Genomic DNA, 63,730 nt, shown 5'->3' with positions numbered 1-63,730 from the left:
AGAGTTGAAGGGTGGAAGGTTTAGAATGATAGAGGAGAGAATTAAGTTAATTGGTCCATTTGTTCTAAAGATCCTTTGGATTCGAATTTAGCATTAGATAGCTGAAATTTGTCTTATGCATGGGAATAAAATGTACACTAGGGTTCTGTTTTTATCTTTGATTTTATCCACTCCAAAGTACACATACACATATACATACAGAGATTAATCATTTTTTTTTTTTTTTTTTCATAAAATGTTTAATCTATCTAGATAAAGAATCACCTGAACCATAGGCAGGGACCGGGTGAAACACATGGTAGGAACCATTTAACATTCTTGGTCATGCACTTTTTTGTTGTATATTCCATTAACCTATAGTTATAAAGCCAAGGTTGGGTAATTTCCACTTTGATATATATATATATATGTATGTATGTATATATTGGGTAAAGTGAAAATTTGTATAGAATAGAAGAAGGAATACACAGCACCAGGGCATACCCTGGGGATAAAAGTCCAGCAAACAAGAATGGCTCTGGAAAACTAGACAAAACCACTATATGAACACGGGAAACCAAGCTAGAGCAGCCAAAGCAGAAGCAAACAATCATAATACAATACACGACTTTCTCAAAGCCATTACAACGACAGCAGAACTAAAAACCAACAAAGAATCAACTAAGTGCAACAACTTAAGAATTAAATAGCAGCTGGACCAAAAGACAAGCTTAACTAGCTAGTCATTGCTGGCATGGAAGCATGAACTAGGAAGATGAATCTGATGTTATTCTCAACATTCCTAAGAACAATAGAAGGGCTAGAGTTTCAGTTTCTAAAAAAATGTAGGATTTCTTTCAGCCCAAATTGAATAGACTCAGCAAGCCAGGGCCACTTTGTTGATGAAAACCTGCAAGCTTTTGGAGAAATTCCAATGATCAGAGACCAGCCAAAGCAACAAGGAGGGCCAGTCAGGGAATCAATGTGGAAGCAACAAATTAATTGTATTTGGTTCCAAATGAAGGCAGAGAATAAACATTTCAAGAATAGATGGGAAAATGATTCTCCATCCGATAAGCAAAGAGAGCATTTAAGTTTGAGTTTTTTTGTCTTACCATTATGCATCAAGACCCGTTTCAGCCCCTTGAAGATTTTTCCCGACCAAATTCAGCTCACGAAAGACGTCAGTTATGTCCATCCGATCTTGTGGTGACTCCATGGAGCATGCAACTCCAACCCTGATCATTGAGATCAAACACTCCATTCTGATGCCATTTCTTAATTTTTCTGGAAATTGATTTCTATTCGACACTGCCGCTGCGTTATCATCATCATCAATGTTCAGAAGTCTTGGGTCTACAATCTCCATAACACGGTCAGGCAAAGCCATCCTAGCAAAATTATGAAGGTTAAGGCCCCCCTCAAACATACTGTCAGTTGGCCTTTTCCTTGTCGTCATCTCCAATACCAAGATCCCATAACTGTATAAATCCCCTTTTGTCGAAACTTTGCTTCCCAGACCATACTCTGTCATTCACAAAATTAAAGAAAAGAAAATATATATTTTTGACAAAGATAGGAAGCACATTTGAAAATTATAAGCTATTCAATATTTAGGCTTATGGACTAAAAGCAACTTAAATTCTAATTAAAACTGGTTATATATATATATATTCCCATACACCATTCAATGTGGCACCCTTGGTGTGAGCAAAATGTGATTTGGAACCTATTAACGAATGCACAAAAATTTATTCCCGTCCATTTATGCCTCCATTCCAATGAAACACTCTCTGTCTTTCACACGCACACAAACACGAGGACTAACCTATATCAAAATATAATCCTGAGATGTTAGTTTGGTATCAAACCTAAACCCTAAGATTTTAGACCTATAGGAAGAAAATGAAAATAAAAAGAAACAATAATTTATTGTGCATGCTTACCTGGAGCTGCATAACCAACGGTTCCCCTCACTGCAATTGAACTGCTTTGATTTGGATTTGTGAGTTGTTGAAGAAACTTTGCGAGCCCAAAATCTCCTACATGAGCAATCATGTCACTATCAAGTAGGACATTGCTTGGCTTTAGATCACAATGAATTATTGGTGTTTGACAATGATGTTGAAGATACTGGAATGCACACAACACATCAATTGCAACATTTATTCTTTGAAGAAGATTTAGGCTCTGAATTTGATTATTCTCTCCGTTATTAGTTGTTGGACTTGAATGCAACCAACTCTCTAGACTGCCATTGGGCATGAACTCATAAACTAGAGCCTTAAAATCATTTCCTTGAAAATCAACACTTGAGCAAGAAGTTATGATCTTTACCAAATTTCGATGTCTGATATTTCTCAAGGCTTCACATTCGGCTGTGAAACTTTTGGAAGCTCCCCGGTGTTGGAGGTTTAGTACTTTGACAGCAACAATGGTTTCATTTGGATCAAGGATTCCTTTGTAGACAGAGCCATAACTACCCACACCAATCAAATTTGTTGAAGAGAACCTGTCAGTTGCTTTGAGGAGCATTTCATAAGACACTTTCAAGAATGAATCCCTCAACACTATTCCAGAAGGTTGAGCATTTCTTTTCTTTTTAACCCAACAAAACCAGAAAGATAGGACCATTATAAAACCCAAAATTGTGCACGGTATGGAGATTACTAATATGAGCACAAGAGAACTGTTTTGTTCCTTTGATTCTTTGATGTTGCATTTTGGTAGTTGAAGTTTGGGTATGCCCCCACAGAGTCTTTTGTTTCCAACAACTGATATTGCACTAGCATTTGCAAAAACTCCTTTAATGGGCACCTCACCCTCAAAATCATTGAAGGATAAATTAAGATTCTCCAAGGAAAAATGCTCCAAGAATCTTGGAATCTCTCCGGACAACTTGTTTCTAGAGATATCAAAGTTCAGAATACCTCTCAACGAACTCAATGATTGAGGAATAGATCCATTAAAGAAGTTTCCCTCCAAATAGAGGATTTCGAGACTAGTGCAACTCTCGAGGCTGTTAGGAATTTCACCAGACAACTCATTATGAGATATATCCAATTCCCCCAAATTTTTTAGGTTGCCAATCTCTGAAGGGAGGGATCCGATCAAATGGTTTCGAGATAGATTTAGTGAAATAGAAAGAGCTGATATTCTCAAAAGTTGTTTGGGTATGGTGCCACTAAGATTATTTTGAGAGAGATCAAGCAATAGCAATTTTTTGCAATTTTCAATACTCAATGGTATGTTCTCAACTAATCTATTCTCATCCAAGTAAAGCTCTAACAATAATGACAAGTTTCCTATAGATTTTGGAATTTCCCCATGGAATGTATTCCTGTAAAGATATGCCCGTTCTAATTTTCGAAGATTTCCGATAGAAGCTGGAATTGTCCCCGTGAATTGATTAATTGATAGAGCTAGAAAATTTAAGTTGACAAGATTACCTATTGCTGAAGGGAGTTTTCCATGAATGAAATTCCTATCTAGTGATAGTTTAAAAAGTTGGTTTGAGAGATTGCCCACAGAATTGGGTAAGAGGCCTCTGAATTGGTTATCAGACAGTATTAAATAGTTCAAATTGCTACAATTGGCTATAAAATCAATGAATTTCATTTCATCTGGCTCTCTACTTCCTAAATTATTTTTATATAGAAAAATTCTTTTGAGATTTTGGAGGCCCCCAAAGTTAATACCTAATTTCCCATTGAAATTATTTTTACCAATATAAAGTCTTTCTAATGGTGTACAATAGGATATTGAGAGTGGAATAGGTCCAGTGAATTTGTTCACCGATAATTGGAGGAGTTCAAGATTAGGGAGCATCAGACCCAAACTGGGTGGAAGAGTGCCTTCAAGTTGGTTACCACCCAAAGAGAGTTGAGTTAGAAAAGAAAGATTGTAAATGGATGGATGGATCGTACCAGATAGTTCATTATCACCAAGAAGGAGTCTCTTTAGGTTTTTCAATTGACCCAAGGCATCAGGAAGACTGCCCGTGAAAAGATTTTCAGCTGCAGACAGTGTTTCTAGAGAAGTCAGTCTTCCAATGGATTGAGGGATCCCTCCAGCTAAGTAATTCCAGTGAATGATGAGATTTGTGAGCTTTGACAAGGAACCAAGTTCTTTCGGAAGTTCCCAACTAGCTTATTACGACTTACAACAAGAAGCCTGAGATTGGAGCAGTGGGATAAGTTGGCTGGAATTTCTCCTTCAAAGCTGTTATTTTGCAGCCTCAATACCTGCAGCCTGAACAAGTTACCAACTTGAGGAGGGATTTTATCATCAAGGGTGTTGTTGGAGAGCTCTAACACCCGAAGGAAGCTCAAGTTTCCAACATGAGGTGACAATGAACCCACTAAGCCTTTGGACCCTAGATCAATGGCGATGACTCTACGATGGCGATGACCACATGCAACACCTTCCCAGTTGCAGAAATGAAGGGAGTCATTCCATGAGCTCATGGCACCCCGAGGGTCATGAATTATCTTTGACTTGATGGCCAACAATGCAAGATGATCTGTCTCATTTTTGCCAATGGTTACAATACTGGCAATGGCATTAGGGAGGGTACTCATGATGATGATATACAGCAATGCGATAAACAATGGGAATAGTGTTAGGGATAGTGTTTGTATTCTGTAGGAGTTGCGAGGCATAACTGGACTCATTTCTGAAGGTGCAAAATATTTCAAAAATGTGAGACTAGTTAGTTTGAAAGACTTGTATGAATCTATCAAGAAACATCACTCGTATTAATATAGATTAGTAATTCAGAAAAGTGACACTTTTCAAAGTCTTCCCTCTCTCTTCAGAAGTCAGAACTATCAACTAGCAGACAGACTGTGCCGTTAAACTTGAATAGGCTTTTTCTGAAGTCTTTCAATCATATTCTCAAGTCTACCCTGTCTATTTTTACACACACACACATATATATATATAATTCACATAAAGAGCATATGCGATTTGAATGGCCATGGCGTTGTGTACATGTGATTGAAAAGGCTCTTGTTGAGAAATACTCCAACAGTAGAAGTTCTTCACTTTTCGTTTTCATCCCAATGCAACTTTCAATAAACGAAAGCTAACAAGAATACAAGAAGAGGAAGGCAACAGCCCACAGCAAGAAAATCAAGAACCGCCACTGGACTTGTCCTGAAGCTGAATGCCCAAAGAATCAGCACCCTCCACCACCACTAATCTAGCAGTTTAAGAGAGAGAGAGGCCAAGGATTTTTATCATGAAGAGCCTGTTTTTATTTTTATTTATTTATTTATTTCAAGATCCGTAAAATGTTTTAATCTATATTGATATAGATTCACCTGTACCATAGGGGTTAAACACATGGTAGGTTCCATTAAAAATTAATTCTTCATGATGCACTTCTTTGGAAGTACCAAAACTATTAATTTTTAAGTGGTTTTCAAACTGATCAAGGTCTGGTTGCATGTTCCATTAACCTATCAAACCAAGGTTTGGTAGTCCCACTTTCATACATATATACATTGTAAAGTTTTTGACTTATCTATATATAATTAGTATAATGACTTTTTCAATTGTGGGGCCCACCTGTGATATAAGGGTCATTACAGACCCATTTAATTCCAATTTGCTTTCTCTCTCGGACAGCTTAAGTCTCTCTCTCTCTCGCTACTTCTGTCTTTTTCTTTTCTTTTTTCTTTTTCAACTTCAATCCTTGATTTCTCTCTCAATTCTTGGCGGATTTAGGTGCCGTTTGAGGCAAAACGACTAGCACGACGAGCTTTACGTGCTAGTACCAGAAATTTCAGCTTTTAGTCCTCTTTGGGAGCTCGAATTTAAGAACCCATTTATAGGGATTTTGCTCATTTTGAGGTAGGGACACCTTAATCCACTACCTTCTTGTTTCATTGTGAGTTATAATCATTTGTTGTGCCAAGCATGCTTAATTAGAAGTTAATTGTATCAATGATTATTTTAAATGTTGTCTAGAGAAATTCATGTGTATGAATGTGAGTTGTTTTATGTGTAAAGCATGCTTAAATGTATTTTGTTGTATCTTAATGTGTTAATAATTACTTAGGAGATGTTGAACATGTTGAATGTTTAATTTTATGATGTAGAATTTTAAATGCCATGACATTGAATGTATGGAACATATATACATGCACATACCATTGGGTTTGCATGAAATGGGAGAAATTGTTCTTGAAATAAATATGGGGAATTTCAGGGAAGTGTTTTTGATGAAATGGTTTTATGCGAAACCCGGTCGCTGCGGGGTTACCAACGGGCCGGAGGTTAATATAGCCTAGAAGGTTGGGACTAGGGAGTCGCCTTAGCGTGGTTGAGCTAGCTGGGCCCCATAATGACGCCACGGGGTTACCAAGGGTCAGGGACACTAGCCAATCCTCCTCTCGTGTCGCGGCGGGGCTACCAAAGGGCGGGCTGTATTAACAGTTTGGAAATGATGTTTTGGATTATGAAAATGGGGAGCGACACTAACTTGCATTGCATCTCATATCATTGCATTGGATATACTTGAGATTGAATCGTTATGCTGTATTATTTCCCGACATTGTATGATCCCCATTTCCCATTGGCCTATGCTTCGTTTGGATTCACAAGGACACAAGATGTGTGTCTTAAGCATCACCTGCTGAGCTTTATGCTCACCCTACTATTTATATTATTTTTTTTTCAAGTTTTGGAAATGAAGTCCACATCAAGCTTGAAAGTTGTTAGAAGGTTGTTTGCTTTTTTTTATTTTGACCGTTCTATGTATATTCGTAGTTGTGGAAATGTAACTAAGTTAGTATTCATGGCTTTGTAACTTAAGAACGAACTTATCTTTTGTTTGATGTAAATGAAACTAATGAAATCATGGTATATATTTCCATGTAATTGTATCATGTAACGTTGTAAGACATGGACTTTAGATCTTAACCATGTATTTTGGGACTGTAATTATGATAATTTGGATTAATTGGTGTGTGGATGTTCCACCATGAGAGGAACTATGCTGAGGTACAATGAACGGATGAATGAGATGCTGGATGATTTTATGTGTTTTGTGTATTGGGACAGGTTGTTGAAGGCCCATTTTTAGGGGAGGTTATGCCGAATTTTTTTAAATTTTGGCATCAGCTAGGGTCGTTACATACATACATATATATATATACATACATATATATATATATATATATTTCGCTGTAGTGTAAATTTCTATGGAATAGAAAAAGGAATACACAGTTCCATTAAAAATTAATTCTTCATGATGCACTTCTTTGGAAGTACCAAAACTATTAATTTTTAAGTGGTTTTCAAACTGATCAAGGTCTGGTTGCATGTTCCATTAACCTATCAAACCAAGGTTTGGTAGTTCCACTTTCATACATATATACATATATATATATATATATATATATATATATATATATATATATATATATATATATTTCGCTGTAGTGTAAATTTCTATGGAATAGAAAAAGGAATACACAGTGCCAGGGCATACCTTGGGGACAAAAGTCCAGCAGACAAGAATGGCTTTGGATTCATTTTGAAAACGTGGATCGGAAACGCCCCGGTTGGCGCATAGGAAAGGACATGAATGGAAAGTAAATGAGATGGATGAATCTTCATCCCAAAAGTTGGTTTTGAGGTTTTCAATATGTACCCAAACAACCCCCAAAAATCTTTCTAGTGCTGAACACAAAAATTCAACCTTCAATCAAGGTCTCCCAAACCTGAACACAAAAATTCAGCATGGACCCGGTTCTCCAAAGCGGAACCGGTTCTGATAGGGCAGAAAGTTCATAAAAGACCTGAAATGACCCGTTTTCAACTTCAACCTTCAATCAAGGTCTCCCAACCTTGAACCAAACCTAATTAACGATAGAATGGGTACACACAAAAGTGAGCATGATGAGGGCCAAAATGAACATGAGAATGGCCATGTACATCTCATTTCACCACAAAACAAAGGCAGACAAGGCCGCGTCCGTTCCTATCATGCTAGTAAGTGCGAATGATATATGAAACCCACAAGACACACTGAATTATACATGAAATAACCATAGAGCGTATCCATATATACACATCACAAAGAAGTTATGGCCGGTTTGGCCTCATTACATCAATATATATAAATTCTTATAAGCCATACATGGATGACTAGAGTAGAAATCCCATGAGAATTCCAAAAGATGGAGGTGAGTTCTCACGCCATTTCCCTCTCCCAAAATACATACAACGTCATATAAGTATGCCAATTACACATGATATTAAAGTTATTAGCAATTACAAAGCAATTACACATGATATTAAGGTCATCCAAAAACTTCATCAAACAGCCCAAGCTAGGGATGAGTGTCCTCCAAAGCGATTGTGACTTCCTATCCTGAAAAATAAAAGGGTGAGCACGAATGCCCAGTAAGAAAATGTTATACAACTAAACTAAATTTCTCTGAATCCTACAAACATGGAATGTATGCTAGGCAACTTACATCTAATTCACGGAACATGATACTCAATACCCTAAAGCTAGGCCTCAACATAATATCTCATCTCAATGAAAAAGTTAAAACATCACATTAGGTACGAATATATGTAGAACAATGGATCTGTGGTGACTTTGTGAGCTGGTGGCACACGTAGATATCATATTGGGCGAGTTACAGGTGCACAATCCCACACACAATCAATAAATACCCTACATACCCTAAATAAATTAATACTGCTTACTCGTCCAAGGCCCACATGGCCAACTTCGTGAGCCCACTTACTCGACGTAAAAGAAAAGTCTCGAAAGCATTTATAAGAGTTTGTAACTTTAGGAAAGGTGATAGATTCCGAACAATCCCGAAACACATATCTCCACGTGTTAGAACAAATAAATTCAGAGAGAAAGAAAACCGATCTTCACATATTTTTTGGAATACGATTTTTAAACCAAATACAGAACAAAGACGAGAAAATAACAGGCATTTAAGTTTGAATTTTGGGTCTTACCATTATGCATCCGAACTTATTCAACGGCCTTGAAGATTTTTCCTGACCAGATTCAGTTCATGCAAGACATCAGTTATGCCTATCCTGTCTTGTGGTGACTCCATGGAGCATGCAACTCCGACCTTGATCATTGACAACAAACACTCCATTCTGATGCCATTTCTTGATTCTCCAGGAACACGATTTCTATTCGGCACTGTTGCTGCCTCTTTTTCATCAACATTCAGAAGTACTGGGTCTACAATCTCCATAACACGGTCGGGCAAAGCCATCATAGCAAAGTTATGAAGGTTAAGGTCTCCATCAAACATGCTGTCTGTTGGCCTTTTCCTTGTCATCATCTCCAATACTAAGATCCCGTAGCTGTATAAATCCCCTTTAGTCGACACTTGGCTTCCTAGACCATACTCTGCCATTCACAAAATTAATGAAAAGAAAAGAAAATGTTGACAAAGATAGCAAGCACGTTTGAAAAAGATTAGCTATTCAATATTTAGGTTTATGAGCTAAAAACAACTTAAATTCTGATTTAAACAGGTTATATCTATTCACATACATCATTCAATATGGCACTCTTGGTGTGAGCTCAAAAATGGATTTCTAACCAATCATCAACAAATCCGAAAAAATTTATTCCCCTCCATATAATATTCCAATGGAATTCTCTCTCTCTCTCTCACTCACGCACACGCACACACCACCACAAGGACTGACCTGTATCAAATTTTAATCCTAATAAGCTATAGTTAGGTATCAAATCTAATTTCTAAGTTATGGTATATTCAATGATGCAATTGGAAAACTAGAAGAAGAAAAAGAAAATAAAAAGAAACAATAATGTATTGTGCATGCTTACCTGGAGCTGCATAACCAACTGTTCCCCTTACTGCAACTGAACTGCTTTGTTTTGGAGTTGTGAGTTGTTGAAGAAACCTTGCTACCCCAAAATCTCCTACATGAGCGACCATGTCACTATCAAGTAGGACATTGCTTGGCTTTAGGTCACAATGAATTATTGGCGTTTGACAATGATGGTGAAGATACTCGAGTGCTGACAACACATCAACTGCAACATTAATTCTTTGAAGAAGGTTTAGGCTCTGAATTTGATCACTCTCTCCGTTACTAGATGTTGGACTTGGATGCAACCAACTCTCTAGACTTCCATTGGGCATAAACTCATAGACTAGAGCCTTAAAATCATTTCCTTGAAAATCAATGCTTGAGCAAGAAGTTATGATCTTTACCAAATTTCGATGTCTGATGTTTCTTAAGGCTTCACACTCGGCCATGAAACTTTTGGAAGCTCCCCGACGGAGGAGGTTTAGTACTTTAATTGCAACAATGGTTTCACTTGGATCAAGGATTCCTTTGTAAACAGAGCCATAACTACCCACACCAATCAAATTTTCTGAGGAGAACCTGTCAGTTGCTTTGAGGAGCATTTCATAAGACACTTTCAAGAATGAATCCCTCAACACTATTCCAGAAGGTTGAGCATTTCTTTTCTTTTTAACCCAACAAAACCAGAAAGATAGGACCATTATAAAACCCAAAATCGTGCACGGTATCGAGATTACTAATACGAGCACAAGAGAACTTTTATGTTTTCTTGGTTTTTTGATGTTGCAATTTGGTAGTCGAAGTTTGGGTATGCCTCCACAGAGCCTATTGTTTCCTACAACTGATATTGCACTAGCATTTGCAAAAACACCATCAATAGGCACCTCACCCTCAAAATTGTTGAAGGATAAATTAAGATTCTCCATGGAAAAATTCTCCAAGAACCTTGGAATCTGTCCAGACAATTTGTTCCGAGAGAGATCCAAGTTTAGAATACCTCTCAAGGAACTCAATGATTGAGGAATAGATCCGTTGAAGGAGTTTCCCTCCATATAGAGGTTTTCGAGGCTAGTGCAACTCTCAAGACTATTAGGAATTTCACCAGACAACTCATTCTTAGATATATCCAAGTCCTCCAAATTTTTTAGGCTGTCAACCTCTGAAGGGAGCGATCCAAACAAACGGTTTCGAGATAAATTTAGTGACATAGAAAGAGCTGAAATTTTCAAAATTTGTTTGGGTATGGTGCCACTAAGATTATTTTGGGAAAGATCTAGCAATAACAGTTTTTTGCAATTTCCAAGACTCAAGGGTATGTTGCCCACTAATCTATTTTCACCCAAGTAAAGCTCTGTCAACAATGACAAATTTCCTATAGATTCCGGAATTTCCCCATGGAATGTATTTCTGTCAATAAATGCCCGTTGTAACTTTTTAAGTTTTCCTATAGTAGCTGGAATTGTGCCCGTGAATTGATTACCATATAGAGATAAAAGATTTAGGTTGACAAGATTACCTATTGCTGAAGGGAGTTCTCCATATATGAAATTTTGTCCAAGTGTTAGATAAAAAAGTTGATTTGAGAGATTACCAATGGAATTGGGTAATAGCGTTCTGAATTGGTTAGCGACCAGATCTAATATCTGCAAATTGCTACAGTTGGCCAAAGAGTCGATGAAGTTCATTTCATCTGGCTCTCCACTCCCTAAATTATTACTAACTAAAGAAATCTCGTTTAGATTTTGTAGGCCTCCAAAATTAACCCCTAATTTCCCACTGAAATTATTGAATCCAATTTCAAATCTTTCTAGTGCTGTACAATTGGATATTGAGAGTGGAATGGGTCCGGTAAAATTGTTTTGCCATAATTCAAGGACTTGAAGATTAGGGAGCATCATACCCAAGCTCGGCGGAAGAGTGCCATGAAGATGGTTATTAGGCAAAGAGAGTAGAGTTAGAAAAGAAAGATTGTAAATGGAAGGAGGGATTATACCAGAGAGTTCATTGCTGCCAAAAGCCAGTCTTTTTAGGTTTTTCAATTGACCCAAGGCATTAGGAAGTCTGCCCGTGAAAGAATTTGTAGCTGCAGACACATGTTCTAGAGAAGTCAATCTCCCAATGAATTGAGGGAACCCCCCAGTGAAGTGGTTCCAGTGCATGCTGAGAAATGTGAGCTTTGACAAGGAACCAAGTTCTTCTGGAAGTTTCCCAATTAGCTCATTGTAACCTAAACCAAGATACTTGAGATTGGAGCAGTGGGATAGGTTGGTTGGAATTTCCCCTTCAAAGCTGTTTCTGGTGAGATTCAATATCTGCAGCCTGAACAAGTGACCAACTTGAGCAGGGATTTCACCTTGAAGGGTGTTGTTGTTGAGGCGTAATACCCGAAGGAAGCTCAAGTTTCCGACATAAGGTGACAATGAGCCCGCTAAGCCTCTGGACCCTAGATCAATGCTGATGACTCTACTACGATGGCGACGACCACATGCAACACCTTCCCACATGCAGAAATGAAGGGACTCATTCCATGAGCTCACGACACCTTGAGGGTCATGAATAATCTTTGACTTGAAGGCCAACAATGTAAGATGATCTGTCTCATTTTTGCCAATAGTTATCGTACTGGCAGTGACATTAGGTAGTGTACTCACGATGACATGCAGCAATATTGTGATGAACACTAGGGATAGTTTTTGTATTTTGGAGGACTTCAGAGGCATAATTGAACTCATTTTTGAAACTGCAAGATTTCAGAAATGTGAGGCTAGTTAGAAAGACTAGCTTGAATATATCCAGAAAGATCACTATATATGTATATTATATATCTGTCAAAGAGGCACTTTCCAAAGTCTTCCTTTCTCTTTCAGAAGTTTACTTTATTAGCAGAGAGACTGTGTCGTTAAACTTGGGTCCACAACTTTTCTAAGAGAAACGGGTGAGATTTATCATTTTTTGAGGACTTGTATGAATCTGTCGAGAAAGATGACTTCTATTGATATATATATATATATATATATATATATATATGTCAGGAAAAGTACGTGATTGTTTGAAAGAGAATAATATGAAATTTATGCGGTCGAAATTTTGTATTATTATTATTATTATTATTATTATTTAATAGTAAATCACTAGTTTTAGTCAAACTTATAAATTCTCTATCTTTTAAGTAAACTGAATTGTCCCTCAACTAGCTAGCTAATATAATTTTATTTAAATTATTTACATATGATTTCTTAATTTTTTTATTTAATTTATAAGAGGACCGTTTAAATGCCGTTGCACTGTCGCAACCAACTTTTCCTCCACAAAGTGGACTTGACTTGTACATAATTTTCTTGTCAAATACGAAGTATATATTAATGGCTCCATTCAAGAAAGTAATTGAATTCAGTCGAATGAATGCTTTACTACTCTGACTTGACTTGTAAGTAAATTCACATGAAAGCCTTTATCGAGCCTATTCCTTTTTCCAGTCTCTCACGGTTTAACTTAAATGCAACATATTTATTAGCCAATTGGGAAAGTAAACATGATGAATAAACAATAAAGAACACTACATTCAACTAAAAAAAATAATAATAATAAAGAACACTTCATAGTGTTGAAATTTTATTCTCTCAAAATAAATAAGTAAACAAACAAATAATATGGTTTCGATTCCTAAAAGAAGGTCATGGGTTCTAGTTTCTTTGGAGGCAGGGTGTGTGAGTGAATTACTTTAATTAAAAATAAAAAATAAAAAAAAACTTCAATTCTGCTAAGTGGAGAACCAAGGCTTCAAATTTTCTGACTATGAAATAAAATCCCTAAAGTAAAAATTGAAACAAGACATAACCTAACCCTAACTTCAGTTTGTCAAATACCATACAACTTATTGTAGTAATCCACTTAGTCCCAACCTTTTTCTAAAACCTTTGAGTATTCATGCGACTTCACTCCTTTCCAAAGTCTTCCGTATCTCTTTTTCGAAAGTTTTCTCTGGCGTGTTAGGCATTTTTCTAAGAATTGCAAGCATGCGCAATGATGGATTTAGAGACTTGTACCACATTTTTCATAGTAAAGTCCCTATGCATTGTTTGTGATGGATTTGAAGACTTGGATAATTCAAAATTGTAATTAATTTCGGCTGTTTAGTGTCTAATTTGAGTGGGAATCTAATGAATTGCTTTGAAGGTGGCATGGGTTCAACTTTCTGGATTCAAGTCAAGTAAATGTTCAGATTTTGGTGCTTTTAGTGGCAACAACCATCATTAATTTTGGAGTTGTGCATTCAACTTCCATTGAATGTGAGCATGCACTAAAGAGGAGGTTGAGGATTAAGTCCTAAATAATAATTTAATATGTTGGATTTGTTAGGGTTTCACACACACAATTGGCAAATATAATAGATAAAAATTCACACACAAATAAAAACGAGTCCACAGGCGAAGAATGACTAACAATACTTCAAAAATTTGATTACACACTATTATCTCTCTCTCACAATCTCAACTCTCTTTTTCGCTCTACAATTTACTCTTTTCATACCCATATATATTTATAGAGTCTTTAAATTCAAATCCTTATTGGACAAGTATTCCCCAACTTGCCTATAAAGAGTTACCATATCAATCCTAACTCTAAAATATGAACTTTATGTGACACAATTTCCTTAACAAATTTCAACATTCCAAAACGGGAAAAAAAGGAAATTAATTTCAATATTCCAAAACGAAAAAGGAAATTAATTTCTGTAGACAATTTTGAGCCACAAACCCAACAATCTCCACCATGGCTCATACGCTCCTCTACAGCTCCACCTTGAATGAAGATCATTCCACATTGAACAAATATTTCTCCACCTCAAATAAATCACTATGATGAAATTGAGAAACACTCTAACAATCTTCACATTTTCTCAAATTTATCACTCTTCTTCTTGTTGTTCTTCATTGCACCACTATACTCATCTATTCTTAGCGAATTCCAAGCTCAAATAATTAAACTTGGAATCTACTTTCGCATCACCAAATTGAACTCTTCTTGCTTTCGGAATAAAGGCCGGTACTCTTGCAATTGTCAAGACTTCTTCTTTTTCTTGTTGTTCTTGATTCTTTATTCTAGTAGATCTCGAAAGTCTTTGCAATTGCTCCACCTAGCATAGTATTTCCTAACAGAATATAGAGATTGTTGACCTTCCTTTCCAAAAGCATGACACGTGGCCCTCTTCTAATCTTTCATCAATTCATTTTTCACTTCACACCAACAACATTTGGAATCCAATGCTCCCACAGAGATCACATTCCTTCTAACACTTGGAACATAGCGGACATTCGTTAGGATTCTTACCAAACCATTCATTGTCTTGATTTTAATTGTTCCAATTCCCATAATATGGCAAGAGACATTATTCCCCATAAATACCTTACCCGCTGTAGGTTTGTAGGTAGCCAACCATTCTTTATGAGGACACACATGATATAAATAAAAAATCACACATAAACAAAAATGAGATTTACGTGGTTTGACAAATTGCCTAGTCCACAGGCGAAGAACGATTAACTTTACTTCAAAAACTTGATTATACACTATTCTCTCTCTCACAATCTCAACTCTCTTTTTCGCTCTACAATTTACTCTTCTCATACCCATATTTATTTATAGAGTCTTCAAACCCAAATCCTTGTTAGACAAGTATTCCCCAACTTGCCTATAAGGAGTTACCATATCAATCCCAACTTTAAAATAGGAACTTTATGGGACATAATTTCCTTAACAAATTTCAACATTCCAAAACAGAAAAGGAAATTAATTTCTGTAGACAATTTTGAGCGACAAACCCAACAGGATTTGGTGTGGCTGACGTTTGGCCCGCTCAACTTGCTCGAGTCCCACCCTCACTGTTGAAAAGAAGTTGTGACACGTGGGATAGTAAGCTGGTTAAGTTTGTGTCATTTTAATTGAATATTTTATTTTAAAGGGAAGTTGTCATTTGTACTAAACTAGCTATGTCACTTTAATATGGGTTGATTTTTTTTCAAAATTTATTTTAATAAGAAATATGAATTAAGTGTAATTCAATAAGAAAATATATTATAGTGAAAAATAATGCATTAGATGATAGGCATGGAACATTTTACAACAAAATGAGACCGTTAATTGATATTGTGTAAATAGTATAATTGATAGGGTTATTTACAAATTTGAACATAGTTCGGTATAGTTGACGGGCTTATTTGTAAATTTGAACTATTTTGTAAAAGTGAACATAGTTGGATTTATTTATTTATTTTTGCACTTTAAGAAAAAAGAAGAAAAAAAAAGAGATGGGTCAAGAGAAACAATCAAAACCCAACCAACAAACAAAGCCCAAGGAGAAAGAAGGCCCATTGGGCAATCCTACCACTAGCATCAACTGCAGCTACAGGAAAGGCACCAAGGCGGGAGAATCAACAGAAAATACCACAATCAAAGGAGAATACGACATTTTAACACTGGGATCAAAGGAGTCGTCCGGAAGGTTCCAGGTTGAGGCAGTATCTCTCTCACACAAATGGACAATTACATCGTTTGACAGAGAAAAGGTGCGAACAGAGTCGCTGAGGATTTTTGAATAGTGGCTACAAGAACCGTAGAAAACCCTAGTATTTGACTTGCTACAAAACTGACCAAGGTAAGTTTCCGAACAAGAATTTTATTCGACTTTTTCATTTCTTTCCAATTGGAAGAGGCCCAAATGAGGAACTTGTGCCAATTTCTAGGGTTCGTATTGGAACCCATATTTATGTTGAAGTACGATTAGATTATTTGAAGGGTGTGTTCAGTTGCATGGAATTGGAGTAAAAATTGAAATCGGTGGAATTTGATAAAAAAAACTAATAACCATAATTTTTTCAAATTCCACCAATTCTAATTTCAATTCTAAGATTCCAATTTCATGCAACAAAGTAAAAAGAGAGGTTGATTTTAAATTTTTTTGTCAAAAACACCCCCACTAACCAAGTCAGTGGGTTTTTTTTTTATTTTTTTTATTCATTTTTCAGTTATATGCAATTTGTCCATTGACTGAATTTGGTTAAAAGTTTTTTTTTCAACTTCGTTACATGTATTACTATATTTTAAATTAATGAAAAGTGTTAAAAAAATTAAAAAGTAAAATTTAAAGTTATAAGTGCAGCAACATATAAGTTCATATTATGTATTATATATAACATTATTATATTGTTCGTATTATATTTTTTAATTTTTTATGTACATATATATATATGTATAAGTATGTGAGATGGGCATTTGATCAAAAAATTAGATTGACAAAAATTTATTTTAATTACAAAAAGTAATTGAATGGCATAAAATAGTAGACTTTTCTCTAATTTTATTTTTATTTATTTATTTTTTTTTATAGAAAAAAAATGGAAAAAAAAAAGTATATTAGTGCTAGACATATGCTAAAGAAATAGCATATAATTGCACTCACAACTATGAATTTTACTTTTTAATTTTAAATTTAATTTAATTTTTTTTTTAATTAAAAAGTATGGTGATGCATGTAACGGAAAATAAAAATTCACATATTATTATTCAAGAAAAGAAAAAAATCTTTTACCTAAATTCACACAATTAGGCCCCCCCCCCCGCGGCGACTTGGTTGGTTGGTGGGAGTATTTTTGGCAAAAATTCAAAAAGCAACCCCCTCAGTTAGTTTAGGGTTTTTTGACAAAAAAAATAATAGGAAGGGGGGTGTTATTGCAAAACGGGGAAAGTCAAGGAAGTTTAAATGCAGTTTGCCCTCAAATAAATGATTTGTGAGATTCAGCATCTTTTAACACATAACACACATACATTTGGATGAGTCCTCTTTTTTTTTTTTTGGTCTTCTCTTACATGAATAAGTCTTTCGATGTAGAGAGACTCCATCATCTTCATTTAATGAGCCACATAAACTAATTAATAAGCTTAATTATCACCATAAACAACTTGTTATGTTACATTTATCTCGTCCATCCCCCACTACTTGCCTCTACACCATGCACATTTTCTGCATCATCTATATATCTAATTTAGGAGGTACTATTAGGTATTACTTAATCAAAACAAATTTGTTATAGTCAGTGAATTAGTGGTATTTTCTGTGCTTTCTAAGTGGAATACTGTGCGTTCAAGTATCCCAAATGCATTGTAGAAGTATTTGTCAAAATAAATAAAAAAAATTGTCAAAGTAAATCCACAACAAAAGAGGCATTCTACAACAATCTCCTGTCTAAGACCCAAATCCAAGCTCATTGGCTATTGGAATTTTGATCTACTTTGTCAATAAGAAAAATATCAGCTCCAAAATAAATTCTGAAGTATAAGCTTTTCTTATAAGCTACCAGAAAAAATTAAAAAAAATCCCCCAAATTTGGGTGTGAAATCCTAAGGAGAACTGAAACTTTATCCAAGAACATCTTCATGCTGCCACCTCTCTCTCTCTCTTATAACCCGCTTCACTGCACCAAATTGTCCATCCCCAAGCTCTGCAAGATACACAAATGATCTGGCTCCACGTCTATTTGAACCCTAAGGTCCCTCGTGGCGGTCTTCAACTCTCCAAGTGCACAAGTCGTTATTGCACCAGAGCAACAATGTTTGCATCAATTTTGCATGATTCTTTATATTTTTCACCTTGATCAGCTTCTTGCTTAGGATAATCATCTTCTTGATAGATTGGCCAATTGTTTATGGATAATGGTGATAATGATCACCAGTATTATTGAACCTATGATAACGATCTAGTAGTTTCTTGGATTTGTGGTGGAGAATCCAAGGAACCACATGGTGGTGTTCTTTGTTCTGTTCTTCACTCTCATATATGCCTTGTACCATGAGAGAGAAGTTGAAGGGGGAAGGTCTAGAAGGATAGATGAGAGACTTAAGTTGGTTCATGTGTTGCAAAGGTCCTTTGGTTTTGAATTTAGCATTAGATTGCTGAAATTTGTCTTATGCATGGCAATAAAATGTACACAAGGGTTGCTATTTTGTTTTTATCTTTGATTTTATCCACTCCAGAATTGTAATGTTTCCGATTTTTCTCATGTTCCATTTTTTGGATTTATATTTTTATTTATTTGGATTATTTTAATCTTTGTCTTGTTTTGCATGCTGAATACCGTGGAGTGTGCCGGGTGTGTTTGGGAGTTGGTTGGGACATTCTCTTGAATTCAGGACTCTTGGAAATGCATTAATTGCTATTTCGGTATTTTTCTATTATTCGGACCGGGAGGTCCCAGGTGAGACCCGCTATCGGGGTCGTTGTACGTGGGGGTTGTGTCACGGGTCCCATTGCATTTCATGCATTGCTATTTTGTGCATAAATTAATTGTTAAGTGCTCATGTGTGGTTGTCTTTCAAATTGTATATATATATATATATATATATATATATAAAATAATGTGGTAATGGTGAGATATATTTTTTTATGTTTGTGGGGCCCCCATTTAACCATTTTAATGGCCAAGAGGCTTTTATTTAGCATCAGATCTCTCTCCCTTGCGCTGCAGTCTCTTTCCCTTTCACTTTTTTTTTTTTTTAAAGGTTTCCGATCTTAGTTCTTTGACGGAAAATATTCTTCTCGTCGTTCTCTATGACATAGTCAAAGGATTTAATTTTCGGAGGAGCAGTGATTATTTTACGAATTTTTGAATTTTTTAGTTTTAAGGTTTCGGAGGGGGTTTTGGGTCACTTGGAGTCGGATTATGAAAACATACCTTTGGAACAGTAGAATCTCCTTGTCGTTAGCTACCGAACAGTTTTTTGTTCCGCCATCATTGACCGGCGTTGACTTTCCCGGCTGGGGATGCATTTTGGCTACTTTTGAGGTAAGGGTGTTCTAATCCATGATTTCTTTGATTCTAGTGACTCATTTTTCTATATATGATGTATAATATGCTTAATTGTGGATATTTTTATGAGAATTTGTTATAATGTTATATGTATATAAATTTTTTATCCATATAAGTTTTTATGTGTAAGTGAGATGTGTGCATGTGGTTTGTCGGATTGATTCAAGAAACATGTTTAGGTGATTGTGTTTTTATCCCTTATGCTTAGCTGCTGAAATTTAGTTGTTAATGAGAATGTTATATTTTTATTAGAATTTCCTTGTTAAGCATGCAACGTTGCAAGGTTGGATTGTATAAAATCATGACATTTGGGAAGCACGAAACATTCATGCATTCTATTAGGAAAGAAAATGGGAAAATGTTTTGAAAAATAAATAAAAATTATTTTGGGGGAAATGTTTTGAAAAGGGTTTGTGAAAACTCGGACGCCTAGTGGTCCGTGGCGTTAATGTGATTTAAAGGGAACTAGGGAGAAACCCTAGTGCGGTTGAGCTACCTATGCTCAGAACGACGCCATGGAGGTGCCATGTGGTCGGGGATAGCTAGCTAATCCTTCTCTCGCAACGCCATAGAGGTGTCATGTGGTCGAGGATAGCTAGCCTATCCTTCTCTCGCGACGCCATAAAGGTATGGGTCGGGTTGCATTAGCGGTTTGGAACGGTGAAATGGAAATGGGGAACGACATTGGCATGTCATTGCATTACACTGGCATGCATTGTATATATATGGTTGGATAACCTGTTTTGTAGTTGTTGATGATATTATTGTCGTTGTTGTGTTTTTCTCCTGATTGACATGATCCCTTTTACTTTTACCCTATGTTTTTTGTGGATTCACGGGGTCATTAAGAAGTGTGTCTTAGACATCTCCTACTGAGCGGCTAGCTCACCCTATCACATTATTACATTTTTCAGGTCACGGGAAAGAAGTGGCGGATGACGCTTCTCCATAAGTTTAAATGGGTCAGTGGACTGTTTTGACATCTTTTGTATTTGTGATCTCATTTTTTTTTTTTATATAAGTCTTGGGGTGACACGTATATTATGTAACAACCTTAGAATTGACTATAATGCCTTTAGACGATCTCGGGTTTGGGTAAGGACCCGGTTAGCGATTCAAACCCTCGAGTTTGAGTCGTTAACAGAATACACATCACATATAGGTAGAGATATTAATCTTTTCTTTTTAAGACCTATAAAATGTTTAATCTATCTTGATAAAGATTCACCTCTACCATAGGTAGGGCTAAACACATGGTAGGATCTATTAAACATTAATTCTTCATGATGCACTTTTTTGGAAGTACTAAAACAACTAATTTTCAATTAGTTTTCAAACTGATTAAAGGTCTAGTTGTATGTTCCATTAACATATAATTAGAAAGCGAAGGTTGAGTGATTTCTACTTGTATATATATATATTTTGGTAAAGAGTAAATTTGTATTGAATAGAGGAAGGAATACACAGCACCAGGGCATACCTTGGGAACAAAAGTCCAGCAAACAAAAATGGCTGTGGAAATTAAACTAGACAAAACCAATACATGAACACAAGGGAAACCAAAAGCAAACAATCAATCATACATATGATACAGGACTTTCTCAAAGCCATGACAACAACAACAGAACCACAAACCAAGAAGCAATCGACTAACTACAACAACAACAATTTTTGAATTAAAACCAGATTTGCACCAAAACACTAGCTTAACGAATTCAAAATGAAGATAAATGAAGTAGCTAGTCATTGATAGTAGGAAGGGCCAAGAAGCATGAACTGGGAAAGTTCTATTCAGATGCAAGCCTTCTAGTTGAAGCAGAGTCCTCGAGTCTTGAATCTGTTAGTATTCTTAACACCCCGAAGGCAAGTTGAATAGACACAGCAAGGCAGGACCACTTAATTTGTTGATGAAAACCTGCATGGGGATCAATGTAGAAGCAACAAATGAATTGCATATGAAGGCAGAGAATGAACATTGGTTTGATATGTGAAGGTGGGCAATTGGGGATGTGTCAAGGGTTTGGAGCCTACCTCAAAACATGTTCTGAGGGCCTCGAAGATTTTTCCTGACCAAATTCAGCTCACGCAAGACGTCGTTAATGTTCATCCGGTATTGTGGTGACTCCATGGAGCATGCTACTCCGACCTTGATCATTGACAACAGACACTCCATTCGGATGCCATTTTTTAATTCTTCAGGATCTCGATTTCTATTTGACATTGCTGCTACCTCTTTTTCATCATCAATGTTCAGGAGTATTGGGTTTACAATCTCCATAATGCGGTCGGCAGAGCCATTCTAGTAAAGTTATGAAGGTTAAGGTCTCTCTTAAACATACTGTCAGTAGGCCTTTTCCTTGTCATCATCTCCAATACCAAGATCCCATAACTGTATAAATCCCCTTTTGTCGACACTTTGTTTCCCAAACCATACTCTGTCATTTATAAAATTAATGAAAAAATATTTTTTTTTGACAAAGATAGGAAGCACATTTGAAAATGATAGGCTATTCAATTTTTAGGTTTATGGGCTAAAAGTTGGGGTGGCAAAATGGGTCACAACCCATCAACCCATCTATATTTGCCCGTTTTTTAATGGTTTTGGGTGAATCATATTTAAAATGGGTTAAAAATGGGTTGGGTAATTTTTAATCACTTAATTTAAATGTCAAGATGAATTGAATATGAGTATCCATAGTCAACCCATATGTCACCCATCACAAACTAAACACTTAATATATATCTATTTTATATTGCACTTAACTCATTTATCTCTTTCTAAAATTCTTTTACTCACGATCATCTCTTTCTAAATTTGTCTCTCATCAATTCCCTCTCTCTAAGTTTCTCTCTCTAGAAATTTCTTCTATTTCCTTCACTTCCTTCTCTCTAAAACGAGTTGATAAATATTGCTGGGTTTGAGATTGTTTTTATTTTTATTTTTTATTAAATCAAAATTTAAAACCTTTTGAAAAAAAATTTAAAATATTTTTTAAAAAAAAATTTTAAAAATTAAAAAAGTTAAAAATAATAAAAAAAAATTAAAATAAAAATTTTAAAAAAAAAATAGTTAAAAAATAATAATTAATGGTTTCACGTGGCATAATGGGTTAACCCTATACATTTTTAACCCGTCCATTTTTAACCCTTTCTGAACGGGTTAAATTTGAGTCTTGACCCATGTTTGACCGGCCGAATTTCAACCTAGTCCAAACTCAGCCCAACCTGTCCATTTGCCACCCCTCACTAAAAACAATTTAAATTCCAATTAAAACAGCTTATATCTATTTCCATACACCATTTAATGGCACTTTTGGTGAGAAGAAAAATGGATTTGGAATCAATTAACAAATGCACAAAAAATTATTCCCTTCAATTTATGCCTCAATTCCAATGAAACTCTCTCTCTCTCATACCCACACAAACACGAGGACCAACCTATATCAAAATTTAATCCTTAGAAGTTAGTTTGGTATCAAATCTAAATCTTAAGAAGTTATGGTGTCTTCAGTGATGCAGTTTTAAACCTAGAGGAAGAAAATGAAGAGAGTAATGCTTGCATCCTGGGCAGCGAGCTCCCTGCTGACGTGGCCTCCCTCCATGCTGACACGTGTCTAGAATTAAAAAATAATAAAAACATGGATAATACCCATTTGTGCTTGTCAACCCAAATTAATGTCGCCATTTGTGCCGCCACTCGCCTACTCTCTCGGTCCACCATGGCCGCCCCCACCAGGGCTCGGCCTTTCTCCACTGACGTCCCGGCTTCTATGGCGGCCGATGAGACGTTCTCGGTGGCGTGGAAGAAGGTGATCCTCAACATGGAACCACCCAGGAGCTTGTGATACCCTTAGATTTTCAGATGCGGGTTGCCTAGGCCCACGCCCGATTACCGGAGGATATCAAACCAATTAACAATAATCGAACACAGAATACAATATAGAAAACAGGAATGAATAAAATTTTGCTGAAAAGAAAATTAAAATGATAAATCAATAATTGAAAACCTCAGAATAAATAATTCCATTGATAAATAAACTATTCTGTTACAACTGATCCTCCACGAATACAAATCGTTCACCAAATTATACAACTCGGGAATCCATCTAGTGGACCCCTAAAATATTCCACTGAACTCAAATGACTGGAAATAAAGCCAAAGCCTAAAACATGAAACAAAGTCCTACAGCATCGGTGGAGTGAATGACTGTATCTGCTCAGCACGATCCAGCTCTAAGATTGGAACTAACGAACACCTGTAAAAATAAGAGTGGGTCAGGCCCACATGCAAATTCTTCTCTAACTACAATCCAAACAGTGACCCGATACGCAGATACACCCTAGATATCTCAACAATAGCTATCTAGTCCATACATATATATATATCCACACTAAGGGACATTCACTGGACTACAGTAGGGGTTTCAACCTGATTAGAAGGTAACATGCGAAAACGCACCCAAGGGTGGGCATGAGTACCTAGACCTAACAGGGTACACCTCAACTTACTATAACCAGCTACGTATCCACTGCATATACGCACCCTAACCAACGAGTCTGAGACTCAAGCTCATCTCGTGGTACCATAACCATATATCTAAAGTCTATTCATATCCATCGTTCAGCTTATTCAACTGCACAGACTTATATAAGAGATCTAGTAAGTCGTTCAACTTATTCAAGTGCACAGACTTAAATATAAGAAGAATTATGTTTTTATAATTTGTACCCTTAATCCAAAATAGGTAGGACTGAGTATTTGGAATCAGTCTGTCCCTAGTATGCCACCGTCCCAGACCAGTGCATACTATCCACAAAATCCATATAATTGATAGAACAGGTAAAACTGTTCACCAATTTAAAATCCATAAGGTAGAAATTAACGTTTTGAGCTAAACCATACCTAGTACGTCACCGTCCCATACCGGTACATACAATCCTCCATATTCATGTAAATTACAGAATATATATTAATTCAGCAATTAAAATCCAAAACCATGTAAAAATTACAAACTATAATTAATAGTACAGCAATTTAATATCCAAAACCAAAAGCCAGGTAATTGCAGAATAGTTTATACAATACTACAACAATTACAGTTCAAAACCATAATCCAATTAATTGTAGAATAATATATATGATTCCACAATTAACAGCCAAAACCATATAAACTGCAACATATAAATAACAGTTTAGCAGTTAACAGTCCAAAACCATTCCAAATAATTGCATAAGAATATTTATTATTTCAGCAATTTAAATCCCAGTATTCATCCATGTAATTGCATCAAAGAATTTAATATTCTAACAATTAACATCCAAAGCATGCATAGTTCAAATTTAATAAGTAAATGACCTTTTCATGCATTCAACATTAAGTTTTATAAATATACTCAACCCCATTAAATTGCTAAAATCTAATTAAGCAATTAATCTGTCTTCCATCAGTTAGCAACATATAAAGTTCTTTAATTCTATAGTGTTCCAACTACTCACATCCAGAGTCTGCATAAATCAAATTCTAAACATCAATGACCCTATAATGCACTTAGAACAATTTTATAAACATATTAGATCCCACTGGAATATCCAAAAATAAACTTAAGCAATTAAATCTTTATCCATCCATTAACCGTATGCAATGTGCATAAGATTTATACGGTTTAGTCCGTTAATTTAGAATTAAACTTTAATCAATTTAAGGTCTTAATAACACCCAAAAGCCATTCCTTAGTCCCTCTGTAAAGTCCCATATCCATTCAAACAGTTTCCATGCTCCAACAGTGTCACACAAGTCGTAGAAAAACGTAACAGTATGTATATAATGAGAAAAGCCTACTCTAATTTTTGAGAGCAGGCTCTTTTGAGCCTAGAGCCTCCTTTTCTTAAAGAAGAGGCTGCTCTTCTTCCTCTAGAGGCAGCTCTACTCATGGGGGAGTCGTCTCTTCCCTCCATGGAGCCGTCTCTCACATCTTCTGCAAGCTTCAGTCCGTCCACTCCGTCTCTGGACCATTCCTACCACTTTGTTGGTTTCTAAAACCCATCTCAAGAGTTTAATTAACACGGAGTAACATCCCATTAATTCATTTATAATAATTGGAGTTAGTTACAGGAATTAAATTTGAATTAAATTTGCTACTGAACGGAATATGTTTTAAAAACCAAACTGAAATTGATTTACCACAACAGTTCCATTCTAACCCCTCTGTTCTTCCTCTAATTTAAATTTAAAAGTCTTAAATTTACATCAAGTATTAATTCAAAACTTGATTTATCAGTAAGGCGCAATACCAAATTAAAACAGTGGCGACTTTTTATGCTAAAACAGAGACAATGAAACCATACATAATAGAATTTGTTTTCAGTTAAATTTACAGATATCAGACAATCAAATTTAGCATATAATAAACATACATGGTTCAATTAATTTCTAATTTATTTCCTAGAGATTATCTAGGTGCACAAAACACGAGCCAAAGGGAAGGAAGAAGAAAAGAACTTGCCTCCGTGGTTTTTGAACAAAAACCCTTGTCGCCATCTTTCTGGGTTTCCAACGACGTCCGACTCATTGACAATCTCCTATTGCTCAATCGTCTCTCCTCCTAGATCCATCCTTCAATCCGCAGTTGAAATCCTAATGGCAAATTCCTTTGTTTTGCCTCACCACCTCTCTCTGTTTCTCTCTCAATAGTACTGTATGTGCTTAGGGTTTTCCAAACCCTTTTGAAGACGTAACAATATATATATAGGCACCCATAAAACCATAAGCCCAATTCTAATTAACGATGAAAAACCTAATTAATTCCTAGTCTAGTCGGCCTGAGATATAAAATACGATAACCCTATTTTACCATAACAATTAGAGATACTACGTTAATTCAATTATTTCCATTTATATAGGCCAATAAAAGAAATTTAAAACTAATAATTCAATTACAAAAAAATAAAAGACAAATAAAAGAAACTATTAAACAAACCAAAAATTCAATTAAAATGAAAGAAGTAAAAAAAAGGAATCAATTAATTAAAGTAAACTTCCAATTTAAACAATTTGACATATAAGTACATAATCACCAAAAAAAAATAAATTTAAAAATGCACATAAAATAAATTTAAATTCCAATTCTATCCCTTTTAAAATTAGGGTATTACAAAGCCCCCTCACCTTCATGACGCCTCGCCCTCCGGCTCCGTCTTCGATCCCTTCCAAGCTCACTGTCAATTTTGTTCTTCCCTACAATTGTGAGCTCTCCTCCAAAGAGATCAGTCACGTAAAACCACTTTCTCGTTTGATATCGATCTTATTTGACATGGGTATGGTTTCGATTAAGTGGTATCACTGTTTATGATTTCATTTGGATCTCATTTCATCTAGGTTTCGTTAATATCTCGTATCAGGTAAAAATTGTTATTCTGATATCACACATATATATTAAATCTCGTTTTAGCTGGGTTTGTTGTAATTGTTTAGTTTCCATGTTATTATCTTGATTGGTTCATTTGCACTTTACCCATTTTGGGTTTTGTTTAAATTACTTGTTGCTGATGATCTTCGGAATTTTATTTTATTTTTTCAATTACAATCTTCAAGTGTAAGAAAATGGGATTTGGTATTAAGCATTCTGTGAACTATAGTTCGTTTCAGCTCTGTTCTAGCATTTCTCAACACCTCATCGTCCCCACTCAAAACCCTAGCGCTAGCTGGCCGAAACCCAACCAAATTATCCCAAACCCTGACATGGGCCTCTCACCCCAATCCTCCTCCCTCCATCCCCATCCTCACCGCCGACACCACCGACCCGCCTTCCCTGCGCCGGCTTGCCGCCCAAACCAACCTCATCCTGGACTGCGTCGGCCCCTTCCGCCTCTATAGTGAGCCCGTCGTCGCCGCCTGCGCCGATTCGGGCTGCGATTACCTGGACATATGTGGCGAACCGGAGTTCATGGAGAGAATGGAGGCGATGTTCCATGAAAAAGCCGTGAAAAGGGTTCTTTAGTGGTTTCCGCTTGTGGGTTTGATTCTGTTCCGGCGGAATTGGGGTTGATGTTCAATTCGAGGCAGTTGGAGTCCCCAGCAGCGCTGAACCGGATGGAAGCGTATTTGAGTTTGGAATCGGAGAAGAAGGTTGTTGGGAATTTTGGGACGTTTGGCGCAGTTTAGGTATTGTGAAAAAGAGAGAGAAAGGGGGGTGAAAAAGGGGTTTGTACGGGTGTTACACATGCTTTTATTATTTTTTAATTCTCAACACGTGTCACTATGGAGGGAGGCTCATCCTCCCTGCGCAGGATGCAAGCATTACTCAAATGAAAATAAAAAAGAATCAATAATGGACTGTAGATGAGAGACCATGCTTACCTGGAGCTGCATAACGAACAGTTCCTTTACTGCAATTGAACTGCTTTGATTTGGATTTGTGAGTTGTCGAAGAAATCTTGCTAGCCCAAAATCTCCTACATGTACAACCATGTCACAATCAAATAGGACATTGCTTGGCTTTAGATCACAAAGGATTAATGGCGGTTGACAATGATTTTGAAGATACTTGAGTGCGCACAAAACATCAATTGCAACATTTATTCTTTGAAGAAGGTTTAGGCTATGAGTTTGGTCATTCTCTCTATTACTAGATTTCGAACTTGGATGCAACCAACTCTCTAGACTCCCATTGATCATGAATTCATAGACTAGAGCCTTAAAATCATTTCCTTGAAAATCAATGCTCGAGCAAGAAGTTATGACCTTTACCAAATTCCGATGTCTGACATTTCTCAAGGCTTCACACTCAGCCAGGAAACTTTTGGAAGCTCCCTGATGTTGGAGGTTTAGTACTTCCACTGCAACAATGGTTTCATTTGGATCAAGGATTCCTTTGTAGACAGGGCCATAACTACCCACACCAATCAAATTTGTTGAAGAGAACCCGTCGGTGGCTTTGAGGAGCATTTGATAAAGACACTTTCATGAATGATTCTCTCAACAATAATCCCGAAGGTTGAACGTTTCTTTTCTTTTTAACCCAACAAAACAAGAAAGATACTGCCATTGTCACACCCAGAAGTATGAGCATAAGTGAACTTTTCTTTTTCTTTGATTCTTTGATGTTGCATTTTGGTAGTTGAAGTTTGGGTATGCCGCCACAGAGCCTACTGTTTCCAACTACTGAAATTGCACTAGCATTTGCAAAAACTCCTTCAATGGGCACCTCACCCAAAATCATTGAAGCATAAATTAAGATATTTTATGGGAAAATGCTCGAAGAATCTTGGAATCTGTCTGGACAATTTGTTCCTAGAAAGATCAAAGTTCATACATAATACCTCTCAAGGAACTCATTGATTGAGGAATAGATCCAGTAAAGAGATTTCCCTCCATATAGAGGTTTTTGAGACTAGCGCAACTATCAAGGCTATTAGGAGTTTCACCGGACAACTCATTCTCTGAAATATCCAAACTCCCTTAAATTTTTTAGGTTGCCAACCTCTGAAGGGAGGGGTCCGAACAAATGGTTTCGAGATAGATCCAGCAAAATAGAAAATGAAATGCTCAAAATTTGTTTAGGTATGGTGCCAGTAAGATTATTTTGTGAAAGGTCAAGCAATAATAGTGTTTTGCAATTTCCAAGACTGATGGGTATGTTCCCCACTAATTTGTTCTCACCCAAGTAAAGATTCGTCGACAATGACAAATTCCTTATAGATTCTGGAATTTCTCTGTAGAATTCATTTCTGTCAAGATACGAAGTTCTAATTTTTGAAGATTTTTGATAGTTTCGGGAATTGTGCCTGTGAATTGATTACCTTGTAGATCTAAAAAATTTAAGCTGACAAGATTACCAATTGTTGAAGGGATTTTTCCATGTAAGAAATTTTGACCAAGTGCTAGAAAAGAAAGTTGGTTTGAGAGATTGCCTAGAGAATTGGGTAAAATTCCTCTGAATTGGTTTACTTCCAAATCAATTTTCTCCAAATTGCTACAGTTGGCAATAGAATCTATGAAGTTCATTTCATCTGGCTCTATACTTCCTAAATTATTATGAGATAGAGAAATATACCTAAGATTCTGGAGGCCTCCAAAATTAATTCCTAATTTTCCACTGAAATTATTTTCTCCAATATCAAGGAATTCTAGTGTTGTACAATTGGATATTGGGAGTGGAAGGCGGCCAGTAAATTTGTTCCCCATAATTGGAGGAGTTGAAGATTATGGAGCATCAGACCCAAGCTCAGTGGAAGAGTGCCATCAAATTGGTTATCAGACAAAGAGAGAACAATTAGAAAAGAAAGATTGAAAATGGAAGGATGGATTGTACCAGAGAGTTGATTGCTACCAAATCCAATTGCTCTTAGATTTTTCAACTGACCCAAGGAATCAGGAAGACTGCCCGTGAAAAGATTGTAAGCTGCAGACAATGTGTCTAGAGAAGCCAGTCTTCCAATGGATTGAGGGATCCCTCCAGTTAAGTAATTCAAGTGAATCATGAGATATGTGAGCTTTGACAAGGAACCTAGTTCTTGAGGAAGTTTCCCAACTAGGTTATTGGAAGCTACACTAAGATACATGAGGTCGGAGCAGTGGGATAGGTTGGTTGGAATTTCTCCTTCAAAGCTGTTTCTGGTCAGGTTCAATATCTGCAGTCTGAACAAATAACCAACTTGAGGAGGGATTTCACCTTGAAGGGTGTTGTTGCAGAGCCTTAATACGCGAAGGAAGCTCAAGTTTCCGACATAAGGTGACAACGAACCCACTAAGCTCCTGGACCATAAATCAATGCTGATGACTCTACGATGGAGATGACCACATACAACACCTTCCCAGTTGCAGAAATGAAGGGACTCATTCCACAAGCTCATGACACCTTGAGGGTCATGAATTATCTTTAGACCTGAATGCCAACAACGCAATAAGATGATCTGTCTCATTTTTGCCAATGGCAGTGGCATTAGGGAGAGTACTCATGATGTGCAGCAATGTGATGAAGAACAGGGATAGTGTTTGTATTCTGTAGGATTGGAGAGGCATAATTGGACTCATTTCTGGAAGTGGATTTAAAAAATGTGACGTTAGTTTCTAAGGCTTGTAAGAATCTATCAAGACAGATCACTTGTATTCTTTATATATTAATCCATAAAAGAGGCTTTTTCTGAGGTGTTCCAATAATTTTTCCGAAGTCTGCCCTGTCTCTTTCACACACACAGGGAGAGACTGCTTGCCGGCAATTCAATTTATATTATATATATAGTAATGGTAGGGTGTTTTCCTGAATTTTTTTTTTTTTTTTCCTTTTGCGAAAACACATTCATGCAAGTCATGGCCAATTTATTAAGCAATTAAATTTGGCTGTTTGTGATTGATTGAAGACTTGGACAATTTAAAATTGCAATTTATTTTAGTTTTTGGTGTTTAATTTTTAAAGGAGAGTTGTCATTTGTAATGAACTACCTTATATTTAGTTTATGTCATTTTAATATGGGTTGAATTTTTTCATAATTTATTTTAATAAAAAAAGTAGATTAATGAGTGTACTTCAATAAGAAAGGATATTATATAATTATTTAATAAAAACTAATATATTTTGTAACAACCTTGGGTGATGCCAAAATTTAAAAAAAAATTCGGCATAACCTCCCCTAAAAATGGTCCTTCAACAACTTGTCCTAATACACAAAACACATAGTATAATCCAGCATCCCATTCATCCGTTTATTGTACCTCAACATAGTTCCTCTCATGGTGGAACATCCACACACCAATTAATCTAACTTATCATAATTACAGTCCCAAAATACCTGGTTAAGATCTAAAGTCTATGTTTTACAACGTTACATGATACAATTGCATGGAAATATATACTACAATTCCATTAGTTTCATTTACATCAAACAAAAGGTAAATTCGTTCTTAACTTACAAGACCATGAATACTAACTTAGTTACATTTCCACAACTATGAGTATACATAGAATGGTCAAAATACAAAATAACAAACAACCTTCTAACAACTTTCAAGCTTGAGGTGGATTGTCGTCCACCGATTCATTTCCAAGACCTGAAAAAAAATAAAATAAATAGTAGGGTGAGCAAATATGCTCAGTAGGTGACGCTTAAGACACTTTTCTTGTGTCCCGTGAATCCATACAAAGAATAGGCCAATAGGAAATGAGGATCATACAATGTCGTCGGGAAATAATGCAACATTCCAACCAAACTCAAGTACAACCCACACGATGCCATGAAATGCAAATGCATGCCAATGTCACTCCCCATTTTTTGTTCTCAAACATCACTTTCAAACTGTTAATATAACCCGCCCTTTGGTGACCTCGCAGCGACACGAGAGAAGGATTGGCTAGTGTCCCTGACCCTTGGTACCCTCGCGGCGTCATTATGGGGCCCAGCTAGCTCAACCACGCTAGGACGACTCCCTAGTCCCCTCTAGGCTATATTAACACTCCGGATCTTTGGTACCCCCACGGCGACCGGGTTTTTCAAAACCGTTTTATCAAATCATTTTTCCCAAAATCTCATTTTTCATTTCAAACTCATTCTTCCCGTTTCATGCCCAATTTAAGTGCATGAGTGCATCAATACCATGAATTTAATCATCATTTCACATTCAACTTTATTTAAGTAAGTAAGACATAATTTCGCAAGAATTTCTCAAGGGATTATAACATGCTCTTGTACAACAATGCATCTAGCACAACGAACATATATAAATCATCATATAAGCAAGAATTTCCACATAAAACATTTAAAACAAGTTCTCACATAACCACATACACATGCTATAATTTCTTTAAACTACAACTAGCATAAGTAAACATGTCTAGCATCAAATTAGAAGATGTAATTCACATAGGAGCAAGAAACTTGTGGATTAAGAGCCCCTACCTCAAATTTGCACAAAACCCTTAAAAGTAGGTCTTGAATTTTGAAATCCAAAGGGTGCACAAAAACTGAAATTGATGGTATGAATGCGTAGAGCTCGTCGTGGGCTTCGTTTTGCCTCAAACGGCACTTAAAAATACTAAGAGATGAGGGAGCAATTAAGCAGCCTTAAAGATTAAAACCAAAAAAAAGAAAAAAAAAAAAACAGAGAGCTTCTGGAACGAGAGAGAAAAGCTTATGGGAAAATGAAAGAAAATTCAGAACAAAAAGTGGTCTCATGACCATTTTAAGTGTATGTGGGTCCCACCCATTTTCCTTTTTATTTTCTTTTTTCTTTTTGTTTTAAATTACACCACACACACAAATATACACATATGCACATATATATATATAGACACAGACATTACATTCTCCCCAACTTTCAAAAGATTTCGTCCCTGAAATCAAGCTATACCTGGGGAAAAATATAACTCTGGATACTTAGAGCGAACCTCCTGTTCAAGCTCCCAAGTAGCCTCCTTAATTCCGTGATGCCTCCAAAGAACTTTCACCATTGGTATCGTCTTGTTCCTTAACACCTTTTGCTGTGTGTCAAGGATTTGAATTGGTCCTTCCTTGTAGGAAACATCCTCATCAATGTCCACATCAATCTAACTCAAAATGTGAGATGGATCCGGTTCATACTTCCGTAACATCGATTCATGAAAGACATTGTGGACTCTGTCCATCTGTGGTGGCAAAGCAAATCTGTAGGCAACCTCTCCTACTTGGTCCAAGATCTCAAACGGTCTAATGAATCATGGCGACAACTTGCCACTTTTCCCAAATCTCACAAACCCTTCCGTGGAGAAACTCGAAGAAAAACGTGGTCTCCCACTTCAAAGGATAACGGCCGTCTCCGTTTATCCACATAACTCTTCTGTCTGCTCTGAGCTATAAGTAACCTCTATCTTATCAACTTAATCTTCTCAGTAGTCTCGAGTATAATGTCGGGTCCTAAGGCGGCTGTCTCGCCTACCTCAGTCCAACAAACAGGAGACCTACAAGGTCTACCATACAACGCCTCAAATGGAGCCATCTGAATGCTCGCCTGATAACTGTTGTTGTAGGCAAATTCAATAAGTGGAAGGTGATCCTCCCAACTACCACCCAAGTCAAGCATACATGCCTGAAGCAAATCCTCCAAAATCTGGATAGTACGCTCCGACTGACCATCAGTCTGTGGATGGAATGCCGTACTCAGATGCAACGCTGAGCCAAACGCTGGTTGAAGTCCTTCCCAGAACTTCGAAGTAAACTTAGCATCCCTATCTGACACAATAGTTACAGGAACTCCATGTAACCTTACAATCTCCTTCACATAAAGAACACCAAGCTTCTCTACATCATCTATTGCTTTAATATGCAAAAAGTGAGCCGTCTTGGTCAATCTGTCAATGATGACCCATACGGCCTCATTGCCCCTCCGTGACCTTGGAAGACCTGTCACAAAATCCATAGTGATATATTCCCATTTCCATTACGCTACAGGCAATGGTTGCAATAAATCGGCTGGTCTTTAATGCTTGGCCTTTACCTGCTGACAGGTAAAGCATCTAGCCACAAACTGTGCAACATCTTTCTTCATCCCGTTCCACCAATACTGACATCTCAAATTGTGATACATCTTGGTACCATCTGGATGAAATGCAAAGTGGGAAGTGTGAAACTCCCGTAAGACGTCCTCACGACAAACCGTAGGAACCACCAACAAACTCCTGAGCCGTAGACCCCCATCTGCATGCAAGGCCCAATCTTTCATTGTCTCACCACTGGAGATCAAAGCGTGAATGACATCTAAATCCAGGTCTTGTCTTTGTGACTCAATCACTTGTACAACAAGAGTAGGCTGAGCCACAAGACTAAACAAGAATGCCGGCTCGCTATCAACATCGTCATCAAAATAATACAATCCCATCTCTGCCAAATCCTTAAGCATCTTCCACTTTCGAATAGCAAAACAGGCTAAAGTTCCACGAGATTTTCGGCTTAAGGCATCTACTACCACATTTGCCTTGCCCGGATAATACTGCAAGTCAAAATTATAATCTTCCAAGAATTCAACCTATCTTCTCTGTCTATTGTTCAAGTCCTTTTGGGAGAAAAGGTACTTGAGGCTTTTATGATCCGAGTACACCTCAAATCTTTCACCATACAAGTAGTGTCTCCAACACTTCAAAGCAAACACAACTGCCGCCAACTCCAGATCATGAGTAGGGTAGTTGTACTCGTGAGTCTTCAACTACCGAGACCCATAAGCCACTACTCGACCATCCTGCATCAACACACACCCTAAACCATCATGTGAAGCATCACAATAGATTACATAACCCAAGCCACGCTCAGGTATCACCAACACTGGAGCCGTAATCAACCTTGTCTTCAATTCCTGGAAAGATGACTCACAGGCTTCATTCCATGCAAACTTAATCCCTTTCCGGGTTAAACGGGTCATAGACGCTGCCAAACGGGAGAAATCTTTCACAAATCTCCGGTAGTAACCCGTTAGACCAAGAAAACTACGGATCTCAAACAAATTCTTGGGTTACTCCCAATTCAAAACAGCTTCAATCTTTGATGAATCAACTGACACTCCGCCTTTTGAAAAAACATGTCCTAAAAACTTCACCTCTCGTAGCCAAAACTCACATTTCTCATATTTGGCATACAACCAGTGCTCCCGCAAAATCTGTAAAACAATACTTAAATGGATCTCGTGCTCCTCCCGAGATCGTGAATACATAAGAATGTCATCCACGAAAAATACCACAAACTGGTCCAAGTAATCGTGAAAGACGCGGTTTATTAAGTCCATAAATGCCGCTGGAGCATTAGTCAAGCCAAAAGGCATAACAAGGAACTCATAGTGTCCATATCGTGTACGGAATGCTGTCTTCGGGATATCCTCATCCCTAACCCACAACTGATAATAGCCAGACCTCAAGTCAATCTTGGAGAAACAACTGGCTCCCCTCAACTGATCAAATAAATCATCTATCCTTGGCAAATGATACTTGTTCTTGATGGTGGCACGATTCAACTTCCGATAATCGATGCACAACCTCAAAGAACCATCTTTCTTCTTAGCAAACAAGACCGGTGCGCCCCATGGTGACACACTCGGTCGGATGAAACCTTTCATCCTCAAATCATCAAGCTGTCTTTTTAATTCCTCCAATTCAACTGGTGCCATACGATACGGTGCCATTGAAATCGGTGCGGTACCGGGCATTAAGTCAATAGTAAACTCCACTTCTCGGTGTGGAGGCAACTCTGTCAAATCCTCCGGAAACACATCCAGAAAATCACGAACAACTGCAGGATAATATTCTTCCACAACATCATCCTCTTCAGCTATAAGGCTAGCCAAAAAGTAATCACCACGACTCCGTCCACGAATTTCATAAAACGATGAAATGTGGGAATTACTTCGATCTCCCACAAAAAAGAAACAGTCTCCCTCGGGAGTACAAACTGTAACCCTTCCTCTGTAACAGTCGATCGTGGCATGAAAGGAAGCTAACCAATCCATCCCGAGAATGACATCAAAGCTAGTCATCTCCAGGAGGATAAGGTCAAACACAAAAGTCCGCCCGGCTATCACAATGGAACAGTCCCTCACGACTTGACTCAAAGACACTGAAACTCCAACTGGCGTATCAACACACAACGTCCGATTCATAAAACTGACTTCTAACCCCGATGCAAATGTAAATGATGATGAAATGAAAGAATGAGATGCACCAGAATCAAACAAAACATGGGCCCAAGAACTAAACACTGGAAATATACCTCGGAGAACTGAAGAGCCAGGAGATGCATTAGTCAGCGCAAGGGCAAAGACACGCCCTTGTGGTGCCTGTGCCTGTGAACTACTAATCTGAACACCAGACTATTGTGCCGACACAGTAGGAGTATCCCTCCTAGCTGGTCGTGAACCCTGAGAAGACAATGCAGACTGTGGTGGTGGCGGTGGTCTGAAACCTGATTGAACCGTAGCCGACTGTGACGGTCTCTACCGTGACCCTCTGCCACTAATGGTGCCTGCTCCCTGACTCGGAAAGTCCCGAATCAAATGGCCCTGCTGGCCACACCCATAACAAGCCTTCGGAGCTGAAGAAACTGAAGTCAATCTCATGGGACAATTGGACTTGTAATGTCCAGACTGCTGGCACTGAAAGCAAACAACTGCACTCCTATCCGACCCAGCTGGTAACGGAGTGGTAGGAGCAGATCGTGCAGACTGCTGTCCCTGAAACTGAGATGGACCCCCCTGTTCCTTTTCCAAGAAGATCCTTCTGAAGATGGCCCTGCACCCATCTTTTGCTTCAACTGTTCTCTTCTTGCATCCTTCTCTTTATTATCAGCCTCCAGCATCAAAGCCTTTTCTACCGTTTCAGAGTAAACTTTAATGAACTGTGTCGTGATCAACGGCCTCATCCGATCATTAAGACCAGAAACAAACTTCCAAGTCTTGTTAGCTTCATCTTTCACCATTTCTGGAGCAAAGCGAGAAAGTGAAGTGAACCTGTTCTCATATTCCGCCACTGACATGCTCCCTTAAATAAGATTATGAAATTGGTCTTGTAACTTTCATCTTTTGGAAAGCAGAAAGTACTTTTTATAAAACAATTCCTTGAACTTGTCCCAACTCATCTCCTCCACCTTGTACCGGCTCGTAACCGACTTCCACCATAATTTGGCATCCTTAGCAAACTTATAAGTAGCTAGGATGATCTTTAAATGATCCTTCGTCACATCCATAGAAGTCAATTGAGTTTCAACTTGCTCCATGTAGTCATCTGCTATCATTGGATCCGCACCGCCTTCAAACATAACCGGCATCAGCTGAGAAAACCCCTTAATAATCTTGAGACGCTTCTGAGCTGGTGTCTCCTTAACTTGAACTGTAGGTTGTGGTGCCAACTGCGACTGAGCAGCAATCGTTGCCCTCATGACATTTTGTAACAAACGATTCAACTCCAGTGCCACAGAACCTTCACCCACTTCGACGGGTGCTTCAACATTATCCCTCCTTGTGGGGACAACTCTCGGGGGAATCAAGTCCCTAAGAAGTGTGTCCTCATCATTTAGTTCCTCTGGATTGGAGCTGGAGCTCTCGCCAACATCACCCCTAGTCGGTCTAGGGCCAACTTTCCTGATTTCCTTACGCCGTGATATCATTCTATAAAACAAAGGAAACAATTCAATAACGATAACACTAATATCCAACCGTGAACAACCCAACGCAAAAAGATATTGTACAAACATTTAGCATGTAATACTATGCAATGAGCACATTAATATAGGCATATAAGCACATAAGCACGTAAGCATGTAAACAGTTAAGCATGCTTTTTCACATAGCAAAACACTTTTCCAAACAAGGAAATAACAATGCAAATGACTTCCCAGACAACCCTAGGTAAGCTTCTACCCGTCGTCTTAATGGTATTCGAACCATCGCTCTGATACCAAATTTGTAACGACCCTGGCTGATGCCAAAATTTTAAAAAAAATTCGGCATGACCTCCCCTAAAAATGGTCCTTCAACAACCTGTCCCAAAACACAAAACACATAGTATAATCCAGCATCCCATTCATCCGTTCATTATACCTCAACATAGTTCATCTCATGGTGGAATATCCACACACCAATTAATCTAACTTATCATAATTACAGTCCCAAAATACCTGGTTAAGATCTAAAGTCCCTGTTTTACAACGTTACATAATACAATTGCATGAAAATATATACCACAATTCCATTAATTTCATTTACATCAAACAAAAGATAAATTTATTCTTAAGTTACAAGGCCATGAATACTAACTTAGTTACATTTCCACAACTATGAGTATACATAGAATGGTCAAAATACAAAATAACAAACAACCTTCTAACAACTTTTAAGCTTGAGGTGGATTGTCGTCCACCGGTTCATTTCCAAGACCTGAAAAAAATAATATAAATAGTAGGGTGAACAAATATGCTCAGTAAGTGATGCTTAAGACACTTTTCTTGTGTCCCTGTGAATCCATACAAAGAATAGGCCAATAGGAAATGAGGATCATACAATGTCGGGAAATAATACAACATTCCAACCAAACTCAAGTACAACCTACACGATGCCATGAAATGCAAATGCATGCCAATGTCACTCCTTATTTTCTGTTCTCAAACATCACTTTCAAACTGTTAATATAACCCGCCCTTTGGTGACCCCGCAGCGACACGAGAGGAGGATTGGTTAGTGTCCCTGACCCTTGGTACCCCCGCGGCGTCATTATGGGGCCCAGCTAGCTCAACCACGCTAGGGCGACTTATTAGTCCCCTCTAGGCTATATTAACACTCCGGACCTTTGGTATCCCCGCGGCGACCGGGTTTTTCAAAACCGTTTCATCAAATCATTTTTCCCAAAATCTCATTTTTCATTTCAAACTCATTCTTCCCGTTTCATGCCCAATTTAAGTGCATGAGTGCATCAATACCATGAATTTAATCATCATTTCACATTCAACTCTATTTAAGTAAGTAAGACATAATTTCGCAAGAATTTCTCAAGGGATTATAACATGCTCTTGTACAACAATGCATCTAGCACAACGAACATATATAAATCATCACATAAGCAAGAATTTCCACATAAAACATTTAAAACAAGTTCTCACATAACCACATACACATGCTATAATTTCTTTAAACTACAACTAGCATAAGTAAACATGTCTAGCATCAAATTAGAAGATGTAATTCACATAGGAGCAAGAAACTTGTGGATTAAGAGTCCATACCTCAAATTTGCACAAAACCCTTAAAAGTAGGTCTTGAATTTCGAAATCCAAAGGGTGCACAAAAACTGAAATTGATGGTATAGATGCGTAGAGCTCGTCGTGGGCTTCGTTTTGCCTCAAACGACACTTAAAAATACTAAGAGATGAGGGAGCAATCAAGCCTTGAAGATTGAAACAAAAAAAAAAAGAAAAAAAAACAGAGAGCTTCTGGAACGAGAGAGAAAAGCTTACGGGAAAATGAAATAAAATTCGGAACAAAAAGTGGTGTCATGACCATTTTAAGTGCATGTGGGTCCCACCCATTTTCCTTTTTATTTTCCTTTTTCTTTTTGTTTTAAATTACACCACACACACACAAATATACACATATGCACATATATATATAGAAACAGACATTACATATTTAATGAGAGGCATGGGAGCATTTTGTAACAAAATAAAAAAGTTTAAAAAGTATTGTGTATATGATATAGTTGATGGGGTTATTCTCAAATTTCAACGTGGTTCGATTTATTTTAATGAGTGTACTTCAATAATAAAGGATATTACATCGATGTGAGGATTTTTCTTTTCTTTTATCAAGATAAAAACGGACAAGAGGGGATATGTCAAGAGAAACAATCAAAACCCAACCAACAAACAAAAGCCCAAAGAGACGAAACAAGGCCCATTGGGCAATCCTACGTTAGGTCCGAATGGTGACCCAAGCTAGACCCACAAAGGCGGGAGAATCAACAGGGAACACCACAATCTCAAATTTGCAGAGCAAGGACTGTCGAGTTCCAGGTTGAGGACAGAGAAAAAGTGATTGAGAACAGAGTCGCTGAGGATTTTTGAATGATGGCTACAAGAACTGGAGAAAACCCTAGCATTTTCTTTACTTTACAGACGTGATACACAAAACTGGCCAAGGTAAGTTTCCCAACAAGAATTTTATTCGACTTTTTCTTCTGTTTCCAATTGGATGAGGCCCAAATGAGGAACTTGTGCCAATTTCTAGGGTTCGTATGGAACCCATACTTATGTTGAAGTGCTGACCAGATTACCTGAAAATACTCACATTGATGAAATAAACGATTGTGAGATTCAGCATCTTTTAATACACAAAACACATACATTTGAATGAGTTTTTTTAATTACTATTTTTATTTTATAAGCTTAATTATCAGTGGGGAATACAATATCATCCAACTCAGATAGTTTCACTTCTTTATTTTTATCACCGTAAACAACTTGTCTTGTTACATTTATATCTTGTGTATCCCCCACTACTTGCCTCTACTGTCTCTACACCATGCACATTTTCTGCATCATCTATATATCTAATGTAGGAGGTACAATTAGGTATTACTTAATCAAAGCAAATTTGTTAATGTCTAAGCGGAATATTGAGGGTCCAAATATCCCAAATGCATTGTAGAAGTATTTGTCAAAATAAATAAATTTAAAAAAAAAAAAAAAAAAATTGTCAAAGTAAATCTACAACAAAAGAGACATTCTACAACTAAGACCAAATCCAAGCTCATTGGCTATTGGAATTTTAGTCTACTTTGTCAATAAGCAAAACATCATCTCCAAACTAATTTCTGAAGTATAAGCTTTTCTCATAAGCTACCAGCAGGTAAAAAAAAAAAAAAATAGTCCCCAAATTTGGCTGTTAAATCCTAAGGAGAATCGAAACTTCATCCAAGAACATCTTAAACATTCTTCACCCCACCAAATTGTCCATTGCCAAGTCCCTCATAGCCGTCTTCAGCTCTTCAAGTGCACAAGTCCTTAGAAAGATAGATGATAGAATTAAGTTGGTGCATGTGTTTCTTGGATTTGTGGTGGAGAATCCAAGGACCCACATGGTGTTGTTCTGTTTTCTGTTCTTCACTCTCATATATGCCTTGTACTCAGAGAGAGAGAAGTTGAAGGGGGAAGGTTTAGAAGGATAGATGAGAGAATTAAGTTGGTGCATGTGTTCCAAAGATCCTTTGGTTTGAAATTTAGCATTAGATACTTAGATAGCTGAAATTTGTCTTATGCATGGGAATAAAATGTACACAAGGGTTACAATTATGTTTCTATCTTCGATTTTATCCACTCCAGAATACACACACATGTATGTAGAGAGATTAATATTTTCTTTTTAAGACCCCTAAAATGTTTAATCTATCTTGATAAAGATTCACGGTTCACCCATACCATAGCCAGAGCTAAACACATGGTAGGATCCATTAAACATTCTTCGTGATTCACTTTTTTGGAAGTTCCAAAACCATTAATTTTCAATTAGTTTTCAGACTGATTAAGGTCTAGTTGTATGTTCCATTAACCTATAAAGCCATGGTTTGGTAGTTCCACCTTGATATATATATATATATATATCCCCCTTGAGTGTAAATTTATATAGAATAGAAGAATGAATACAAAGCAGCAGGGTATACCCTGGGGACAAAAGTCCAACCAACAAGAATGGCTCTGGAAAACTAGACAAAACTACTCCATGAAACAATGGAATCCAAACTAGAGCAGCCAAAGCAGAAGCAAACAATGATACATACAATACAGAAATTTCTTAAATCTTACAACACCAGCAGAACCACAAACCAAGCAGCAATTAACTTACTACTACAACAAGAACTTAAGAATTAAACAGCAGCCAGACCAAAAGATGAGCTTAACCTGTTTCACAATGAAGATGAATGAACTAGCTGGTTAGATGCAAGCCTTCTAGTTGATGCAGATTCCTTGAGTTTTAGAGATATGAGCTTGAATGTGTTGGTATTCAGTATTCTTAACATTCCAAAGAAAAGTAGAAGGGCAAATTGAAAAGACACAGCAAGCCAGGGCCACTTAATTTGTTGATTAAAACCTTCAAACTTATATTGGGATTCAAATGATCAGAGACCCAAAGCAACAAATGAATTGTATATGGTTCTAAATGAAGGTAGAGAATGAACATTTCAAGACTAGGTGGGATAACGATTCTTCATCTGAAAAGGAAAGAGAACAGCGGTTTGGTAAATGAAAGTGGGCATTTGAAACCTACCCCAATCTGATAACCAATGCACAAAGCTCTATTTTGGAACAAAATTTTTAAATCAAATATAGAACGAGGACTTGATAATAACAGGCATTTAAGTTTGAGTTTTGGCTCTTACCATTATGCATCGAGACTTGTTCCAGCGCCTTGAAGATTTTTCCTGACCAAATTCAGCTCATGCAAGACATCGTTAAAGAATGTTTAAGATTAAAAAATTGGATTGCAAGTGAAGCACAAGTAAAAAATTTCTGAAAAAAAATATTAAAAAATTTCTGAAAAAAAAAAATCCTTCCTTGGTACAATGATGTACCTAAATTAGGGAGAAAATAAAATGGCTTAAAGAATTAATTCAAACATTTGGTATAATAATATATCATATGTTTTATACAAATACACATGTATTTATGATCTTGCAAAGATTACTTATATAGAATGGATTATATATGGATGATTTACCTTTATCCAAGCAGAAACCCAACAACCCAACCAAATTTGGGTGTGAAATCCTAAGAAGAACTGAAACTTCATCCAAGAACATCTTCTTGCTGCCACCTTTCTCCTCCATAACCCGCTTCACGGCACCAAATTGCCCATGACCAAGCTCTACAAGATACGCAACGGATGTGGCTCCAACGCCTATTCGAATCCTAAAGTCCCTTGTTGCCGACTTCAACTCTTCAAGTGCATAAGTCCTTATAGCACCAGAGAAACAATGACTGCAACCAATTTTAGATGATCCTTTATACTTTTCATTTTCATCATCTTCTTGATTATGTTTATGAGAGTACTCCAGATAGATGGCCAACTGATTTAGGATAAGGGTGAGAATGATCACCAGTATTATTGCGCCAATGATCCAATAGTTTCTTGGATTTGTGGTGGAGAATCCAAAGAACCACATGTTGTTCTTTGTTCTCCTCTTCTTCACTCTCATATATGCCTTATACTTTCAGAGAGAGAGAGTGTTGAAGGGTGGAAGAATTAAGTTGGTGCATGTGTTGTAAATATCCTTCGGTTTGGAATTTAGCATTAGATAGCTGAAATTTGTCATATTCAAGGGAATAAAATGTACACAAGGGTCACAATTCTGTTTTTATCTTTGATTTTATCCACTCCAAACTATACACACATATGTAGAGTGAGATTAATCTTTTCTTTTTAAGACCCATAAAATGTTTAATCTATATTGATAAAGATTCACATGTACCATAGGTAGGGCTAAACACATGGTAGGATCTATTAAACATTTATTCTTCATGATGCACTTTTTTGGAAGTACCAAAACTATTAATTTCCGATTAGTTTTCAAACTGATTGAGGTATGGTTGTATGTTCCATTAATTAATAATTATAAAGCCAAGGTTGGGTAATTTCTACTTGGATATATATATATATATATATATATATATATATATATATATCTTGGTAAAGAGTTAAATTTGTATAGAATAGAAGAAGAAATACACAACACCAGGGAATACCCTGGGGACAAAAAGTCCAGCAAACAAGAACGGCTGTGGAAATTAAACTAGAGAAAACCACTACATGAACACAAGGAGCAAACAATCATACATACGATACAGGACTTTCTCAAAGCCATTACAACAACAGCAGAACCACAAATCAACAAGCAACAAGCACTTATGAATTAAACTGCACCTGGACCAAAACGGAAGCCTTCTAGTTGAAGCAGAGTCCGTGAGCTTGAACCTGTTGGTATTCTTAACATTCCGAAGAAAAGCAATCCAGGGCAACTTAATTTGTCGATGAAACCCTGCAAGTTTTTGGAACTACAATATTTAAACCAAATACAGAGCAAGGAAATGAAAATAACAGGCACTTAAGTTTGAGTTTTGGCTCTTACTTATCAAAAAAAAAAAGGTTTGAGTTTTGGCTCTTACCATTATGCATCAGGACTTGTTCTGAGTGCCTTGAAGATTTTTCCTGACCAAATTCAGCTCACGCAAGACGTCGTTAATGTCCATCCGGTCTTGTGGTGACTCCATGGAGCATGCTACTCCGATCTTGATCATTGACAACAGACACTCCATTCGGATGTCATTTTTTAATCCTTCAGGATCTCGATTTCTATTTGACAGTGCTGCTACCTCTTCTTCATCATCAATGTTCAGTAGTATTGGGTCTACAATCTCCATAACACGGTCAGGCAAAGCCATCCTAGCAAAGTTATGAATGTTAAGACCTCCCTCAAACATACTGTCAGTAGGCCTTTTCCTTGTCATCATCTCCAATACCAAGATCCCATAACTGTATACATCCCCTTTTGTTGACACTTTGCTTCCCAATCCATACTCTGCCATTCACAAAATTAATGAAAAGAAACAATATATATTTTTTTGGACAAAGATTGGAAGCACATTTGAAAAAAGATAGGCTATTCAATATTTAGGTTTATGGGTTAAAAAAAACTTAAATTCTAATTAAAACAGGTTATATCTATTCCCATACATCATTCAAATGCACAAAAAATTATTCCCATCCATTTATGCCTCCATTCCAATAAAAGTCTTGAGTCTCTCATGCGCATGCACACACACACAAACACAAGGACTAACCTATATCAAAATTTAATCCTAAGAAGTTAGTTTTGGTATCAAGTCTAAATCCTAAAAAGTTATGGTGTCTTCAGTGATTCAGTTTTAAACCTAGAGGAAGAAAATGAAAATGAAAATAAAAAGAAACAATAATTTATTGTGCATGCTTACCTGGAGCTGCATAACCAACAGTTCCCCTTACTGCAATTGAACTGCTCTGATTTGGATTTGTGAGTTGTTGAAGAAACCTTGCTAATCCAAAATCTCCTACATGAGCAACCATGTCGCTATCAAGTAGGACATTGCTTGGCTTTAGATCGCAATGAATTATTGGCGTTTCACAATGATGGTGAAGATACTCTAGTGCAGACAACACATCAACTGCAACATTAATTCTTTGAAGAAGGTTTAGGCTCTGAGTTTGGTCATTCTCTCCATTAGTAGATTTCGGACTTGGATACAACCAACTCTCTAGACTCCCATTGATCATGAATTCATAGACTAGAGCCTTAAAATCATTTCCTTGAAAATCAATGCTCGAGCAAGAAGTTATGACCTTTACCAAATTCCGATGTCTGATATTTCTCAAGGCTTCACACTCGGCCATGAAACTTTTGGAAGCTCCCTGACGTTGGAGGTTTAGTACTTTGACTGCAACAATGGTTTCATTTGGATCAAGGATTCCTTTGTAGACAGAGCCATAACTACCCACACCAATCAAATTTGTTGAAGAGAACCCGCCAGTAGCTTTGAGGAGCATTTCATAAGACACTTTCATGAATGATTCTCTCAACAATATTCCCGAAGGTGGAACATTTCTTTTCTTTTTAACCCAACAAAACCAGAAAGATACTACCATTGTCACACCCAGAAGTGTGCACACTACTGAGATCACTAATATGAGCAGAAGAGAACTTTTCTTTTTCTTTGATTCTTTGATGTTGCATTTTGGTAGTTGAAGTTTTGGTATGCCACCACAGAGCCTACTGTTTCCAACAACTGAAATTACACTTGCATTTGCAAAATCTCCTTCAATCGGCACCTCACCCTCAAAATCATTGAAGGATAAATTAAGATTCTTCAAGGAAAAATGCTCAAAGAATCTTGGAACCTTTCCAGACAATTTGTTCCTAGAAAGATCAAAGTTCATAATACCTCTCAAGGAACTCAACGATTGAGGAATTGATCCATTAAAGAAGTTCCCCTCCATATAGAGGTTTACGAGGCTAGTACAACTCGCAAGGCTATTTGGAATTTCACCAGACAACCCATTCTCAGATATATCCAAATCTGCCAACTTTATGAGGTTGCCAACGTCAGAAGGTAAGGATCCGAAAAAACGATTTCGAGATAGATTGAGTGAAATAGAAAGAGTTGAAATTCTCAAAAGTTGTTTGGGTATGGTGCCACTAAGATTATTTTGGGAAAGATCAAGCAATAACAATTTCTTGCAATTTCCAATACTCAAGGGTATGTTCCCCACTAATCTGTTCTCATCCAAGTAAAGCTCTATCAACAATGATAAGTTGCCTATAGATTGTGGTATTTCTCCATTAAATGAATTTGTACCAAGATATGCCCGTTGTAAATTTTGAAGATTTCCAATAGCAGCTGGAATTGGGCCCGTGAATCGATTATGATCTAGAATTAAAAAATTTAAGTTGACAAGATCACCTATTGCTGAAGGGAGTTTTCCATGTATGAAATTTGTACCAAGTGAGAGAAAATAAAATTGGTTTGAGAGATTGCCCACAGAATTGGGTAAGATCCCTCTGAATTGGTTATCAGAAAGTTCTAACAACTCAAAATTGCTACAGTTAGCCAAAGAATTAATGAAGTTCATTTCATCTGGCTCTCCACTTCCTAAATTATTATCATGTAGGATAATTTCCAGGAGATTTTGGAGGCCTCCAAAATTAATTGCTAATTTCCCATTGAAATTATTTTCTTCCATAGTAAGGGTTCCTAGTGTTGTACAGTTGGATATTGAGAAAGGAATGGGTCCAGTAAATTTGTTCCCCCCTAATTCGAGGAGTTGAAGATAAGGGAGCATCAGTCCTAAGCTGGGTGGAAGAGTGCCATGAAGCTGGTTAACACCGAAAGAGAGAACAGTTAGAGAAGAAAGATTGTAAATGGAAGGATGGATTGTACCAGAGAGTTGATTGTCACCAAACGCAAGTACTTTTAAATTTTTCAATTGACCCAAGGCAGCAGGAAGACCACCAGTGAAATGGTTTTGACCTGCAGACACAGATTCAAGAGAAGTCAGTCTGGTAATGAATCGAGGGATCCCACCAACTAAGTAATTCGCGTGAATGATTAGTTTTATGAGCCTTGACAATGAACCAAGCTCTTCAGGAACTTTCCCAACTAGCTTATTGAAACCTACGCGGAGATACATGAGGTTGTAGCAGTGGGATAAGTTGGCTGGGATTTCTCCTTTGAAGTAGTTGTTGTTCAAGTCCAATAGTTGCAGCCTGAACAAATGACCAACTTGAGGAGGGATTTCACCTTGAAGAGTGTTGTTGTAGATCCTTAATACACGAAGGAAGCTCAAGTTTCCAACATGTGGTGACAACGAACCCACTAAGCCTCTGGACCATAATTCTATACTGATGACTCTGCGATGGCGACGACCACATGCAACACCTTCCCAGTTGCAGAAATGAAGTGACTCATTCCACGAGCTCAGGACACCTTGAGGGTCATGAACAATCTTTGACTTGATGGCCAACAAGGCAAGATGATCTGTCTCATTTTTGCCAATGGTTACAGTATTTCTGGCAGTGGCATTAGGGTGGGTACTACCACTATTCATGATGATATGAAGCAGCAATGCGATGAACACTAGGGAATATACTTTTTGTATTGTGAAGGAGTTGTGAGCCATAATTGGACTCGTTTCTGGAAGTGGATTTCAGAAATGTGAGGTTAGTTAGAAACACTTGTATGAATCTATCAAGAAAGATCACTTGTGCAAATGGTAAAGGGGTGAGATTTATATCTGGTTGTTATTGATCATCTTAAATTTATAGAAATTATGAAGTTGGAATTTTGGAACTTTGCACGTATGCTTTTCTTGAAGTCTTCGACATCATTTTCCCAAGTCTACCCTGTCTCTTCCCAAGTCTTCACTTTTGAGTGAATATATATATATATATATATATATATGAATGGAGTGTTAGTCCCACTTTTGGCTTAAACTATATACGTGACATGTTCCATCTTCTCTTGAAGAATGAAGAAGAATCAGGGTCTCCATTTTTATTTAATTAGTTACAACTTTTGAGAGAGAATGTGATAACTCCTTTTTTTTTTTTTAGATTTTAATTTATTTTATGAATTTTAATTTAATTATGAAAGATTGATTATTTTATTTAATTGGAGACTTATAATATATATATTTATTTGTTACATATTTTATATATATTTTGTTGCATCTGAGAAGAAAATAGAGCAGGTGGCCGAAAATGCAAAGAAAAATTAAAATAGTAATGAGCTAGTTGGCGAGTCTCACTAAAATTGTTTGGTTTGGTCTTGTATATATATTTTATACATGATGGTATATACGTGTGTGTGTGTATTTTATGTATATGAAGAAAAAAGGAATAGGAGAGTGTGGCGGTAGAATTGGTGAGATGAAAAGGAAAGATAAAAGTGATGATGGCTTTTTTTTCTTTTTTCTGGGACCCACAAGGATTATTGTTTGACACAATCTCCTTTGCTCTAAATTTTCTTCACGTGGCTTGGCATTTTGGTGGCTGATAGTTGGTATTGTTTGGTATTGCAATAATGAAGATACAAATGAATTAATTTTTGGCAGACCCACTTTTTGACTTAAGCTCCTTTATGCACATGGGTTTTGAGCAAAGGTGGAATTTTGTGTCGGTGGTGAAAGGCTTATAAATTGTACGGGTGTGCTTTGGGTTTGTGTGGGTAACAGAGAAAGAAATTGAGGAGAAAAAGTGGAGAATAGAAAGAGAGTCGAGACAGAGATAGTTTGAGCAGACAGTGAGTGAGACAAGAGTTGTAGAGGGCGCAGCGAAAGTTTGGAGATTTGATGATTCTTTTTCAGTGTAGGATTCTCTATGTCTTGAATGGCATGGAGAGGTTTTGTTTTAATGTTTTTATTAAATATTTTTAATTAAATGTATATGTATTAAATGTATATGTTTATGTTATGAAACTGTTTTATTAAATCTCTATGAAATTCTTATTATGATTTTTTCTATTGGGACTTTTTGTCTCACCACCCTCCAGTTTCAGGTACAAAAGATGAACGGGAATAGTTAGAAACGGGCTTAGGATGAAGAGTCGGCGTGGAGGATTTATTTTTTTATTTAGAGATTTTTTTTGTATTTTTGAGGAATCTGACTTTGTATAAAAGAGGGCATTTTTTTTGTGATCCTGGGTGTATTTTGATGTATTTGATCTTGTATAAATCGAGAATTTTATTGGAATTATCGGGCATGACAGAGAAGGAAGTCAAAATTTTGTATCAAAGGCTTTTATGGTAAATCACATGCTTTGGTTGAAGTTTTACATTCCCCTTCTTTCTTTGGACCATTCTTGATCAAATTGAAGTGTCACATTTGATTTGCTAATATCATTTTACTTTAGAGCATACGAGCAATGTGATTATATAATTCACACTTACACTCTTTTATGCTCAAAATGTGTTAAGACAATTGTCGTGAGTTGTACCTCGTATAGCCTTTCTCTAAATAATAGCCTTTCTCTAAATAAATTGTGCACCAGTAAGCCCCTGTAAAATCATCCATGCAATTTTTCATTTCATTGCAGCAAAAGTCCTGGATTGTGTTACTTCTTTTTATTTTTTACCTTTACATTTTTAGTGCATGGACTTCGGATGGTAAGCTGCTTAAGGATGTCATCTCAATTGAAAATTTTGTTTTCAAGATTGAGCTAGAAACTAAGGTAGTACTCTTTAATTCGGGAATTGGTTATGCAATCCCCAAAATTAAGCATATAAGAAATGGAAATTGAGGTTTAACTTATAAAGGAAGAAAAAGAAAAAAAACAATAGTAATAAAGAAGGAAAAAACCTGAGGTTAGACTCCCCCGCGGTGGTAGGTAGAGAAGCGTATTTGTTGTCATTTTGATTTTTGGCAAACCTGAGGTTAGACTCCCCCACACAATATTGTCCACTTTTGGCTCACCCAGACCAGAGACTTCCCAGGAGGTCACTCATCCTGATACTACTCCAAGTTAAGCAAGCTCAACTACAGAGTTTTGATGGGTTCACGGCCATCACGGCTTTAAAACGCGTTGTGTCATAGAAGGGTGTTGAATTTACATATAGCACTTGCCCTATCCACACCCAGACGATGTGGGATTGTGCACCTGTAGCTCGCCCAGTGTGGTAGCCTACTGGTGCCCCCTGCACACGCTCACATATACCCGCCCACAAGGTCGCCACAATTACCCCCCCTTTGGGGCCCAACGTCCTCGTTGGCCACACTTCCGGCTGGGTCAGGCTCTGATACCATTTGTAACGACCCTCACCCTGGCCAGACACAATATTGTCCGCTTTTAGCTCACCCAGACCAGAGACTTCCCAGGTGATCACCCATCCTGGTACTATTCCAAGTTAAGCACGTTTAACTACAGAGTTCTGATGGGTTCAAGGCTATCACGGCTTTAAAACGCGTTGTGTCATAGAAGAGTGTTGAATCTACATATAGCACTTGCCCCATCCACACCTAGACGATGTATGATTGTGCATCTGTAACTCGTCCAATGTGGTAGCCTACTGGTGCCCCCTGCACACGCTCACATACACCCGCCCACAAGGTCGCCACATTATTGGACATTACCTAAAGACCTAATAGGTAGAACGTACAATTTTTTGACTAGAATTGTCCGTATTCGAGTTCCCATCCTCTAATTTGTTCAAGAGAGGTAGATCTACATATTTGTAGTCATTTTGACAAATCATGTGTTGTGTAAAAAGTAATTGTAAAAAAGAGAAATCCCATTTGGTAAGACTTATTAAACATTACTCAATGACCTAGTAGGTAAAATGTCTAACTTTTCGAATAGAATTGTCTGTATTCAAATCCCCATCATCTAATTTGTCGCAAATCATTTTTTGAATAAAAAATAATCGTAAAAAAAATCCCAATTAGTAAGGCCTATTGAACATTACCCGATAATCTATTAGTCAGAGATATTCGACTGCCCATCCTCTACTTTTTCCCCCGAAACAAAAAAAAAAAAAAAAAAAAGAAGAAGGGGGTAGGAGGTTGGTGAACCCCCCCCCCCCGTTAGTCTGCTTTGCTGACTCTAATTCCACTTCTCTATTTTCATCCTTTATGCACAACTTGTTCCGTCTCATTTACGTCTCGTGGACTCTTGTCCCTATCCCCCCACTACTTGCTGGCACATTTTCTACGTCTATCTATAATAAATTAATAGCATGTCCTCTGCTTTCTAAGCTTGAAGAATTTCTTCTCAGTATTGGTGACAGATTTGTGTCAAAAATATATTTGTGTAGTGAAATTTGTCATCACCTAATAATATTTAATTAATTAGTGATATTATATTATTAAAATAATTAAAATTTAAAATATTTCTCGAAATGTTGAAGATTTAAATATTTCAAATATATTCTACAAATATTTGTCAAGAGAAAAATAATAGGCCGTAATAATAATAAATAATTAAAAAAACAAAAAAAAAAAAAAAAAACAAATCTTTGGCGGACTACAAACCTTTTTCTAAAAAAAAAAAAAAAAAAAAAAAAAAAAAAAATTGGCTTGAATTCAAGTTTCTTTTCAACCTCTATAAGAAAGCCTAGATGTGTCAAAAGGTCAGTTTTTTATTCATTTTTTTATTAATTTTATTTAATTAAGAAATCTTACACGCATATGCTCGTGATGGCCAATTTATAAAGCTAACTTTCCAATGCATTGTGATGGATTTGGAGACTTCGAAAATTTAAAATTGCAATTAATTTCGGCTGTTTAGTGTTTAATTTAAGTGGAACTAGGAATATTATGAGTGAGAAAATTTAATAAGTGACAAATTATCTTGAATACAACCAACTAACCAAGTTTAAAAAGAAGGGAAAATTACATATAAATGGAGTCAAAGTTTCATATTTACTTAGAGACTGAGTCAAAGTTCCATATTTCTCTAAAATGGATTGCTGAGGTGGCACATGATTTTTTACTGTTTAAAAAATTATGGTGCCTAAAATGCCCTTCCCTAATAAAAAAAGTAGTACCTTCAGTTCAAAAAAGTAGTACCTTCAGTTCAAAAAAGTAGTACCTTCGGAGAAAAAGTAGTACCTTCGCGAGTGTTTAAAAAACATGGTACCTGGACGCCAAAAAGTAGTACCTTCAGTTCAAAAAAGTAGTACCTTCGAAGAAAAAGTAGTACCTTCGCGGAAGGGTATTTTAGGCATCACAATTTCTAAACAGTAAAAAACCATGTGCCACCTCAGCAATCCATTTTAGAGAAATATGGAACTTTGACTCAGCCTCTAAGTAAATATGGAACTTTAACTCCATTTATATGTAATTTTCCCTAAAAAGAATACTACACAATTAATTTTGTATTAGGACAAAAGTACCCTCAACAACTTTCTCATATTTTACCCTAACTTCCTCCACTGTCACCATCACTCTCACCATCAGCAACCCAATACACAGCCGCCGCCGCTCCACCACTGATGAGGTCAAAAGTCAATAAAGTGGTTCCTTTTTTTCTCCATGTAGATGTAGTGGCAAAATCCGTCATCTATTTTGGACTCTGAATTCAACTTCCATTGAGCTTGTGTCACAGTCCGCACAGTCCACTTGACTCGTACATAATTTTCTTGTCAAATAGTATCTATTAGTAACAGTCGGATAATTCTATTTCTTTATTTCATCACCATGTACAACTTGCAAGGTATCATTTTTATCTCGTGTATCTCCACATATTAACGTAAAATGCAACATATATATATTTATTAGATAATTGGGAAAACATCATGAATAAATAATAAATAACACTTTATAATGTTAAAAACTTTATCATCTAAAATAAAAAATAATAATAAACAAATAACAACTTCTATTCTAGTCAAATGTCTCTGCTCAATGAAAACAAATCGAGGGATTCATAATGGACTAAGAATTGCATGGCATTTTCCATAGTCAAGTCGCTATGCATTGTTTGTGACGGATTTAAAGACATGTATAACTCAAAATTGCAATTAATTTCGGCCGTTTAGTGTCTAATTTGAGTGGGAATTTAATGAATTGTTGTGAAGGTGGCATGAGTTCAACTTTCAAGTTCAGTTTTTGGTACGCAAGACCAACTAAGTACTAGAAAAATGTGGTACCTAAGACCAAGTGCTAGAAAAACAAGTTCAAATGTTTAAATATTGGCTTGCAGTGAGGTCACAAGCTTGGTTTGAACCTATGTGGATTCTATGTACTTGTAACGATTCGAAACCTTAACCGAGTCATGATTTGACCCGGAACTACCCAAGGGTAAAATGGTCTATTTGACCAATACCGCGTACTAAAGACCATAATTGTAACGATCCGAATCCGGGGTCCGAATCGTTTACCGGGTCCTTACCCGAACTCGATGTCATCTAAGGCATTACCGTCCTTTCCTAAGTCAGTGCATAAAATATACGTCATCTCAAGATTCATATCACTAACATCATAGAAAACTCACAAATACAGGTAGAATGGTAGTGGCGTCTAAGTCCATTGATACAAGTCATACGTCCATACTCCTCAAGTTTCCTAAAAATGTTAAGATAAAGGGTGAACTCAACAGCTCAGTAGGTAATGCCTAAAACACCGATTTTGGACTCCCTTGAGCCAACAACCAAAGAACAAGAAAAAGATGTCGAGATTATACACGGGGAATTATCAAAATCACAATCCACGTCATTCAATTTTAAAAAAATTATCATCACATAATCAGTCATAATCATAGGTGCTAAAATGCCATGAAATGCAATGCATTGCGTAACCGTTCCGAACTTGGTCTCACACCAACTCCAAATCCCCACCTACGCTAACTGACTTTACTGAGCTAGGATTGACACTTTTAATGTCAACTTTTTCACGCCCTACACCGGGCTGCGCCCACTCTAGGTCAAGTTAGCCCCTAGTCCGCGATACCCGGTTCGTTTCTAAATCCTTTCCTCACAATTCCCTTTCAATCACATTCCTTTACAAGAATAATTTCAACCTCACTTTTCCCAAACCATGCCCATGCCATGAATGGAATCATGGATGAATGAAATTGACAATGCACATGCTTAAATTTTATCAACTGAATCATACATACTCATCATCATCATCATCATGTGTGTATATATATATATATATATAAACTATAACCTCAAGAGAATAATTCAACACAAGGCATGCTCATTAAACAACTTTGTAGCTAAGCATATATATACACAATTAACATCATTTAGATCATATTTCGCCACACAAACATGTAAACATATAATCAACAATTAAATCTCAATATCCGTCATTTTAAGCATGCTTAGCAAGAAATCAATTACCGAACTCAACTAAAGTCAAAACGTGACGGTTTAGACATCCCTACCTCAAAAGTAGCCAAAATGCATCCCCGCCCGAAAAAGTCAACGCCGGTCAACGGCGGCGGAATGAAAAACTGTTCTGTGGTAACGTAGCCATCGACGAGGAGATTCTACTATTCCAAAGGCTCACCTCCAGAATCCGACTCCAAGTGGCCCAAAACCCCTCTGAAACCTTAAATCCAAAAATTTCAAAAATTCGTAAATAATCACCGCTCCTCCAAAACTTAAATCATTTGACTATGTGATAGAGAATGACGAGAGCAACGTTTTCCGTCAAGGAACCAAGATCAGAAACCCGATCGATCAGTCAAAAAATGGAGGAGAAATATGAAGCTTAAAGAAAAAGAAAAATAAAAATAAAATGAGAGGAAGAGAGACAGAGCTGCGGGAGAGCTGAAGCTTTCTGGCCAAAAAAAAAAAAAAAAGGCCATGAAATATATGTTATAAGTGTATGACATGCGGGGCCCACAAAAGAAAATATCTCACATTTACCTTTACTAAACACCTCACAACCACAAATTTCTAAACACTTAACCACATAATTATACATCACAAAATAATGTATGAAGTGTAACGGCCCCCCGAGAAATAATTTCCTTGCACAATAATACCGGTTACGGGTCCCGCCTGGGACCTCCAGGCCCGAAAAACTGAAAAATGCCAAAATGGCCAACAATGCATTTTTAAGAGTCCTAAACTAGAATAAATGCCCAAACTAACTCTTGGGACTCACCCGACACACCCGACGGTGTTCAACATGCAAAACGATAAAAGATGAAAATACCCTTGAAAAATCAGAAAATTTCAGAAAATGTAAAATGATAAAAATCAGAAATATTGCATTCTACCCTCCTAAAAAAAAAAAAAATTCGTTCTCGAAATCTACCCTCCTTAAATAAGGAGGCTTACAACCATAGATCTTCCCAAGAAACGCCTTATCAAACTACAGGACTATGAGTTCACTAATCTTATTACCTTTGACACAAGACGCCAATAGGCAATCACACACCACTGTCACTAAAACACAATATTCACTGCCCTACGATGGTACTCATCACTCACAACATCGTAACATAAAACTAGCTGGTACGTCCTACGCTATACTCGACTCAAAACGGGCATCACTTGTAATACCCCCTAATTTCGAAACACGGGTTGATCAAGTCCGCGCACAAAATCAAGGGATATCAAAACAATTTAAGTATTTAACAAGCACAGAATACAAAGAAGTATAATAAAGAATGAATAAACCGCTGAAGAAAACTAATAAATAAATATTACTTAATGATTCTCCAACAATTACAATTCAGAAATCTCATAACTCAAGGACCCCTTAAAACATTATCCAATAATCCAATACTATTTAAAAGTACACAAGATGAATAGACGAATGACAGTCTCCCAGCTGCGGATCCTCAGTTTCGAGACTGGAACCTCTAATAACCTGAAAAATAAATCGTGGGTTAAACCCTACGAGCAAGTTCACTCTACCAGGCCTCTGAAAACCAATAAGCAGATCATCTCTGATCAAAACCAAACCTAATAAAGTTTTAACTTTAATAAAGCACGATATACATGTCTATATATAATTATATATACTATACTAATCACATCCATTAATAGGTTTATTAAATTTTCATACCTATTAAATAATTATTAAAATAATATTCATACCTAGACCAATCTACCATTTCATTTTATAAAAACTCCTTTGACCTTAATCCCATCCTAGTCAATTGTCTAATCATTTAAACAACAAATTATAATAAAAGAAATACTCTATTTAATCCCAACCCGATAATGATTTAAATTGTTTAAATCACATATCCAAAATCCAAGTTTTGACAAATCATCCACGTCTTCCCCAATATTATTTTATTAATGTAAAATAATACACTAACCAGTAAGTACTAAACTATTCTCATTTAAGAATATCTAACCCTAATCCAATCCATACATACAACAACCATAGATGATATTTTAATCATCTAACACATAACAACGTAATTATGCTTTGGCAAATCAACCATGCCATTGTAAATATTTTTATTTATATATTGGCAATTCAACCATGCCTCCATAAGTATATTTATTTATACATTGGCAATTCAACCATGCCTCCGTGTATGTATATTTATACATTGGCAATTCAACCATGCCTCCACAGGTATATTTATTCATACATTTAATTAGCAATTCATCCATGCTTTCCATATATGTATTCTATTCATACAAATATTTAGGTAATATATTTAATCATTTGACAATTTATCCATGCCCACACTTTAACCATGAATTAACTTTAAAATTAACAATACGCTAAATCATACATAGCCATCACATGCATATTATACGCATATCATTAATTTAACAACCAGCCTATTAAGATATGCCAAATAAGAATGATAATATTAATCATCTTAAATGATTTATATATATATATACCTACACATATGTTATTTAATGTATATATGTGTTTAACACCTTCTTTAATAATCCTTGATTATTTAAAATCAATATACATACATACATACATACATACATATATATATATATATATATATATATATTCATCCTTCCATACAACTCATAGACAAATTAAACTATATATACCCATATATAAATAATTATATATATATATATATATATATATATATATATATATATATACACTTCCTTCCATAACAAATTATTAATTTATTATATTTACACAAATTAGTGCAACTAAATATGTCAGAAATAGTTTCCTTTAAATACTCCATATTGGTTTAAATAGTTTTCCGACACTTTCTCACTAAAACATAAATATCTCCTAGTAGGATGGGAATCTGATAATGAAATTGGTACCATTGGAAAGAAGACGAAAAATCCTTGAATTTGAGCTCAAGAATGACCCAATTTCGATTTAAAATGACTAAGTTATGACCGTTTTAATTTCTAGTGTCGAATTAGGCCAACATAGTTTCCCACGCGCGCCCACGTGCTTACTATGCACTTGCACGCGCTGGATTCAAGCCTCCTTGTGTGCTGGTATTGGCTAAGCTCTTTCAGCTACCGTGAGCTCACCACACTGAATCCATCACTTCCTTTATGCCGCATCCAATGGTCATAAATGAGTGCGCAAATGAACACGCTCACACTAGATTATTTTCTATTAACTATAATAGATCTAAGGTCCAGATCAGCGAGTGCACCATCTTCTCATGGTCTGCAATACACCAAATAATCCCATAGTTGACCAGACCACTTCTATGGTCCAGATACACATGCGCACCAAAGTTTTATGCGCCGCGATGCACTATATTAATTCACATAAGTTTAATTAATCAAATGGCCCTAATTGGCGTATACACCCTATTATCCTACACCGCGCCGCACTGGATCAATTCTTTATTGTGCCGCCGCTCCACATGCGCCAGCTACCTAGTATATATATATAAAATTATTTTCCTAACAAATAATAGGAAAATAAATCCTAATAAATTCCTAAAAATATCAGAAAAATTCCAGAAAATTACAGAACAATTCTAGGAAATAAAGAAACCATAATTAACTCTCTTGGGTCACAAATCCACCTATAGATTGATTTTAAAATATACATAACACCTATATATATCAATTAAAATCCAATAATCTAAAAATCAAATATAATAGTTTATACTTTTTAATTATTCCGATCTAACCATAATTTTTAAACAAATAAATTTAATTAAAGCCTTGATACTCAAGGTGAAATCCTTATGAGTTCTAAGAGGAAAGTTAGAGAAAACTCGCCTGCAGGTTTCGAAACGAAACCGACGCTTTAAGCTTTAATTATCTCTTCCAATTCCGACGTCCTCCTTTTCAGATCCGACCTCCTCCTTGTCAGCCCTTCTTCTTCCTCTCTCTCTGTCTGTTTTATTTTTCTAACGTGTAAAACCTTTAACCCTAAAGTTTTATGTGTATTTTTATACACCTTAAATTCCAAATCCTATTCCAACTAGTATTATGAATTAAAATAATAACCTTTAAATAATTTATATCTATAAACATATATTATATATAAATATATATTCCTTCCATAATTAACTCATTAGTTAATTAAATCATATATACTTATAAATATCAATAAATATATATCTATATATATATCTTTCCATAACAATTATTAATTAATTATATTTATATATAATTATATATATATATATATATATATAAATATAATTGATACAAAAGTGATCATTTAAATAATTAAATAACCACGGACCTTCATTAATTAACCCAATAAGGTTTCATACAAGCCCAAGACCACATCTTTTGGTCCAACTTTCCTTAAGCCCAATCCAATTAATTTAAATAAATAAGATAATTAATTAAATACAGAAATTAAAATAACTAATTACATGAAGTACATAAACAAACAAGAATTTACAACTAAGTCATATAATACCAATAAAATCAACACACCAATAATTCAATCAATAATCAACCACACAAACAATCAATCATCATACATAATCACGAAATATAACTTAATTAAAATAAGATAATTAATCTAGCACTCAATAAAATAAAATAAATCATTGAAAAATAAAATAAAATAATTAATCCTAATTAATAAATCTTTTAAAATTATCAGGGTATTACATTCTTCCCCCCTAACAAACGGAATTCTGTCCTCGGAATTCACAAATCCATGAAATAAAAACTTTGATTATTTAATTTCAAATTTCATTATTCCTTTTATCCGTGTGGAAATTAACCCATCCATACATATTCATTATTAGCAGACACATCACGTAATTAGCTAATTCCATATTTATATAATTGATAAATATAAGTACACACTAGAGACTCTCACTGGACTAAAGCAGTTTCAACCGGATAGTGGGTAGCTCATGTAAAACGCACACAAAGGTGGTTATGAGTCCTCCTTCTACCAGAGCCCACACATCCTTAAACCCAGCTACCCATCTCAATCGGCAATATACGCCTCCATCCTAACCACTGATCCTGAGACTCAAGCTTATATCATGGCCCATATATGTGTGTGTGTATGTATATATATATATATATATATAATCCATTATATCCACATAAAAGTAAACTATCCAACCATATTATTTCAATGGCATACCATCCAACTATTCCGTTGACCTGACACGAATAAGTAGGACTTAACGCTATGGTTAATCCGTTCCCTTATAAATATATAGGTAGGACTTAACTTCTTTGATTAATCCGTCCCTGAAATGCCACCGTCCCATACCGGTGTATTAAACCATACAATCCATAAATAAATAGGTAGGACTTAACTATTCCATTAATCCGTCCCTAAAATACCTCCATATTATTTTATTGGTGCATAAATCCATAAAACCCATACTTTAAAATTAGGGGAAGACTCAACGATTTACCAATACCTTCTAAATCGATGTCTTACCATTTTCCTAATAAGACTCAATGATTTACCATTAGGACACACTGACGGACCGAATATAGAATACAATGAATCCTAAACTTAAGCTCTAAGTAACAGAGTACACAACGCGGAAGTCACACAACGAAAGACACCCTAGGGACACTTGAACCTGGAGTGCTCTGATACCAACTATAATACCCCCTAATTTCGAAACACGGGTTGATCAAGTCCGCGCACAAAATCAAGGGATATCAAAACAATTTAAGTATTTAACAAGCACAGAATACAAAGAAGAATAATAAAGAATGAATAAACCGCTGAAGAAAACTAATAAATAAATATTACTTAATGATTCTCCAACAATTACAATTCGGAAATCCCATAACTCAAGGACCCCTTAAAACATTATCCAATAATCCAATACTATTTAAAAGTACACAAGATGAATAGACGAATGACAGTCTCCCAGCTGCGGATCCTCAGCTTCGAGACTGGAACCTCTAATAACCTGAAAAATAAATCGTGGGTTAAACCCTACGAGCAAGTTCACTCTACCAGGCCTCTGAAAACCAATAAGCAGATCATCTCTGATCAAAACCAAACCTAATAAAGTTTTAACTTTAATAAAGCACGATATACATGTCTATATATAATTATATATACTATACTAATCACATCCATTAATAGGTTTATTAAATTTTCATACCTATTAAATAATTATTAAAATAATATTCATACCTAGACCAATCTACCATTTCATTTTATAAAAACTCCTTTGACCTTAATCCCATCCTAGTCAATTGTCTAATCATTTAAACAACAAATTATAATAAAAGAAATACTCTATTTAATCCCAACCCGATAATGATTTAAATTGTTTAAATCACATATCCAAAATCCAAGTTTTGACAAATCATCCACGTCTTCCCCAATATTATTTTATTAATGTAAAATAATACACTAACCAGTAAGTACTAAACTATTCTCATTTAAGAATATCTAACCCTAATCCAATCCATACATACAACAACCATAGATGATATTTTAATCATCTAACACATAACAACGTAATTATGCTTTGGCAAATCAACCATGCCATTGTAAATATTTTTATTTATATATTGGCAATTCAACCATGCCTCCATAAGTATATTTATTTATACATTGGCAATTCAACCATGCCTCCGTGTATGTATATTTATACATTGGCAATTCAACCATGCCTCCACAGGTATATTTATTCATACATTTAATTAGCAATTCATCCATGCTTTCCATATATGTATTCTATTCATACAAATATTTAGGTAATATATTTAATCATTTGACAATTTATCCATGCCCACACTTTAACCATGAATTAACTTTAAAATTAACAATACGCTAAATCATACATAGCCATCACATGCATATTATACGCATATCATTAATTTAACAACCAGCCTATTAAGATATGCCAAATAAGAATGATAATATTAATCATCTTAAATGATTTATATATATATATACCTACACATATGTTATTTAATGTATATATGTGTTTAACACCTTCTTTAATAATCCTTGATTATTTAAAATCAATATACATACATACATACATACATACATATATATATATATATATATATATATATATTCATCCTTCCATACAACTCATAGACAAATTAAACTATATATACCCATATATAAATAATTATATATATATATATATATATATATATATATATATATATATATACACTTCCTTCCATAACAAATTATTAATTTATTATATTTACACAAATTAGTGCAACTAAATATGTCAGAAATAGTTTCCTTTAAATACTCCATATTGGTTTAAATAGTTTTCCGACACTTTCTCACTAAAACATAAATATCTCCTAGTAGGATGGGAATCTGATAATGAAATTGGTACCATTGGAAAGAAGACGAAAAATCCTTGAATTTGAGCTCAAGAATGACCCAATTTCGATTTAAAATGACTAAGTTATGACCGTTTTAATTTCTAGTGTCGAATTAGGCCAACATAGTTTCCCACGCGCGCCCACGTGCTTACTATGCACTTGCACGCGCTGGATTCAAGCCTCCTTGTGTGCTGGTATTGGCTAAGCTCTTTCAGCTACCGTGAGCTCACCACACTGAATCCATCACTTCCTTTATGCCGCATCCAATGGTCATAAATGAGTGCGCAAATGAACACGCTCACACTAGATTATTTTCTATTAACTATAATAGATCTAAGGTCCAGATCAGCGAGTGCACCATCTTCTCATGGTCTGCAATACACCAAATAATCCCATAGTTGACCAGACCACTTCTATGGTCCAGATACACATGCGCACCAAAGTTTTATGCGCCGCGATGCACCATATTAATTCACATAAGTTTAATTAATCAAATGGCCCTAATTGGCGTATACACCCTATTATCCTACACCGCGCCGCACTGGATCAATTCTTTATTGTGCCGCCGCTCCACATGCGCCAGCTACCTAGTATATATATATATAATTATTTTCCTAACAAATAATAGGAAAATAAATCCTAATAAATTCCTAAAAATATCAGAAAAATTCCAGAAAATTACAGAACAATTCTAGGAAATAAAGAAACCATAATTAACTCTCTTGGGTCACAAATCCACCTATAGATTGATTTTAAAATATACATAACACCTATATATATCAATTAAAATCCAATAATCTAAAAATCAAATATAATAGTTTATACTTTTTAATTATTCCGATCTAACCATAATTTTTAAACAAATAAATTTAATTAAAGCCTTGATACTCAAGGTGAAATCCTTATGAGTTCTAAGAGGAAAGTTAGAGAAAACTCGCCTGCAGGTTTCGAAACGAAACCGACGCTTTAAGCTTTAATTATCTCTTCCAATTCCGACGTCCTCCTTTTCAGATCCGACCTCCTCCTTGTCAGCCCTTCTTCTTCCTCTCTCTCTGTCTGTTTTATTTTTCTAACGTGTAAAACCTTTAACCCTAAAGTTTTATGTGTATTTTTATACACCTTAAATTCCAAATCCTATTCCAACTAGTATTATGAATTAAAATAATAACCTTTAAATAATTTATATCTATAAACATATATTATATATAAATATATATTCCTTCCATAATTAACTCATTAGTTAATTAAATCATATATACTTATAAATATCAATAAATATATATCTATATATATATCTTTCCATAACAATTATTAATTAATTATATTTATATATAATTATATATATATATATATATATATAAATATAATTGATACAAAAGTGATCATTTAAATAATTAAATAACCACGGACCTTCATTAATTAACCCAATAAGGTTTCATACAAGCCCAAGACCACATCTTTTGGTCCAACTTTCCTTAAGCCCAATCCAATTAATTTAAATAAATAAGATAATTAATTAAATACAGAAATTAAAATAACTAATTACATGAAGTACATAAACAAACAAGAATTTACAACTAAGTCATATAATACCAATAAAATCAACACACCAATAATTCAATCAATAATCAACCACACAAACAATCAATCATCATACATAATCACGAAATATAACTTAATTAAAATAAGATAATTAATCTAGCACTCAATAAAATAAAATAAATCATTGAAAAATAAAATAAAATAATTAATCCTAATTAATAAATCTTTTAAAATTATCAGGGTATTACATCGGTCCACTCTACAATGCTATGCAATGCTTCGAAGCCTGAAAGAAGAACAGTCACA

The 63,730-nt window shown here is 36.0% G+C and overlaps 3 protein-coding genes, 1 long non-coding RNA gene and 1 pseudogene across 16 annotated transcripts; 1 reads left to right on the top strand and 4 right to left on the bottom strand.

Annotated features, from left to right (window-relative positions):
• Positions 1-1,096: 1,096 nt before the first annotated feature.
• On the bottom strand, positions 1,097-4,652 carry LOC132281761 (putative receptor-like protein kinase At3g47110). The gene is made up of 3 exons (XM_059783431.1): positions 4,136-4,652; positions 1,926-4,052; positions 1,097-1,506 (listed from the first exon to the last, which is right to left on the bottom strand). Exons 1-3 carry the CDS (start codon positions 4,650-4,652, stop codon positions 1,097-1,099), a joined length of 3,054 nt encoding a protein of 1,017 aa, XP_059639414.1.
• Positions 4,653-9,616: 4,964 nt separating this feature from the next.
• On the bottom strand, positions 9,617-12,548 carry LOC132281760 (putative receptor-like protein kinase At3g47110). Its single transcript, XM_059783430.1, has one exon. It carries the CDS (start codon positions 12,546-12,548, stop codon positions 9,756-9,758), a length of 2,793 nt encoding a protein of 930 aa, XP_059639413.1. The 3' UTR covers positions 9,617-9,755.
• Positions 12,549-27,949: 15,401 nt separating this feature from the next.
• LOC132281759 (probable LRR receptor-like serine/threonine-protein kinase At3g47570) lies at positions 27,950-28,898 on the bottom strand (annotated as a pseudogene).
• A 2,381-nt stretch (positions 28,899-31,279) lies between these two features.
• Positions 31,280-48,108, bottom strand: LOC132282794 (probable LRR receptor-like serine/threonine-protein kinase At3g47570). Of its 12 annotated transcripts, none has more exons than XR_009471865.1 (6): positions 45,160-48,107; positions 44,335-44,747; positions 44,093-44,207; positions 42,890-43,149; positions 42,552-42,593; positions 31,283-31,726 (listed from the first exon to the last, which is right to left on the bottom strand). XR_009471865.1 is itself a non-coding variant. In XM_059784584.1 (3 exons), exons 1-2 carry the CDS (start codon positions 47,876-47,878, stop codon positions 44,344-44,346), a joined length of 3,123 nt encoding a protein of 1,040 aa, XP_059640567.1. In that variant the 5' UTR covers positions 47,879-48,108; the 3' UTR covers positions 43,856-44,223; positions 44,335-44,343. The 12 variants fall into 12 exon arrangements, 2 of the variants coding, with proteins under 2 accessions (XP_059640567.1, XP_059640566.1); XR_009471861.1 differs by lacking the exon at positions 31,283-31,726 and adding an exon at positions 38,363-42,383; XR_009471864.1 differs by lacking the exon at positions 31,283-31,726 and adding an exon at positions 38,363-38,560.
• LOC132282796 (uncharacterized) lies at positions 40,253-49,458 on the top strand. 2 transcript variants are annotated; one of them, XR_009471867.1, is made up of 2 exons: positions 40,253-40,314; positions 49,249-49,458. It is a non-coding gene; the product is annotated as an uncharacterized LOC132282796 (long non-coding RNA). The 2 variants fall into 2 exon arrangements; XR_009471866.1 differs by lacking the exon at positions 40,253-40,314 and adding an exon at positions 48,580-49,064.
• Positions 49,459-63,730: the final 14,272 nt, after the last annotated feature.

This window comes from Cornus florida, unplaced genomic scaffold (assembly GCF_030987335.1).
Source record: "Cornus florida cultivar Cherokee Brave unplaced genomic scaffold, ASM3098733v1 CherokeeBrave_3.0.0_Hap2_Chr11, whole genome shotgun sequence".
Lineage (NCBI taxonomy): Eukaryota > Viridiplantae > Streptophyta > Magnoliopsida > Cornales > Cornaceae > Cornus > Cornus florida.
This window is presented reverse-complemented; position numbering and strand designations above follow the sequence as displayed.

What these genes read in the sequence shown, in the direction of transcription:
- LOC132281761 (XM_059783431.1), bottom strand. Translation starts at nt 4,652, where the DNA reads ATGAGTCCAGTTATGCCTCGCAACTCCTACAGAATACAAACACTATCC. An exon ending in CAGGCTTCTTGTTGTAAGTC is followed by an intron (nt 4,053 to 4,135) that starts GTAATAAGCTAG and finishes GGAATTACTTAG; the next exon opens with CTGGAGGGATCCCTCAATCC. An exon ending in CGTTGGTTATGCAGCTCCAG is followed by an intron (nt 1,507 to 1,925) that starts GTAAGCATGCAC and finishes TGTGAATGACAG; the next exon opens with AGTATGGTCTGGGAAGCAAA.
- LOC132281760 (XM_059783430.1), bottom strand. Translation starts at nt 12,548, where the DNA reads ATGAGTTCAATTATGCCTCTGAAGTCCTCCAAAATACAAAAACTATCC.
- LOC132282794 (XM_059784584.1), bottom strand. Translation starts at nt 47,878, where the DNA reads ATGGCTCACAACTCCTTCACAATACAAAAAGTATATTCCCTAGTGTTC. An exon ending in TGTTGGTTATGCAGCTCCAG is followed by an intron (nt 44,748 to 45,159) that starts GTAAGCATGCAC and finishes TGTGAATGGCAG; the next exon opens with AGTATGGATTGGGAAGCAAA.